The following is a 68000-nucleotide window of genomic DNA, read 5'->3' as shown; positions in this document are numbered from 1 at the left end:
CATTTGCCACTGCATGTTTAAAACAATTATATCCTATACCTGATCTAATGGTTGACAATCTATATATCATTCGAAAGCTTACGTACTCAAGATTCAGCCTGTGAAAACTGTTTTGAAATCAGAAACATTGCGTTACCATGAAAATGGTACTTTAAATTATTTTAGCGAGCTCCTCCCCTAGTGTGTGGCATCAGGTTTTGTATTACAAAATTTATTTTAACTACTTTATAATAAAAACCTTTTCTAATCTTGACAAAACACATATCGTCGGAAAGGTCTGAGTCTCACGGTTCCATATCTGCCAACTGTTTTGTGATATTTAGACAGAAATATATACATTTGTTACAGGAGAATGCATAGAAAAAAAAAAAAAAAAGAAAAAAAAAAAATATTCGATAGAATGTCAATGACACCCGGTGGCTATTTTTGGTACAGCGCCTAAACAAAATCTCATGGAAACTTCAATTTTTGTGATATCAACTTAAAATTTGGAACACAAATTGGTGAGACATATGGCTTTGATTTGATAGTAATTTTAGAGTAAAAATTATTTTGTAACATTTTATATAAAATATAAAATATTTAGTACAGTACATTTGATTTACAGTAAATTTAAACTTCCATAACTTTTTCATACTTTCATTTTTTGAAGTGATTTCACTTGAGCAATAATCTGCTGACTGTCTTCTTTAAAATTATGTCTATATTCCAAAGCATTCTTGAATTACAACCATTTAAGTTTGGATAGTGCATTTTCATGTATATTTTCAAAAAGGGGAGTGACAGTTAACAGGTTAAATCACTGCAACAGAAAGCATATAGCCACACAATATTTAACAGACTTCTCAACTGTACAGCGTTAATGAGTACACCCCATTTGAAAAGTAACATTTTAAACAATATCTCAATGAACACAAAAACAATTTCCAAAATGTTGACAAGACTAAGTTTAATATAACATCTTGCTTATAACATGAAAGTAAGGTTAATAATATAACCTAAAGAACAACATTTTCAGTTTTACTCAAATTAGGGTGATGCAAACATGAGTACACCCCACTGAAAGTCTCTGGAGCAAAGCTAAATTTTAGACTACAAATGTCTAATTTAACAAGAATTCAACCACAGGTGAGTCTAATTATTCATTTCACAGGTGTCCAGCAGACAGTTGACTATAAAAGGGTATTAAAACCCCTTCCTATTTAATGCTGTCAGCAATGGCACCACATGGAAGAGAAATGTCACCAGCCCTGAGAAAGAAAATAATTTCTTTACACCAGAAAGGTGAAGGCTACAAGAAGATCAGCAAAGCTTTACTTATCAGTCAGAATACTGTAGCAAAAGTGGTACAAAAATTTTAAAAAGATGGAACTGCAACCATCTCACAGAGACGTCCAGGTCGTCCACGGAAGTTAACACTTCGACAGGAGTGTCTTCTGATGAGAAGGGTTGAAGAAAATCGGCATGCAAGTTCACTGCAGTTATCTAAAGTAGAAAGACAAACTGGGTCGACTACTTCCCGTGACACAATACGGCGTACACTGCAGAAGAATGGCATGCATGGGTGCCGTCCACGAAAGAAGCCTTTCCTTAAGCCTAGGCACAAAAAAGCCCGCCTAGAGTTTGCCAGGGCCCATGCTGACAAAGATGAAGACTACTGGGACTCTATACTCTGGAGCGATGAGACCAAGATAAATGTTTTTGGAACCGATGGCTTCAAAACTGTATGGCGTCGCAAAGGTGAGGAATATAAAGAAAAATGCATGGTGCCTACAGTGAAACATGGCGGTGGCAGTGTCCTTATGTGGGGCTGCATGAGTACTGCTGGTGTCGGGGAGCTGCATTTCATTGATGGCATCATGAATTCACAGATGTACTGCTCTATACTGAAAGAGAAGATGCTACCATCACTCCGTGCCCTTGGTCGTCATGCACTTTTCCAACATGACAATGATCCTAAACACATTTCTGAAGAAGAACAGGGTGAAAGTGATTCAGTGGCTCCTGATCTGAACCCAATCGAACACCTATGGGGAATTCTGAAGAGACAGGTTGAGCATCACTCTCCATCCAGCATCCAGTCTCTAAAAGAGGTCATTCTTGAAGAATGGTTTTTCCATTGTCGCCAACTTGTTCATTCCATGCCTAGAAGGCTTGGTGCTGTCATTTAAAAATCATGGAGGCCATACAAAGTACTAGATGTAGTAGTTTTTGTTGTGGGGTGTACTCATTTTTGCATCATCCTAATTTTAGTAAAACTTTAAAATGTCTAATCTAGGTTATATTATTAACCTTACTTTCATGTTATAAGTTAAACAGATGTTATATTAAACTTAGTCTTGTCAACATTTTGGAAATTGTTTTTGTGTTCATTGAGATATTGTTTAAAATGTTACTTTTCAAAGGAGGTGTACTCATTTACGCTGAGCACTGTACATTAGGCTCTTAATCACAAAGACTGAATATGCTATATTGGTGATTCTTCAATTAGGGGAACTTTTCTGCCCCCTAGGATGAATCAAAATGCTTTTTAAATTTAATTTTATTGCCTTTTTAATTACTTTACTAATTTATAGTGTTGAAATGTTACATTTTTCCCTTAAATAACAGAACTTCCCTGTTTTGCTCAACCCCATCCCAATCTATTTTCAAGGTTTCAAGTAGTCAAAAGTGCCCCAAATTGAAGTATTACATGCTATGAATGTTATTGTTATGAGCACAAACCTGCTTTCAAGACGATTGTAGAGATTGGTGTTGTCTGTGCGGAGGACAAAAACAATGTGAAACCAGCGTTCAGGAAAGAAATCACAGCCATGGTAATCAATTATGACGCCTCCGTCTCCCATTTTGTCCTCCAGTTCATCCACAACCTGGAAAATTGAAATTGTCTTTACATTGGTTTATTATGTGCAGCATGTTATTACATGCTATTTAATAAAACTCTATAAAAACACATTTTGTTCAAGATTGCGTTCAAAAAATTCTGAGATTGAATCATCCAAATAAAGCACATGCCAATTAGAGCCATTACAATAGTACATACCCTGTCCTCATCCAATATAGGGCACTGGTATTCTTCATCAAATCCATCAAACAACTGGTCTGGAAAGATAATAAAGATGTAAAAACTATCAAAAAAGACACAAGGTAAACAAAATCCACATTTTTAAATATGAACGACAAAATTGTATTGCAATGAACAGCAACTTACTCTCCTGTGCCAAATCACCAACATTGACATAGGTTAGTCCTGTTCTCTGAGCCAGCTCTTTGCCTAGAGTGGTCTTTCCTACCCCAGGGGTTCCTGTCAATTCATGAGGAAGCATGTCAATGTTCAACATTTTAATAATTACTAATAATACTTTTTTGATCATTGATATACCTACTGGATACATCTAAAGTACATTTGAATGACAGGGAACACTCTATTATGTCATCAGCATGTAGTTTCTTTTAAAAACACGCAACGTGTAGTCGCACTTTCGTTTATTTGTAACATACGTCTATACTTACATATACGTATAATTACCAAGAGAAATGTCAAGACAGACTACCTGTGAGAAGAATGTTTGGTCTCTTCATGATTCTCATTGCAAGATATCACACGTGGGGGGAAAAAACGGTAATTAATACCACAAATCGTTTTACACAAATATCAACCGGACACTTAGTATCAATAAGCAAACAAAAACATGTAATATTCAGCTAATGCGTTGGTCATATCTTCTTTTGTGGCTATTAACATAGATCAACATAAAAACGTGTTCGAAATTGTGGAGCGTAATTGATGACGCAATCATCGTGCGCCAGCAGAGGGGCGGTTCGCCACAGCTTTAAAGGGATAGTAGTTAGCGTGATGTTATTTGTTACTTTCAGCAGCAAATAGTTGGCATTGTTATTCTACAAAAATCATCTATAGAAATGCCCAGGGTGAGTTTGAACTTTACTGCCTAAACAGTGTGTTAGCTACAATTCTGTTGATTTGGCCCGATAACTTGACAATGACTGCTAGCATTCGTAATGTCAAGCTAACGGTTAGAAGCGAACTTTCTGAATTTGACTAAATTAGTAAATTGAGCCAAAATGCTCAACAATGCTTTTATTAAATTAGGAGTTTAGTATGAGATTTTCTCTAAAACCTGTTATATAATAAAGCTTCCTCTGGTGGCATGAAGCAGGTTGTCTATTTGAATAGTAACGTCTTTGCTCCACTTGAGTTTATACGTAGATGAAAGTCTACTCTAACATTTACTACGGTCCTGCTTTCATTTAAGCTCGCAGAGGTAAATCACATCGTTATGCAGTTTTATATATTATGTAAGTTATTTGTTTTTCATCCCGGCGCAGTTTTGCATGGAGTAACTGAATGGGACGTCAGAGTTGATAATGTCAAAGCTGTCTCTGGGAGGAAAGCAGTCCTCTGGAAAAGTATGTAACGTCTCTGAAAGTACTTGATATCACAAAATACTGAATGTTTTTAAATCACATACGTTCTTCAGCTTTGAACCTGCACACTGAGAATGGATGTTGATGCTCCGAATCTACTGATACTGATGTGTATTATACTATGTGTTCTGCTATTATTTCCTTTTAAGATAAACAACTGGGTTGAACCATCATTTGGTGAACTTTTGGGAGGAGTGAATAGGACCCTGAAAAAGGGACCGCTCTCAGGGGAAAGCAAAACTACCAGGTGGCCATCGACTGGAGACCAAACCGAGAAAAAATCCAGGAAGAGGAAAGTAGATCCTCATGTGTCCAACAACCAGATCAGTGTGTCAAGTGAAGCACATAAACCAGACCAGGATGAGCCCTGGGTAGATCTGCATGCACCCCAATCACAGGTACAGAAGTTGTGCGTCTCAGGAGTGCTCAGTACAGCTTTTGGAAATCTACCTTCCTGAAGCTTAGTTCCAGCCCCTTTCTAACACACCTAGCTGTGAGTTTGAAGTAAAGCTAAACTTAATATAACTAGTTCAGGTGTGTTTTTTGATGTGTTTAAACTCTGTAGCAAATTCGATTTCGAGGAGCAAGACTGAGCACTCTAGTCTAGGTCACACAAACTATTTCCCTCTGAGAATACGTGTTTATCTGCTACCTAACCATTTAATTTTGTTTTTGTTATCTCAATCTACAAGCAGCATTGCTTAAAATGCTTCTTTCTCTCTGATAGGCCGAATTGGCAGTCCACAAAAAGAAAGTCGAAGAAGTCGAAAGCTGGTTGAGAGTTCATTTAGACAAATCAAAAAAGGTCTGACAAGTATGACATGTATGTTGTGTGATGTATGTTTGTTTAATCATTTGGATATATTTTATAATTGAGGTTTTTTATGTTGTATATGTGGTTATTATGTCTCCACAGGGTGGCGCCATTCTTTTGCTCACTGGCCCCTCAGGATGTGGGAAGACAGCTACTGTTCGAGTTCTTGCCAGGGATTTGGGTTTTCAGATCCAAGAATGGTCAAATCCCTCCACCACTTCTCAGTACAAAATGGAGGATTTGTTCACACAAAGCTTTGATCCAGGTCAGGAGTCTTTTCTTCTTACTAATCGTGACTAGTTTATATGTAGCGAAACCATGCATAATGTCTAGTGAAAGTTATATCTCATTCTCTCTGTATTTTATGAAATGTTTTTGTTAACTTGTCATGTTTTTATTCGTACAGGTTCAAGGTTTAACAGTTTCCATGGCAGCTCACAAACAGGGTTATTCCAAGAGTTCCTGCTAAGAGCCAACAAATATAACCGTCTACAAATGAGCGGAGAGAAACTCACTGAAGACAGGAAAATAATTCTAATAGAGGTGCTGCACAGAACTGCTCTTTAAACATATCACTATGATGTTGAATATCTAGCTTTGTTTGTGCACATAAAATGTAGGCATAAAGCTGAAACAAATGTTATAAAATAGAAACCACTTGGCAAGTAAAAACAATGAATTGTACTTTCACAAGAATTATTAAATGAGCAAAAATGGAATTAGAATTAAAAAATTAGAAGCTGACAATTTCTGTTCCTTTTTTTTTTTTTTTAGGAATTCCCAAATCAGTTCTATAGGCAACCAGGGTGCTTGCATGATATACTCAGGTGGGTACTAGTACTATATTTTGAAGCATTTTTAATGCAGAATGTCACTGGTGTCTTGCATGCAATTTTCCTTGCTTTTTGCTTGCTCTATCAGGCAGTTTATTAAGACTGGCCGGTGTCCACTGGTCCTGATTGTGTCCGATAGCCTCAGCGGGGACAAGAACTCCAGACTTCTCTTTAAAGATGTTCTGCATGAACTCGAAATTCACAACATTAGGTACGAATTCAACCAATTTAATTTTTCAGAAATATTTACTTAAAAATATTCAAACCCGAGGTCGTCAGGTAAAGCATTATTTACCCTGAACCTTCAATAAGACCTAAATATGTAAAGGTATCCTGTTCTTCAACGTCCTGGGGTCAGTTTAGTTAATTATTTCTCTGTTTCAGTTTTAACCCTGTGGCCCCCACCAGTATGATGAAGGTCCTAAGCCGTATTGTGACCATTGAGGCGGGAAAGGTAGGTTGTGTGGTTTGTTTTTGTATATATCTGCTGAGCTGGCGTATATTTATGACTCTGAGATCCCCAGTAGTTCTCTCAATACATCCTTATCTTCAAACGGTCTTTGCAGAGTTCAGGCAGGATCTCTGTTCCTGATAAAGCTGCTCTAGATCTTCTCTGCTCAGGAAGCTCAGGAGATATTCGCAGTGCCATCAACAGTTTGCAGTTTTCTTCATTTACTGGTGAGAAAAGCTTTACTGAACAACACCTTTATAAAAATGTTTTTATGGTACTGGAATTATAAAATATAGATTTTTTTTTTTTTTTTTTTTTTTTTTAATTATGCAATCATTTTCAATTCTCAGACAGTAGTCTGGAGAGGAGACTCTGGGCTTCTAAGAAAGGCAAGTCCTCTTCAGCAAAACCTGCTGTAAGGGCAAAGGGAAGGAGCAAGTCTTCAAAATCATCAGACATGCAGGATGAAAGCACAGCTATTGGAGGGAAAGATGCTTCGCTCTTCCTTTTCAGAGCTTTAGGGAAAATCCTCTACTGCAAACGTTAGTCCTTTTCACTCCCATTTTTGAAACTTTCTTGCTGAAATGTTATTCTATGAAGACTGTGATATAATTAGCATCATAAACTGCATGTAAATTCATTCCTATTTATAAAAATGGATGGCATGTGATTTTTAGGTGAAAGCTATGACAGCGCTCAAGCACCCAAGATGCCTCCACATTTAACAGATCATCAGAGAGACAAACTGCTTGTTGATCCAGAAGTAAATATTATTATGTTACATGTTACACTTTATTAAAAAATTAAATTGCTTTAATGTTCTAACCAACTTCTGATTGTAATATTTTCCTCAGCTTGTCATTGAGCGTTCTCATATGTCAGGTGAATTCTTCAACCTTTACCTGCATCAGAACTACCCTGACTTCTTTTCGGATGTGGAGGATATAGCACGGGCCAGCGAGTACCTCTCTGATGCCGACTTCCTGACAGCAGAGTGGAGCGTGAGTGCAAATGCTTTCGGGACTTCCATAATAACACACATAGGGATATGTCGAGTTACTTTGATTGTACTGCAGGTTTGATCCATGAGGACTATCATCATGTAGTATCTTCGCAACAACTTTGTTTTGTTGTTATGGTGTTCCTCTTTTCACAGTCAAGGTCGACTATGTTGGAATACGGCTCATCAGTGGCCACTAGAGGCCTTATGCACTCAAACTCTTCTCGAGCAAAAGCCAACAGCCAGTCCACTGCCGGTTTCAGGCCTCTTCATAAACCACATTGGCTTCACATAAATAAGATGGTATTTTTTATTTTATTTTTTTACTTGTATAGCTTTTTAAAGAATTGTTGAATTTATTATATATATTTATATTTTATTTTTTAATTTTGTGATAGTATCGAGAGAATTACCTGACCGCACAGTCGCTCTTCTTAAATTTCTGCCTTACCCCTGTGAGCCTCCTGACAGAGCTCGTGCCTTACCTTGCAAAGCTCACCAACCCAATGAGAAATCAAGGTGAACATGTGACCTTAGCATTCGCAAAATATACAAATACACAATTAAATGTTTAAATTGAATCAGACTGCATACCGTAATCTTTCAAGTTAAATATGTTTATTATTTTTCTGCCTCCTACACATGCATGCAAGACTTTTCAAATTGTGGGGCATTTCTCCTCATACTTAATTCAGATTTTTTTTTTTTTTTTCTCTCTCTCTCTCTCTCTCTCTCTCTATAAGTGATTTTAATAAAAATGTTCATCTTTGTCATATCAGCTCAAATAGCCTTTATCCAGAATGTTGGTCATCTTTCTCAAAAGAGGGTTCCTGGAAGGTGAGATAAACAAAACTTTGAAATGTTTTTGCAATTGAAAGATGTCTAAAATATTGAAGAAATGGTTTAATAAATGACTTTATTTGCAGGTTGAGACTTGAAGCTCTTGGTGACAAAGACCCTGGCATTTTAGATGCTGACAGCGAAAATGAAGACTCTTCTGCTGCTCAGTCCCTTGAACCAGGTACTACACCAGGAAATGCCACAACTGAGTCCAACATGCCAAATAGCCAGGATCCTTCTGGAGAACTTTCTGCCAGCCAGCCCCAGCCTACAAGCACTGAAGCCCTTTTGGATGAGGAAGACCTCTTAATTGAAGAATATGACAGTGATTGACTGATTACATGTCATGGACTTATTTAATATCACTTGTTGCCCTGATGCAATTGTTGAACATTTAGGTTGTAGGTTTTTTGTTTGTTTTTATTAAGATGGTAATTATTTGTAGATATTTATGTGCTTCAACACAGTGTTGCTGTAGCGAATTGTTCATATGTTTTTACTTGTTGAAATGTACCTGTTCTGTACACTGTTTCAGCAGGTTTTTTTCTGAGGATATCAGTGAAAGTATCTCTTAAAAAAATAAAAATAAAAAAGAGAATTTACAGCCATAATTAAAGTTTTATGTTGTCAGGATCTAACAGTCCTCTGGCACTGAGAAGTAGACAATCTATACTTCAGTCAAGGAGGTGACTACAATAAATCAATGTTTGCAACTTTGATGGCTGTTTTTGTTATTTATTTATTTTTGGGGGAAAATCTCTGAATCCATATTAGTTACTGTAGGGCTTGGGTTTGTGAAGATGCAGAGATGGTATGTGTTGTTTTAAAATGACATTAAAATGTTTCAATTTTTTTTGTATAAAAGTGATTAGCGATTAACCTGATAGCTTTTATTTTTAAATGTGCGTGTGTGTGTGTGTGTGTGTGTGTATAAAATCATGGCTAAAAGGAGCAGTCTCGACCTCTGTCTTATTTCTATTTCATGGGTTGGAGAATCGTCCAGGCGGAAACGCAAATGGGGAGTGTCAGGAAAATACTTGTAGGCTATTGTTAATGAATGATTTTTATGAAAGTTGTTATTGTTAGTGCCTTAGCGCTGGGACTGTAAAGCTTAAAAACTCCTGCTATAGATAGACATTTCACGATCTGTAGTATGTACCGTTGTAATAAAGCACCTGTCTGGTTAGACACGCCCCTTTTACGAAGTTTCACTTCGTCAAAGTAAGCGGAAAGACTTTGAAGTGGAATTTCGCCGTTGTTCTTGTTGGCGAAATACATCTCCTCACGGACAGGTTTTCGTAAAGGTTAGTAATGGTTATGTATTCTTATGACTAACATTATTATTCTAACCTCTACTCTCAAGCAACGCTAAAAGTTTCGTTAACCAGTACGCAGTACGTTTAGAGCTCGATTTAACATTTCCATGTCTGCTGTTTTGACTATCAAACATTGTTTAAATAGATGTCACTTTTAATGTATTTACATATACGTAGTACTCAACATGCTTGATGTACTTCGTTTTGTGTCTAATGCACTCACTCTTTTTTTCTTCAGTAGTTTGTTGTGATGCAGGGTGAGGGGTCATGCCCTCAATGCCTCACAGAAGATGACATGACAGAGGGGGATCTGGGTGATGGCATGGGGGCCAGATCCAGAGGACATCATGACCATCTCCCACAAATGAAGAACAGGGGGAGGTTTCTGGACTTCTTGTCCCAGTCACGGCCAATCAAAGGGGGCAGCGAGAGAAGCAATGGACCCTTTTCTTGGACATCATGCAGAGCTATGTATGCTGCTTTTAGGGAAGAACTGGAAGTTGAACGAGTTGCACAGCGGGAGAAAAGACAGTCGGGTTCGTTTTCTGGACTTGCATTTGAAGTCATTTAAACCTGTCAAACCTCTTTGATTCTTCAGTGGACACAGAGCAGGCTAAGCTATACTGTATAAACCACAAAAACGAGTTATGTTTAAAAGCTATTACAAAGAGGATAACTTCTTGGTAATGTCTGTAGGGGTTATAATGTGCATTCTCTGTTGATTTGTGGTGTTTGGTGCAGTTAACACCTGCTATTTCTTATCAGGGAGGGGACTTTGTGTACTCCCTTGAGCAATTCTGTACTTAAACAAATATTCAACAATAGTCATTTGAGAACCACACTACTACCAGGATATGATGTGTTGGCAATCCTAGAAAACCATGTGCCGACACACAAAAAAACAAAAGTATCTTATTTTCTAAATGTAACTGCATTCTGTTGTAGAAAGCTCTTCTGAGGACACAAGTGAAGAGCTACAGAGAAGATTACAGGAGGTCACAGAGGTAAACTCACAGATTTACAGTAATGAAAGTAAGAATTGTAATAAAAGATCAAACAAAATTATTTGCCATGTCTCACACATTAGATTCACAGAAAAGTGGCACAATTATGAGTTTTATAATGGAGCAAAGAAAAGATTTATCTTTACATACTGTGTGAACATGCCTCAGGTGTACATGCAAATCTTCTTCACTCTATAACAGGAAGTGGAGCTGTTACGCACCGAACTGGAGGTCACTCATCGTCACCTGGAGGGGAAACATGAGGCTCTTAGGATCTTGCAAGGACAGGTATTTAAAAATATTATCATTATTATCATTATTTATTTAAAGTCTAATTCATTAGTCTAAGTCATTTATGAAGTGTTTTAAGGTTGTGCTACATTTTGTCCTTGAAGGCAATCTTGGACAAAGCAACTTGTCATACTAAAATATTGCTTCAGAAGAGTGAAGAGAGGACCAAGGCCCTAGAAAAGGTGTCCTACTCAAACAACTACATCTTTTTAAAAATAATTTTTAATTAAAATTTTAATTTAATAAAGCATATTCCTGAAAATAGGGTCTCATTCCTGTGAAATTGTTTCCACACAGGAGGTTAATGCACTGCAGTGGGAGATCACCTTCAACCAGGTGCAATTCAAGAATGTGGAAAACTCATGGAGTTTAAAGTATGAGAGGTATATCCATGCAAAAAGACTTAAAGATCAGTTTTAAAGTCATCATGAAATAAAAATTTACTCTATTTTGTAAATGCATGTTAGGTGTTATGTGCAATTCATCCATGCACTTGTTTAATTTTTTTGACCTTGAAATGTTTCACTTCAACCTGCAGACTAATAAAACATTCCACGGCAACAGTATTAAAGTAGCCCAATTCTGCGGGAAAACCGCAGACTTGGCAACACTGATTTCATTGCCATCTGCAACCCGTTTTCCTGTATTTTGATAAAAAAAATACAAAGTCTTATTGGATAGTCTTATTGGATATTAACAACATATCCAATAAGACTTTGGATATACATTAAGGAAGTAAATGGGGTCAGTTTTAAATTAATGTTGACTATAAAATGCCCACATCTCACTGGTTCATGTAAATAAAACCTCAGGGTGTTGGCAGAAAATGAAGCCCTAAAGAAAGCACTAGAGGAGAGAATGAAAGAGCATCAGGAGCAAAAGACAGAGAATGCATGTAAGTCACATCTTATTTCCTACTTTTATTTGATGGCCCAATAACTGGTTTGTTTCCAGTGCATATTTATGTGTTTTGTGTCTTAGCTCTGAGCCAGAAATGTCTGGAGCTCCTGTCCATGCTTAGTGCTAAGGAAAGAAGGGACTTCCAGCGAACCCAGCCTTCTTGCAGCCTGAGAACAGACGGTTCTGCTCTGGAGGTAATGTTGGTGAATTTTAATCTATGTTAAATAGCTCTGTTCTGTAATAAACAGCTCTCTCTTGTTGAAGTTGGCGGTGTATGGGGCATGTCAGTGTAACTCTAATGGGGGTGAGCCATGCTCTTGTGCTAGAAGTGCTGCTGCAAGTCGCAAACAGGTTCTCCAGCTCAAGCAAGAGGTACTTGTCTTGAATTTGTCAATACTTCTGTTCCATTACCCTCCTATTCAGCCAATACATGTATTAAAACCATTACAGCGCTGGCTTTGCTCATTTGTCTTTGAGGGTCTTGTAATACAATGCATTTGTCTGCATTAGCTGGAGCAGCAGCAGAAGAGGAAGGAGGAGGCTTACGTCATGATGGATGCTTTCCGCATCGCCTTTGAGCAGCAGCTTAGGAGAGTCGGTGAGAACGTGCTCCGACAGGCTGAGACCGACAGACACCAGCCGCATTACCAAAGGCATGAGAGAGGTAAAAGGGCTGCTCAGTTTTATAGCTAAAACCTGAGGAAAATCATGCTGTGTGACATATTTCCCCTTCATTAAAGATGTTCACACAGAAATCTCCACAGAAACCTTACCTAAGATTTAGTTTTAGTAAAATGTCAAATCACCAATAATATCTGATGGTATTGTAAATTATGCTTTTTTTGGCTCAAGTCAGGGCCCAGAGGTATTTTAGTATTATTTATATACTATTGTAGTTATTCATATTTTGAATTAGCTTTTATTTTTATATTTTCAGTTTTTATTTTAGTTTAATTTTTAGTTATTTTGTTATGTGCTTTTGATATTTTGTTTTTAATTTTCTTATTATTAAATATTACTATTCAGATTTGTTTTATTTTTATTCCAGTTTTAGTTTTTATTTAATTTTTTAAAAAATAATTATAGTTTAGTTAATGATAATAACCATGAGTCAGAAAAAAAAAGAAAGAAATTTCAGTGTGGTTGGTCGACCTAATGTGAATGCACATTCTGGACCAAAAAGAGAAAGAAGTTCATTAAGCAGTGAGCCAACTGGCTCATTTCTACGAGTGGTCCGTCTTCTCCTGCTAGGGACCATTACTGCAAGTGTCATGTGGCACAGTGCTGTAATTTTACAATGGGACACTCTTTATTTCTAGTAATTAGCCTATATTTTTTATTATTATTTTAAAGGGAGGCAAGGGTCTCTCAGTGTAGGTGAAAGACTGAAAAAATTTCTGCCCACAACAAGTGAAGAAAAGATAACAGCTGATTCAAATGAAACACTGCATATGCTGCTTGATCTGGTCAGTATACTACATATATACTATATATATATATATATATACATTCCCTCACATTACATTTTGAGTTTACTACTTTTTGGTTGTCTTCCCTCTTCAGTTAAATGACAAAGAGGAGGCCTTGGCACATCAGAGGAAGGTGAGCTACATGTTGGCACGAAACACTGAAGACTTGGAAAAACGTCTCCAGATGCAGCTAGAGGAGCTGGAACTCTCACACAAAGACAGTAAAACAAAAACAGAGGCTTCTGAGGAGAGTGAATTTAGCAGAGGAGGAGACTGTAGATGCTCTGCAGACAGCCATGGATCACAACAACTCACTGTTCCTGACAGCCCTACAGCTGATGATGAGCAGCAGACCTCCAAATCCACTGAAATGAGAGACACTAAACCTGACAATAAAGATGTTTAAAAGAATGAGAAAAGAATTAAGTTTCATGTTGTATTTTTTCAAAACAAAAAATGGCTGCATATTATGTAGGCCTACTATTACCTAGGATAAGCAGAATAACCTAGGATTAACAGAACCAAAAATACCCACAATTCTAACCACAGACTTGCAAATAAATGGATTGATAGGATCTAAGATTCATAACGCACATTTAAATTGATTAGAAAATTAAATCCTTCCCCATGTATGAGTCAAAAGCCAATTAAAGAAAAAAAAAAACTGAACTGAATGATACTGCGAACAAAAACTGCAATCTTTCATTTTTGTCTCTACAGTGAAACAAAAATGAAAATAGTTATATAGTACTAAATTTTGTAGTCAAAAATTTGGACAAACTTGATTGAATGTATGCTTCTCATGAACTTATATTAGTCTATCTTTTGATCCAACAGCTTATGTTTGCAGTTAGTGTTTGTAGATTAAAAGTGCCTGTGTATAAATTTCTTTACAAAATAAAACAATTTCAACAATATTTTGCCACAAGTATGCTAAAATATTGTTTACATTCTTTCTCGATATTTAATTTTTTTACTTCTGAATTTTTTTTTTTTTTTTATTTTTTAAATTTGACAGTAAAATTACATGTACCCTATTGTATTTACAACATATCTTCTTCATTATTAATAATAACAATAATAAATTTATATTAATAATAACCAAACCTTTGACTGGTACTGTACTACATTTAGACGTGAAAAGACGTAAAGTAAAAGCGCAATATGCAAAGGACTGAATAACTACATATCCCATAATGCTTCATGCTACCGGTTTCAGTTATGCTTAAAAGTATTAGCTGTCGTAAAGTAAATGTTATGTTCGCAAAAAAACAGTTATTTATAACGATACATGGGTTTAGTTAGACATAAATGGTACCGTTTTGTATTATGTGCTACAGTTATTGCTTTTTTGGTCGCTTGCTACCTCAAATTACAGTCACTGTCAAACTCCAAAGGTAAGAAAGCTAACTTGCTAGCTGTCTATCAGATTATGCCATTGAATTGGTCCAAATGAAAAACAATCAGTGTCACTGGGACTAAACTTTTTTAATGTTATATAGTCGTAGGATCAATGAGCGAACACACACTGGAATATTTCCTCAAAAAGGGGACGATACAAAGAAAAGATGCTGCTGATATTGAATGGTATCATGCAGCAAACAGCAAGAGCAAACTCATAGAGGCTCTTCGAGGTGAGTATACAAAGTATAAAGAAGCTCCTGCATTACTTTAGCCTTAGGTTTTTCTTATGATCACGTCATGATCGAGTTTGAAAAATAATGTGTGGTATGATAATGTTTTCTCATTCTTCCTTTTGTTCTTCATTGAGGTTCTGCACAGATGATTGAAGCCGATGTTCTTCTCAGGGGTCAAGATCCAAAAGAGCCCATTATGGCTCACCCGCCTGACAATGATAGTGATATAACTCTGCAGGACTGGCTTAAAGAAGTTGTGAAATCAGACAAAGGAATAAAATTGGACTTCAAAAGGTTTTTTTTTTTTTTTTTTTTTTAAATAGCACAGCGTTTTTATTATTAGATTTTAATAATGCTTATTTTGACACTAGTCATAGTGCTTGTTTAGACTGATTTCTTCCACACTGCCCTTGCTGCTTATGAATAAGTGGAAGATCAACTTGTCATTTTGATTCAGTCTCGCAGCTGTATCCCAATCCATGATTCTACTTGAAGAGGTCCGAGATCAGCTGCAGGGACCCGTGTGGATCAATGCTGATGTTCTTCCTGGCCCTGGTGGCAAAGCCACCCCTTTGAACCCTCATGTTTTTCTACAGGAAGTGGCTCAAAGATCAGAAAATGATGTTCTCTCTTTGGGTTGGACCACTGGATGGGATGTAGATGTAGACAATCATGGTAAGAAGATTGTTATTGCACTAAGGTGAAAAACACTTAAGTTTTGTTTTTAGTGACAATCAGAATTGTGTGCTTCATATAATGTGAATACCTTTCAAAAGTCTGGGGTCAGTAAGAATTTATTTTATTTTATTTTTTACAAAATTAAGACATTCAGAAAGGATCCATTAAATTGATCAAAAGTGACAATAAAGACATTTATAATGTATCAAATAATTTCTATTTCAAATAAATTAATACATTATTTTGAACTTTGTATTCATCAAAGAAGCCTGAAAAATGCCTGAAATCATGGTTTACATAAAAATATTAAGCAGCACAAATGTTTTCAATGATAATAATTAGAAATGTTACTTGAGCACCAAATCAGCATATTAAAATAGTCTCTGAAGGATCATGTGACACTGAAGACTGGAGTAATGATGCTGAAAATTCAGCTTTACTATCAGAGGAATAAATTACATTTTAAAAGGTATATTAAAATAGAAAACAGTTCTTTTTAATTATAATAATATTTCATAATATCACGGTTTTACTGTAGTTTTTAATCAAATAATTGCAGCATTGGTGAGCAAAAGAGACTTTTTTTTCAAAAACATGAACATATTTTACAGACTCAACTTTTGAACGAGGGTGTAAATATTTATACACTAGCATTCTGCTGTGTAGTGTTGCCATGGTTACCTCCACTGCCAAATTTGTTTGTTAGCATCTCTTTGGTCTGTTCTTGAAAAAAAAAATAAAATAAAATAAATAAAAATAAATAAAAATAAATAAATAAATATATATATATATATATATAGATAGATATAGATACAATATAAAAAAGTATTTTTACTTTTTGCCCCCAGGCTTTTGCTTTGACTTCCATAATTATGAATTTTTTTTAATTGACCTTGATTAGTATTTGCTTTCTGTGTTTGTGTTGTTCTGGGAAATAGGCTATAGCTGGGAGATGGTTCATCAGATGGAAGAATTATGCAGATCCCTAAAGCAACCAATCACATTTCCAGTCCGTGCAGCTCTCATTCCTGTGTCCTTCCCACAGTTCCAGTGGCTTTTAGAGCGTTCAGACCGGTGAGAAATTAATCAGTCTATTTAAATGTATGTCCATATTTACTATTATAGAGGCTATTAAGCCACACATCTTTGTGAAGGAGTCTTTTTATTACCTCTGAGATTGATTTATGCAATATAAGCAAGGACACAATGAAGTACATCCTAATACTTAATAATTTCTTGCTGGATAATTTGGTTCTGGCTCGTCTATTACACTTGTTTGTGACTGGAATAGCAACTCATTGCTTTATCTGAAGGACAGTTGAGGTATTACAGGATGTGAAGGGAAGGTTTAAGCCTCCTCTACAGAGGTAATGCTCTTCACCAGTCTTCTCCCTCTCTTAAGTTAGTTTTTGAGGGAGATTGCTCAAGTTCATTTTTTCAGTCACTCAGAGCAAGTAAAGCAAGGTCTTTATTCGTGCTGTGAAAAGGCATAGTTCCTAATTCCTTAAAACTACAATGTTATTTGGATTATTTGACACTTTCATATTAAGATGAGAAATTGAAAGCACTCTTTATACATTTTAATTCACTGGTGAAGATTATTGTATTTTGCCTTAATGTTAGCCTTAATGAGATTCTGTTTAACATCATCTTGTCTTCTCTCTCTCTCTAAGGTACAGCCTGACTGTATGGACAGGCAAGGATGATGTTCTTAATGTGGAATATCTGTTGCCCTACAGGCAAAACTTCAGTAAAACCAGGATCTACTATGATCTGTTAGAATCACAGTTCAAGCAATTTAAAGGACTACCTGGCTACTCCTACAAAAGCAATTAAACTTACTGACATTAGCTATGTTTCTGTTCACCTATTTTTATGCATATTTTGGGATGCACTCAATAGAGGTGGATACATTTTTATCCGATAAGAAGACATGCACATAATCTACGATGTAAATACATTTTCAGAGTAATTCCCTCAATGCGCAACAAAAAAACTCAAGTGACACTGCCTCAGCAGAGGATGTGATTGGATAACTGGACTAACCAGCGGAACAATTGCATCACACAGAATCTCAAATGTTGGTTTGGTCATTCTGAAATGCCTGAGTCAAAGTCTGTCATCAGAATGATTTGGCTTATCATGATTGTGTTTACAAACACCAGACATCCAGACGCAAGATAACATGACAGCGATTATTACGTTTCGTCATTTATGATGTATGAAAAAGAGCCACAGTGGCTTCCATTTTTATTACAGATATTTTGCACCAATTTCCCAGGAAGTTACAAGTTTTGATGGAAACTCTGCTTTATTCGCAGATGTTTTATGCGATATTCCAATTTTGCGCACAAGTTAAATTCGCAACTTTTGATGGGAAGATAGCTATTGACTTTGCAAAGTATAACAGCTAAACACAATATGCATGTACTGTAACACATAAAGACATGTAAATACACCCTATGTACTCTGTATTTAAGTCTTAGGTTTTAAGGTTTACACATGAGTTTCATTGGTTGTGTCATGCTTAACTTACTAATGTACAAAGGAAAAGAGAAATGCTATATTTTTGTAATCTACATTAGCATTTTGTCAAATGAATAAAAGTATGGGACAAACATGTTTTATTCTTATTATAGTATGCAATGCCATTCAAAAGTATGGGGTCACAAAGATTTTTTCTTATGTTTTTAAAAGAAGTCTCTAATGCTCACAAAGGCTGAATTTATTTGATCAAAAATACAGTAGAAACAGTAATATTGTGAAATATTACAGTGTAAAATAACTGTTTTCTAATATGTTTTCATATGTAATGTATTCCTATGATGGCAAAGCTGAATTTTCAGCATCACTACTCCAGTTTTCAGTGTCACATGATCCTTCAGAAATTATTCTAATATGCTGCTCAAGTAACATTTCACACGTGAAAACAGTGCAGCTTAATATTTTTTGCTGAAATTGTGATATATTTTTTCAGCATTTTTTTAAATGATTTAATTCATTTATTTAAAATATTATTTTCAGTAATAATGTAAAAGATTTTTTTAACTTTTGCATAGTATATAATGATATATACAAAAAAGTGAGTTTATCTGTTACATTGTATGTTTCATTTATTATTGCAGAAAATTTGTTCTCAACATGTCCAACGATCCTGCATGCAATTATGCAATGCTTTATATATACACACACACACACATATATATATATATAATTGTATAAACTTTATGTATGCTAATATAAGTGAATTTATTTTTGCTATATATAAAGATACGCAAGAAACAAACTATTGTTTTATGCTGCATTTATTAATGATAAATACAAGTCACAATATATTATCTGTTGTAAATACAAAGACATTGAGACATTGCAGACATAAATCAGGTTTAAAGAGACAGCAGTACATTAAACAGCAGCAACGTTTCAGTATTTTGATTCAGTGCACTAATGAGTGAGAGCACAAAGAACAGCAGTAAAGTGCAGTAAAGTTTACAATGGTCAAAATAAACATTACCACTGTCCAGTCTGGAAAGTGCATTTTAGGGTGGTGGTTTATGTTTATTATGATTCATATTTATAATTCTGTTCTGAATTCAGACTTTGACAAATTAAGTTTCTATATTTACCACAACTTTGATGTTTACTGACCAAAGATTTCCTCAAAATTGACCAGCTGCTTGATCTGCTCAGTTTGCATGGAGTGTCGTCTTAACAGACTCTTCTTGTTCTTTAGATCTCTGGGATGGCTCGGGGCACAGGGGACAAAATGCCTCGATCCAGGAACGATGGGTGTAGTTCCTGCCACAACGGCTGTAGTTCCTGCCACAATGGGTGTAGTTCCTGCCACAGGCTTGCTTCCACTGTTGAGGCCAACACTGGTATTGACTTTGATATCTGGAATGGGTGCATGTGGATTAAGAGGTGGCAGATAACCAGGGCGGGTTTGTGAGATATGGTCTAGGAGTAAGGCTCCGGATCCCCTCCGCTCCAGCATCGCCGGGCTCCTCCTCTGAACGAGACTCTCCAGAGACTCTCTGGATCCAGAGAGAGTGGAGGAGCGGCTGGTAACAAGCTTGCGTTTCTCCATCCCTCCAGTTCCTCCTCCTCCTCCAGTCTTCCCAAGGTCTTCAGAGGGTTGGCTCCCAAATTGAGGCAACTGAGAGTCAGAACTGTAGTGGTCCATTCCGATGTTGCGGCGACGAAACACATTGCGCAGGCTTGAAACAGCCAGGTTGGGAAGACAGACTGGGTCCCGGTCCACAGGAACCATGTCTGAGATGGATGCCTGCTTGAGGTTCTGATGTGAGGAGGAGTGTGGTAGCAACTCGCCATCATAGGACATTTTTCTACTCAGCCATTTCTGTTCTTTTGTTAGTTCTCTTTCTCCATCAGATGTTGTCTCAAAGGCTCTAAGCAGACCAATAGAGTCTTTGGCGTCAATGCTTTGGTGCCGAGCTACCGTCACTTTCAGTGGAGGTTGGCAACCATTGTACCCAAATGAGAGCTCCTCTTCGGGGGTGATATCTAGAAGCTCCTCAGTCAAGGATGAGGACTTGCTTTGCTGTAGGAGCAGAGAAGGGGGGATCTTCAGCCAGGGCTCTGAGTGAAGCCTCTGTAGATGCAGCAGCTTCACCACACTAGGTGCTTGCAGAGGGCTTGAATCTTGAGTTGGTGATTCTGGCTTAGATGTGGGAAGTGTTGGAGTGGATCCCAGGGTCTCAGATTGGTTACTGGTGGGTGGGGAGATATGAGGGGTACAAAGTTTAATTTCAGAGGGGCACATACATGACGCAGGGGCACAGTGCAATCGGTCCTCAAGATTTGGAGGTGGTGGTACGTTTAGATACTGCTTGGTCATTTGTCTTCCAGAGGGTAGTTTGTCTGTTGTAATGATAATGACTTCTTTGCCCTTGGCCTTGCAGGCGTCCAGTAGTACTCTCAATGCATCCTTGTCTCCAGCGTTAACTGCGTAGACCAGAGCGGAGGAACCAGTGTGGTCCTCTAAACTAGGGTCAGCTCCACTGGAGAGCAGAAGTGACAGCACCTCATCACCCGCCCGCTCTATGCAGGCATGCATTAGGGCTGTCTTACCAGACTTATCCTGAATGTTGGGGTCTGCACCATTTTCAAGAAGATACCTGTAGAGGAGATTGATTAAATATAGTGAGCTCATGGAGAAAGGGATCAATTGCATATCAGAAATAAAATATAAAATATAAAATATTTAATAAAATAAAATAAAATAAAAACAACTTGTAAATAGAAGTAAAAATATAGTTTAAAACACATGTACCAAGAGATATACTATTGGTGTTCCTGTTGGTTTCATGTGATTTTTTAAAAACTTTCATGCCATTTCCAACAATGGATTCAGTGACATGAGTGTACACATCAACAAGTTTGTAACACTACTGTTCAAAAGTTTAGAGTCAGTAAGATGTTTTTGAAAGAAGTCTATAATGCTCACCAAGGCTAGATTTATTTGATCAAAAATACACAAAAAAAAGTAATATTGTGAAAAGTTATTACAATTCAGAATAACAGTTTTTTTATGTAATATCTTTTAAAATGTAATTTATTCTTGTGATGGCAAAACTGAATTATCAGCAGCCATTACAGACGTCAGTGTCACATAATCCTTTAGAAATAATTATTATGCTGATTTACTGCTCAATAAACAATGTTGAATACAGTTGTGATACTTAATATTTATTTATTTATCTTATTTTATTTTTTATTTTTTTTGGACACCATTATGCATTTTTTCAGGATTCTTTGATGAATAGAGAAAGAATTTAAAAGAACAGCATTTATCAATGCGTACTTGCTGAATAAAAGTATTATTTAAAAAAAAATATCTTACTGGCCCTAAACTTTTGAAACGAGCTGTATCTTTAAAGGTAAAACTTTCTTTTTCTTATCTTTTTTTAAATATCATTTTTGGGGAGTCCTTCTATGATCTTGTATTATAAGATGATCCAATATTCTGATAGTTTAAGAGACTTATAGATCTTGACACAATAATGAGGGTCTGCAGAGAAGCAGTTTTGTTGAAATATTTTTTTCTAAAAAAAAAATAAAATAAAAAAAATAATAACAATAAAACATTATGCCAAACTACTTATGCTTTTTTTCTGTTTTTTTTTTTTTTTATCATTACTTTTCATCATGATATTTTTAGAACAGTTGTCTAACCCTGACTTTTTTTTACTTAATGCCCCCTCCCAAAAAATGAAATTCATTTCAGAAATTAAAAAAAATATGCTCATCATATAAGAGTCTGTGTGTATGAATTGTATTTTTACCATAGTTTCATTGCACAATCAGTTAGTGTAATCAACTTACAGGAGACCCACCTGATGATCTTGGGTTTTGGCACACTCTGAGCATCAACATGATGACTTCTGCAGGCCACCATCAGTGGAGTTTCTCCCCTCTCATTGCTCTCATTAATGTAAGCCCCTCCTTCCAGCAGCAGGCGTGTCAACCTCAGGCGGCACAGATATACTGCTTTCAGCAAAGAGTTTCCACCTGTCCGCACCTCTGTTGAGTCCTCCATGATTATGTCTTGTGACTGAGAGGTTTAATGTCACGTTGGCTCAGTGGATCATAGGAGCTGATTTCTTTATTGGCTTCTGTCAGGGAAGAGAAGGAGAGCATACTTTATCAGAACCAGAGTTTTTCAAGGTTTTCACTTAAGTGTCTGCTTTTTATCCAATTCATTCGCATCAAAGCAAACCTGATGTCTCTTTGACATTGAAATGTTCTCTCCCTCTTCGCCTAAGAAGAATATGCTGGAGAGGTTTCCTGCTCTAATCTTGTGTCTCTCGCCATTCACAGGGTAGACACTAATATGAAGATGTTTATTATGATGACTATGTAGGTGGCATGTCTAGGTGGTACTTGACAAGAAGACATAAGAAAACTGAATTAGTTATCTCATCCCCATTACATAATATTAATTACTCTTTCTTTTAGATTCTTTTAATTTTTGCAGAATATATTTTCCCCAACATTCGACAGCACTTTTGGCATCATGTTGATAAACACAAAAATTAATTCCAACCTGTGCCTTCTTTTCTTTAAAAAGCAAAAATCTGGTTTACAGTGAAATGTTAAGAATATGAATGGGGCCAATTTGTAAACTTTTACTCAGCCACGACAGAACTATATTCCATTTTATTTCATTCGCATGACACTTAAAACACTAAAATGTCCATAAAAATGATGAGAACAGCTTTACAATTCAAACAACACACATTATAATAGGTTTTAACAGAAGGATCAATGTAAGTGTTGCTAAAATTATATTTTCTTCTTTCAAATCTTCTAAAAACCAATCCCATTTACTTCCATTGTGCATTGCTGTAATCTTGATTACTGCTTTTTTAAAAGGACAGAGATGGGATGAAATTATGCTCTTAATTAAGCTTTTCTACCAATTTCTACAGTGCTTTTGTGTACTTTTAAATTTTAAAGTGATGTCTCTTCAGCATGTTATCCTGCACCAGACATGCACAGTCTGTTCTTATAAGAGCAAAAGCAGTGTTTTTGTCAGTAGGCTGAAATTCAATAGCTTGAGGCAATCTGTATTTGCCTCATAGAACGAAGACATTCCTTTATACAGTCTATTGTGCATGTGGCCTTGTTCTCTCAACTCAGAGTGCAGTTGCTGTGCACTCTTTATTTAACAAACAGCGAGTGCAAGACTGCCTCAGTCAGGTTTATAAATGCGAATTCACATGAGTTGAGGTAAAATGAGTACGGAAATTAATCTTTTTGTGTCCTCCAACAAAAAAAGGATGACAACCAGGGCTGACACTTTCATGGTAGCTTTTCTTAGCAGCGAAGGCTGCATGTGACAATGCTAGATTAGAGAGTGCGTCAGCACCATGGTAAAACGTTTTCTTAAATTAAACACACACATGCGGATTATAATACCTTTATATACCTAACTTTGATATTAGCCTTAATTATGTCTGCCTTCCCTGAACAAGAGCCTCTCTTTTTTTATTCTCCATGTGTCATGTTTTTTATGCTAATAAGCCACTTTGCCCTGACAGTTTGGCTTTTGAAATCAAGTTGTACGGACAGGCTAAAGTCCTGATTGGTCTGGTACAAGCACACTGCCTGATGCCTGCAGGACATCTCGGTTCAAGCTGCTAATTCCTAGAACTCCCTGGGCTGGCATTTAAAACCACAGCTTTGTGTGCCATTCCCCTAGTCTTCAATCGCCCTTGGGAACAGAGAGAATTTTTAATGACAGGCCTCTCTCGCTCTGTCGCTGCCTCGTGCTAAAAAGCATGGAGCAAATGAGGACCAAAACAGATGAGGGTGGTGATTGTTGCAGCAGCAGCGCTGAACTGGAGCACCAAACAGACCACTCCACACACCTGTATGCATCTGTGATTCATGCCAGATCACGCAATACTTAATTCTCCTCGCAAATGGTGGGCTGAATTTGTCCCTCTCAAAACACCTGCAGGAAAATGGAAATGCACTCTTTGTGACATCAACTGATAACTGAATAAGATTAGTTTTTTGTGTGTCTTGATTAATGAGGGTAATGAAAGCTTCATCACTGTGCTTTCGAGGTTTGCCAGGATCAGGAGAATAATTTATGAGCTTCCCCATCTGATATAAAGATACATTTCCATGTCCATACAATACATTTATATGCTAAACAGTGAAAGCAGCAAACTAATTCCTTTACTTTGCATTTTGCTTTGTTTATTAGTTAATTTGGCAAATAATTATTTGCATGAAGTATTTAAAGATGATTCATTTATATGCATCTACTGCAATATAAAAAATTGTTTAAAATATATTTACCCAATCATTTATACTTAATGCGTGAACCAACTTAAATATTTAATTCTTTATACTTAATAATTTTATATTATAATGTTGTTTTAAACAAATGAACTTCACTTGAAAACAAAAATTGTTTCGGAAAATCATCTGGGGCATCTGCATCTGGAGATGCTATTTGGTGTGAACTATTTTTCCTCTTATTTTTATAGAATAGATCCAAGGTCAACACTAATAAAAACGCTCTATCCACTCACATCATCGGGTCTTGCACAGACTTAAATAAAAAAATGTAAGACCAACAGCTTGACAAATCTAAAAAAAAAAGTCTGCAAGAAATCCTTCACATTAACTTAACACATAAAAATGTAAAGTATTTAAAGTATTTTATAAAAAAGCATTCATATTGTTAAAGGAGATGAAATTAGGTCCTTACCTCTTATAAACCAGTCCCTAGATTTCCAATAGCTTGTTCCTGTGGCATGTCATCTTTGTAAATAGACAAGTAATCCAGGGGTGAGACTAAAGCTGGAGCTTGAAGAGGGAGATGAACATGTGGAGATGTGCACTCACTGAAGGTGAATGAAAGAGTGGCAGAGAGAGAAAAAAACAAGTGCCTACCAAGCTCACCACAGACCAAGTCCCTGTGTATCAGAAGGACAGTCAAGCTTAATAGAGCAGGGTGACGCCAGTCCCTGAACATCCAGCGTCAGTAAGCGATCGCTCCATTATTCTCACATTGCGAAGGAGAGTTATTGAACTCATATGCAGAGGTTGTGCGCAGATCCTCATTTGTTCCTAACTCTGATGTCAACACAATCACACGATGATGGCACCTATTGTGCAGTTACATCATTATGACACAACTGTCTCGCCTTTGAGGCAGCAGTTTAGCTCCTGAGGGACGTGCAGGGAGTGTATTGATCCGTTTGAGTGATGCAGTCACTATTTATAAAACTGCAATGATGGCACTGAAGAAAAAGACAATAAGACTCCTAATGGATTAATAATGGGGGGGGGAGTTTCATTTGATAGCAAAAACTAGACACAACAAATTAAAGAAATAAACAGAAAAATGGCAAGTCTTAAACAGCCCTCCACTGCTCTCCTTTACCTTTTAATCTGAAATGGCAACTCACTTGCATAAGCTAATGAAGTGCAAACCCTTCTCAAGTCTCTAGATACTGTTTGTACCCTGAAAATAAATCCAAGTGCTACTTAAGGTGCATGTGTTGGGTAATTGGAATTCCAGTCAGGTTTGTTTCAGCCTGGCTGTAAACATTCGTAGTACATTAGGCTGACATATAAAAAACAATCAACTTAAAAAGGTTGTGCCTGATTGCAGCATTTGACTTTTTAAAACAGGGGTCATGAAGGAGTTTGTGTGGGTGTGGGAGACTGGAAGCGTTAGTATTGTGACCCATCTCTGAACTATATGATAACCTTTGTCAATCAGCCAGTCCGAAGATGAAACACAACATGCATATTCATGAGAGCGGTCAGATCTTCAGACTGGCTTAACAGCAGACACTTCAGTTGCTATTGGATATGGAGATGAGCAGGTTGTCTTTTGCAGTTGGCAAGATGAAGAATAATTAAGTGGATAGCAGATGTGGAAAGGACAATTTATTACTATTAAATTTAGGTATATTATGTACTGAATATCAGAAATGATAACCCAAGAACAAAACCTGATAAAGATAAAAGAATACTTATTCCGACAGTGGAAAACACACACAGAGATTGGACAAAGAAATTGAAACACTGGCCAATATAGCGTTTGAGGTTTTGCGCCTATAAATGCGTGGCCTGGTGGCCAATCTTCACTGATTTTACATTCCATCAGTAAGAGCAGAATGTGAAGGATGAATAGCACAGCAATAGCACAGCTTTACATAAAATACTGCAATACACAACATAATGAGACATATCAAAGTTCAAAAGAGGACAAATTGTTGGTGCGTGTCTCACTGGCTCATCTGTAACCAGGACAGCAAGTCTTTGTGGTGTATCAAGAGCCACGTTATCCAGGGTAATGTCAGCATTCCACAATGAAGGATAAACCACGTCCAACATGAGTAACAGTTGATGCAAGAGGAATCTGTCTAACCCGGATTGTATCCAAAAAACATAAAACCACAGCTGCCCAACTCACTGCAGACTTAAATGCACACCTTGACTCTCCTGTTTCCACCAAAACTGTTCCTCAGGAGCTCCACAGAGTCAATATTCATGGTCGAGCTGCTATAGCCAAATCTTTGGTCACTCGTGCCAATGCCAAATGTCAGTTTCATTGGTGCCAACAGTACAAATCTTGGGCTGTGGACAATGTGAAACATGTATTGCTCTCTGATGAGTCTGTCTTCACTGTCTTTCACAGATCCGTGCGGAGAAGCCCCAAAGATGCTTAACACCCGGACTAGTCCGTGCCCAATATATCATGACATTCCCTGTGGTGCTTAATAGGCACTGTGCCAAGGACTACCGAACCATTCTGGAGGACCTTGTGCACCTAATGGTTCAAACCCTGAAGAGTGTGCTGTGTATCAGCATGATAATACACCAAGCATACAGCAAGACTTGTGACAGAGTGGTGTGATGAATATGAAAGTGAAGTTGAACATCTCCCATGGCCTGTACAGTCACCAGATCTAAATATTTTTGAGCCACTTTGGGATATTTTGGAAGAGCAAGTCAGAAAAGTTTTCCTCCACCAGCATCACATAGTGACCTGACCACTGTTCTGGAATGGCTCTAAATCCCTCTGGCCACTGTTTCAGCTTGATTTTTCATTTTTCGTTCAGGGGTAGAAAATGAATAACTGCGGAAAAACTGATGACGGCACAGTTTAATGTTTGGTTGACCAATCAGCGGAAAGGGGTGTTTTATTCCCGCCCACATGTAGAGATCAAATATTCAAGTTGTTCATTCATTTTCAACCCCTGAACAGGAAGAAAAAAAAAAAAGTATTTTTCCGATTTCAATATTAAATCAAAAAACGAATGAACGGAAGATTACCCACCCTCTTTCTTCCCATGATTTTCTGTCTACTTTCCACTTTGTATATAAAACTGCAAAAGCCCACACATAGAATTTTGAAAGAAAATCATCAAAAACATAGTATCTTTTAATTGTCATGGAATCACAACATATTATTGGGCTTTTGATATTTTTATTAATAAGGAAAGTGGATGAGATATAAAGAGATAGAGAGAAGGGTTGATGGGATCAGGAAATTACACAAGCCTAATTTAAAATAAAGTCTCCCATGAAAACTGCATCACGCAACATGTCAGAGCCCTCGCACTACCCACCAGCTCACGTCTCCTACTTAAAAGATCTTCTTAGTGGTTGACACTATCATACACTTCAAACACATACTGAACACCATTCTCATCCTGTAAGCCAGTGGGTACACCCGGGAATCTGACCAGAAGGAAACAAGAAAGAGAAACAGAAGGACAGAATAAGACATTACCAACTTGTTATGTCAGGATTAATTTTACAAGCATGCACTGCTACTAAGAACATAAGGAAAGAAAACCTTTCATACAAAACATAATACAGACACAACACAATTACTTAACATGCACAACATAGCCTTTTCACAGACAGATTCTAACTTGTACTTTCATAAATACTCAACTTTGATCCACTTGGATGGTACAGATTCTTGTTAACTTCCAATTAACTGATGAAAATAATCAAATGAATGAGAACACCGATAACAAAATCCATTTTGCTCTTTGTCAGATGAAGGGACAGTGATGAACCTGTGTCAACATCCTGTGTGCATTTAACTTGTCTTTAAATGCTTACTGTGTGCCTGAGAGATGTGACATTTGGTGCGGTCCACCTTTGATGCTAGATGCCATTTTTTACATAAGAGAGCTTTTTCTCCTCATTGATGCAGCTCTCCTCACTATTCTCTCTGGATACACAATACAGCATTTGTCTGTTCCAGCGCCAATAAATCCATTAACTTTATTCAAGGATACAACCAGACAAATACTCCTAAACATATGTATAAAAGGTTGTACTTTAAATGAAAGCATTTCAAACAGTGCAGGTTTAGCCTTAGCAAATGGCCTTTCTGAAGTTTAACACTTAAATTTTAATATCACCCCTACAAATCACATTGTGTTATTTCATTATATTATATTAGGTGTTTTACCAGTATCAGGTTTTTTACCTGTATGGCTCTTAAAAGCTTTCAAAAGCAAAGAATAGCATTGATTTCAAATATAAATAATTATATAAAAAGTCTTTACTGTCACTTTTGATCAAATGAATGCATCCTTGCTAAATAAAAGCATTCATGTCCATTGATTAAAAAAAAAAAAAAAACCCTTACTGACCCCTTACTGAATGGTAGTGTTCTGTATATTTTTCCCTGCCTGCTGTCTTTGACGTCACAGCATATACACCAACAGAATAGTTGCTAATGAAAGACTTCAAAGCAGCTCTAGAGCAATTAGTCACATGGCATTTACGGCTTAGGTGATAGGCTCCAAAAATGTTTGAGCTGAGCAACTGTCTTTGTGATGAACTGCAGTGCTAACCTCTCTCCATGTATTATAGACCTCAATGTAAGCATTCAAACAACTGTATAAGCACTCACTCAGGCAGGAGCTTGTACTTGTCCATGTTAATTTCGGGTATAAATGTGTCACAGTCAAACTGCTTGAGGACCCGTGTTACAAAAAGACGCCTGGGACCAGAGCGTTCCATCACCTCCTAAAGAAGACAGCACAACATTCACAAACAGTGCATGATGATTACACTGAACAAGATATTAACAGAACGAGGAGGAAGGAGTATGAAAGAAGGAAGTCTTTTGTACATTTTGCCTTGAGGCAGTTTCCATAACAACTGATTATACAGAGATCTGGACTAAACTGAGCTATACCTGAGATACAACTGATGTATAAGTGGGTGTATAATGTATATTGTTGCACACATACTGTATAACTGGTGAAACAGACAATTTAACCCTCAAATTAGGAAATATCATATTACTTTATAAAACAAATACAAATAAATTTCATGAAATTAGAGGAAATTGGTTGCATGATGGGAAAAGTAAAGGCAGGCCTAAATTTTAAAACCTAGATTAAAATAAATATTTTAATGTACTTGGAAAGGAAGAAATCAATGGTGAATGCTCATACAAACATATGGAACTGACTAAAAGCCATACAATTATATGATTATACTCTCAACATTAAAAAAAAATATTGCAGTACTTGCTGATTTATCCCATCATACTTCCATGTTTATGTTCATTAGTGAAATGGTAACACAAGACCACTGTAAAACTACTGCGCAAATAAGAGTTAGTAGCTATGTTTCCACCCAACGTTTTTTTTTTTTCAAATTTAACTTAAAAAGTTAGTTCATCAGAAAACAAAAATTATCCCATAATTTACTCACCCTTAAGCCATCCTATGTGTATATGACTTTCTGCTTTCAGTCAAACACAATCGGGAGTTATATAAAAAAAATATTCTGGCTCTTTCAAGCTTTATAATGGGAGTGAATAGTAACAGCGATTTTGAAGCCCAAAAAAGCATATCCAATCCAACATAAAAGTAATCCATACGGCTCCAGGGGGTTAATAAAGGCCTTCTGAAGAGAAGTGATGCATTTTTGTAAGAAAAATAACCATATTTATAACTTTATGGACTATAATCACTAGCTTCCAGTAACGTCCATCTACGTGTTCACAAGAGAGTCAAGTTCCGACGTATGTAGGATTAGCGCAAGCTTAGGTGAGAGCGGACGCCTCTCGCGGTTCAAACAAATAGGGCTGGGCAACAAACTCAAGCTCCTCCGACATTTCTCTTTAAAAATTCTCATTTTAGACTTCTAATTCATGACCAGTGTTTTGTTTTGCTCTATCCTCTGTGCTTCTGCGTTTGTCAATACGTCACGGATCAAGTCAAAGTTTCCCTCTTTCACCGGAAATCGACTCGTGTACAGAAGCAAGTGATTGTAGTTTATAAAGTCATAAATATGGATATTTTTCTTTAAAAAAAAAAAAAAAAAAAAAAATATATAAAATGCCTTGCTTTGCTTCAGAAGGGCTTTATTAACCCCCTGGTGCCGTATGGATTACTTTTACGATGGATGTGCTTTTTTGGACTTCAAAATTGTGGTTACTATTCACTCATTATAAAGCTTGGAAGAGCCAGGATATTTTTTAATATTACTCCGATTGTGTTTGACTGAAAGAAAAAAAGTCATATACACCTAGGATGGCTGGAGAGTGAGTAAATTATGGGATAATTTTTATTTTTGGGTAGACTAACCCTTTAAGAGCAAAACTGGAATGTAGCATAAAACATTTACGAACAAAACAGCGTTTCCATCGTGTGTTTAAGAGAACAAAATTGTTACTTCCTGGGAAATTAGTATATCTGTAATAAAAATGGAATGTGCTGCAACTGGAGAAGCCACTGTGGCTCTTTTTTTATACATCATAAATGACGAAATGCAATAATCTGGTGTTTGTGAATGCAATTAAGCAAGATGCTTCTGGGAGGGAATTGAACCAAATCATTCTGATGACAAACTTTGACTCAGGCATTTCAGAATGACCAAACCAACATTTGAGATGCTGTGCAATGAAACTGGGTAGTCCAGTTATCCAATTACATCCACTGTTGAGGCAAAGGCACGCGAGTTTAGTGCTGCACATCAAGGGAAGGGATTCTTCTGCCTTGATAGCAAATGTTTTTAATGCACATTTTTTTGGAATTTATGTGCATCTTGGCGTTTCCATCCAGCATTTGTTTTATGCAATATCCCAAAATGTTTATAAAAATAGGTGAATGGGAGGGATTTGATACATATTTCGCTTATTTATCCTTTAAAATTTTTCTGTTTCTCAATAGAGATGCTGAATTGTGTCATTTTACCAACCTTGTACAGAGCGCTGCCGCCAATTATCCAAACTTGGTCCACTTGTTTTTCAAGCTCAGAGCTGTCTAACAGATGGAGAGCTGAACTCAAGTCTGAAGCAAGGTAGTGAGCTCCCTCTGGGGCTGTCCTGTGCAGTGAGTGATAAAAAAATAGGAAAACAAAAATGAATATGTGGCATAGCGGTCTACTGTAAGGTGAAATAAAGTGCAAACATTTAGATTACTTGAGCTCTCTGCTGAGAACTATGTTGATCCTGTTCTTTAGGGGTCTGTTTTGTGCAGGAATAGAGAACCATGTCTTTCTGCCCATGATGACCACATTCTTTTTACCTGTCAAACGACACAGAGTGAATGCAAAATAAACAATAAAGTGTTTCTAATTTCTTAACTAACAAATAAAATATGACAACAAATAAGACAATGTAAGAGGCATGACAAATATGACAGTATATTATTACCCTCAACTGAAGGGGTCATGGTCATCTTCTGAAAGTGCTTGAATTCATTACTAAAAATATAAGAAAGAAGAATCAAAGCTAATGGTTGATATATTTTGAGGCTTGTTTTGTGTTAAAGGTTAGGAATATGCCATGTGTTTGTTTTCTTCTGCAGGACAAAGGTCAAGCTCTAACTTAAGACCTGTAAAAATCATAAAATGTTCGATTTCATATAGCTATAATATTCTTTCTTTTACCATTCTATTATACCATTCATATTAATGTGTGAATAATCATTCTGAAAAACTGTCATGCCATCGATTTATATAGATCACTGCAAACGTGTTACAACTTATAGCTGTTGCAAAATACAAAACTCATAACACAGGCCCCTGGAAAACAACCAAAACTTTTTTTTACATAGAATATTATTATACCAATATACCAGAACACTAGCTAGAGAGTTAGCAACAAAAACAAGTGCTTTATCGCTCACCTTAGTCTTATTGGATGCCATGGTAGATTTCCTTTTCTACCTATTCCCATGTCTGGACAAACTGCTACAATACAGTTGAGTATTCGAGACATTACTGTGCTGAAAGTAAATAACAAGTCAAACTTTAGCTAGTAAGCGCTGTCTTGTCTTCCCGCCAACAAATTTACGAATAAGCACGTAGAACGCTGGCTCATAAATATGAACGACGTTACGTGACGCTCGTAAACTGATTTGCTGTAGGACTACGTTGGCGCTAGTAAATTGTCCAATGAGCTTATTCTCTTATTGTGAAGGCGTCGGTCCTCCGGCCACGTGTTTAAAAGTAGCCCATGAAAACGAGTGCAGACTGAAAGCAGCGTTTATGTGCATCCTAGATCAAATTTCTAGGTAGGCTACAATTATATATTTGCACTGGATAAATATAAACACAACATAAATTAAAAGAGTAACGTTACAATATTTTATTGGTACACGTTCATTTTTGCTCAATAATATTTTATTATTATTTATTACATAAGAACAGAACAGACAAAGCATGTAATGAATAGTCTGGTTCATCTTTTTTTAAAGTGTTTTTTAAAAAAAAAAAAAAAAAAACAGGTCCACAAATACAGATTGTGGTAAACAATTTTAAATCTCAAAGACCATAAAAATGGGCCTATATGGATAGAAAATGGACAGGACAATTGATAAATCTAATAATGAACAGTGCATGGTAATTTTATGTAATGGTATCAAACTATTTTATCCGTGATGTTCATTATCCGTGATGTTCATTATGTATAATGTATAACTGGATTAAATGCATATTATATTCATAAATGTATTTTCTAGAATATATCAGTTTCATAGAATAATTTTTTTGTTTTTTTTTTTGGCAAGGCCAGTGTGCAAAAAAAGGAAGGTGCCTGTAAAAGACTAAATGAAATGAACATAACAAAAATCACATACTATTTTTCAATCTCAGCATGGCCTTTTCTTTCCCCAGCTCATGTCCATGTTATTTGCAGTGTATGGCGCCTCCTTTTGGTTTTGCATTGTAACTTTGTGATATTGCTCAAAGTCATTGCCCAACAGCCACTTAAATCCAAATGGGACAAGCGCCTGCAAGCGTTTACAATATGTACTACAGTCTCCATAGTGATATCTGAGCGGTTCAGACTAACAGATCTAAGGCAGTGTAGTGGGGGACTGTCTAGGGCCCCGAGGGGTTTGGCCGGATGATTCAGGACAAGTTTAAATACAGGGTCCAGTCGACAGGGAACAGCGATTAGCGAGAGCTTCTGAAGGAGTGACGCACCCCTAAGTAGTGCCCACAGCACTCCCTTCAGAGACCTCCAGCACAATGCAGGCTTTATTTGTCGTTCATCCAATGAAAAACTGTTAGGAAAAAAAGAACACGTATATAGCGGATTTGATTTTAATGGGAAAAGAGCATCCGCATGAAGTTTAGCAAGAATGAAAATATATGACTTACTTTAGTGTTAAAGAGCGAAGGTGTGGAAGGCATGGCAGATTAGAAAGAAGGCCTTCGTCTTCACCCTCTTCCTCAGCATCATCATCATCATCATCATCATCATCTCCATCAAAATTAGTGCTGGGTGGGTCTAAATGAACAGTGAGAGAGGTGAGTCTAGGACAGGCATGAATGAGCTCCAGAAGCGGAGTATGTCCATCAGCTCTGATCCCTTCCAAGGTGAGCGAGAGCATGTGTGAGCCTGCGGCTCTCAGGGCAGGAACCACATCAGACAGAAGACCAGCAAACTGTAGAGAAAGAGAGTGTAGCTGTCCAGAAAACCTACTAAGTCCTCTGGCTAAAATTGTTGCCTGTTCGAAGTGGTCAGCATTACCATGAGCATTACTCTGGAGACAGTCCAAAGACAGGACATGCAGGTCAGGGCAGATCTTCCCTACTGCCTCCAAAGTATTCAGAGACAGTCCTTGTACATCCTTAAGAGATGTTGTCACACTATCCCTTCCTTTACAATCCCTAATTCTACATCCATCTTTTCCATAACCCTCTCCTGAAGTCTCTGTCAATTCCTTTATCCCTGTAGTATCACTAGCCTCCTCTAATGATAACCATTTATCTATTTTTCCTTCCAAAGTAAAACCTCCATCTGCGCTCAGTAAACTGCTGTCTTTCAAGCGGTCTTCCTGTGTCCGCTTCGCCCACATGTCTTTAAGGCATGGCACACCTTCTCTACTAGTGAACTCCTCTGTCACCTCAAACTGTTTATTCTGTATGAGAACACAAGCCTGTCCCAGTCCCTCCACTGCCAACCTCTGAAGACCGGGCAAGCTAAGCAGGAGGAATGCAACTGCAGCTACTGCATCTCTCTCATTTTCTGTTAAACCGATATCCAAAGCAAGCAGACTGCTGAAGGCGTTTGAATTCTTGACAAGGGGTTCTTGGTAGGCCAGAGGCAGTAGGCCTGCAGGGGTGAGGTGAAGGCACCGTGACACATCCAGGTGTTTCAGCTTGGGGCACTGGCGGCAAACCACTGATATCACTCTCTGATCACACAGAGTTCCAGCCAAGGAGAGGGAACGGAGATGACGTTGGCTGCCCAGTAGCTCACACAGCACTGATGCAGATATATTCTGTGCGCCACTAAGATCCAGAGACTGAAGATTCTGTGCAAGACCGAGACAAGTGAGTGAACATAAGAATTGCAAGAGCTTTGTATGTCAAGACTAACAGGCAAGACTAACAACATTCCCAATTTGTTTGCAAGGCAGCATTTTACTAACATTCCCTAAACATAAATAAGAAAAGGGTTTGTTCTATTTTATTATGTAAATTACAATATATGCACTGTCATTAAAAAGTTTGGGGTTAGTACGAATTTTTTATTAAGCAAGGATGCATTAGATTGATTGAAAATGTGACAGTAAAGACTTTTACACTGTTACAAAAAAATTCCTTTTTAAATAAATATTGTTCTTTTAAACTTTCTATTCATCAAAGAATCAATGAATAAAATATTAAGCATCGCAACCGTTTTCAATATTAATAATAATAAGAAATGTTCCTTGAGCACCAAATCAGCATATTAGAATTATTTCTGAAGGATCTGGAGTAATATTTTAAACTGTAATATTTCACAATATTACTGTTTTACTGTATGTTTGATCAAATGCAACTTTGGTGAGCATAAGAGACTTCTCTCAAAAAAATCTTACCAACCCAAACCTTTGAAGTTATATATATATATATATATATATATATATACACACATACATACATATATATATATATATATATATATATATATATATATATATATATATATATATATATGTATATATACACACATACATATATATATATATATATATATATACACACATGTATATATTTAAATATTTACTAATCATTTTTAAACTTTAACATTAAATTTGAAAAATATCCCACTTACATATAAAATATTGTTCAGCATTCAAAATTTAACCAACAGTGATGATGTTATTTTAATATTTGCATACTGAATTTTTTATCTGCCTTGAACATATTTAACAAATTAGTTATGGCTTACACTGCATGACTGTGATTTTGTGCGCAACCGACTGAAAACAAGATGTATAACAATAACAGTATATTATTTACCAAAGCTTACCTAAAACTTAAAACACTGCTGCTTTGCAGACACTGTTATTCACTGATGGAAATTCAGATCTAATTGGCGTATCTTGGTGTTTGCTGTCTGATAAGAGTGACTTTAAATTAAGTTCACCGAAGCCTTACAAGCACATCTGTATGTCTGAGCAAACTTTGTGCAAATATGAAATATACTAAAGTTAGAAGGGGTGTGAGTGTGTGTTTAACCTGGCAGCGTATCTGGATAAGGGAGCAGAGGTTGGCATTGACAAGGCTGCATGCAGAGGCGAGGGACAGACAGCTCAGCTGCGGGAGGAGAAGGAGGTGCAGGGCCGCACGTGTCAACAAATTACGTGAGGACAGGATGCACAACAGCTCTTCCAACAACTCACAGGCTGAAAGAGAAACACACAGATAAGATAAATACTTTAATAAAGACTCACTCATATCTACGCATCTACTTTGCAATACTCACGTAATGAGCTGAAAGGACCAATGACGTATCTGAAGAAATACTGGTCCATGTATTTTTGGGCATAATCTTTCACCCACATCTCCTTCATGTTCTCGGCTAGGCTTTGAAGACAAAGGCCAATCAGTGTGGAAGGTTTGTCCTCATCCTCAGTCCATTCATTCTTGCGCTTTTTCTTCTTCTGACCTCCCCTCTCCGGTGTGGGTTCGAGTTGTCGGAACAAGGGCATATTTGACCCTGACAATTACTGACATAGATAAAGACAATAAATGCATTACTCATGACATGAAGCACTATGGCCTCACGGAGCCACACCTCACCTGTAAAGATCTGTGTTTTTTTTTTAAAGAGTTTATTACTCATAAATATTACAGAAAAATATTATTTAAAATAATACACTGACTTATACACTGACAATATCAGTGTTAAATAATACTAAATTAAATTTACTAAAAAATAGTACTTACCAACAGTTTGAAGATCCGTTTTGTGATTCTTTGCAAAGACATTAACGTTACCTTAATTTTGAGTCTTAACACAAGTCCATAAGGTTGAATGGTCCATAAATGTATTATTGAAGATGTAGTAACGAGAAATCACTGAAAATGTAATGTCACTTACAAATGAAGTACAGTATTTCAACAAGACAGACCTTTAATCTAAACGTCTAAATACTTTCCTCGCTCCAGCAACAACGTGTATTTTTACAGGTTTGACAAATTCTGCAATTTTGTATGAGCAAACAGTCGTCTGAGTTGTCTGTAGAAAGTAAACAATTCCTATTTCTCCTTTCCCTGTTTGTAAAATGATCAAGAGTGAAAGGGTGACATACAGTTGAAGTTGAAATCAACACTTCCGTGTAGCACGAGCGCTCCCTAGTGATTTGGAGATCACTTGTGTTGCACTAGTTTAACGTCGAAATACACCAAATAAGTAGAAGATAATGAAGCTATTTGGATCATGATTGTACACCGTATTTATTTTCTCTTCAGTTTTCAGCGTTCTGTTAATTAAATATTATTATATTATTTTGTTTTCTTAAAATGGTATCTTTCTGTAATATATTACACCAATGTCTGTCTGTAGCACTTTATGTCGATATTTTAATATACCAGGGATATATAGGAAAATTCTACTGTATATAGGATAAGGGTATTTGATGAATAAAATGTCAATGAGCTTTTTTCCTGTCAATATTAAAATTTTATTGAATGCAAAGTGTATAACTTTAACTTGTAACTGGTTACCACTTCTTTTAGGTTAATTTTAAAAACATATTCATGACTTCACTGGTTTAATGGTCCAGCAAAATAAATGAATTTTTAGAGTACAAATATTCCATGTAATCTCTCAGTTAATGAGATCTTAGAAATGCATGCATAAAAGCAAAATGCTTGAAATATTGAAAATATAGTGTCAAAAACCAGACATGTCAGCTTCTCAAACATATTTAATGTCAGTAACCCATATTCAAAATATGAGTAAAAAGAATGTTTTTACCAAAACACATAATATAAACACAATAAACAGATAATATAAGCCTTTTAATCTTGTACAACATTTAGAAAGATGACATGGTTGACTCATTATACTGTATAAATATTTGCAGGTAAGGGTCGCACAAATTTCACAAATGTATTTATTCTGCCTGATGCAAAGGTGGAAATAATCAAAAAGGGTGAAATTACCCTTTCAAAAAATATGCAGAATCGTTTTTTGGATGGTTTTACTCTTATGAGTTGATTTGAGCTGGTGATTTTCTATTTTAGCTCATCTCATTGAAGAGTCCATGAGTGCCATATGGGATGTCCACTGGAACTTCTGCTCGTCCAAGCTCTGTGAAGGTCTTAGCATCAAGGACAAGGAGGAAACTGCTCTTTTTCTAAACAAATTTATACGACATTATCACACCTTTCACATCTGAATTCTTTGAACTTTTATCACTTATATATGACTTATTATATAATATAAGACTAAAATTCTTCAACAGATTTCAGCCCTTTGCTCTCTAGGGGTCTCGTTTATAAAATATTGCCTAGAAATTGTTCTACATTTGATCTAAGATCATTTCTCAAGTGTGCGTACAGAGAAAACAAACGTACACACACACACACACACACACACACACACACACACACACACACACACACACAAACACACACACACAAATGTGTGTATGCCTCTCTTCCATATCTATAAATCGCAAATATTCTTGAAATTGTGGGTAGCTAAATGGTCAAAGAACGTTTTTATAAATCTGAATGTTGCCGTAGATTTTAGCATACACACTCTCTAAGATCAAATCTGTGCATATACATGTTTTATAAATGAGGTCCCAGCATTTGTCAAAAGGAAACTAAATGCTAAAATATTAATATTAATATGTCATAAGCCAATGGAGCTAGATAACAAGGGTATGGTGACACCATGAATCTCACCTCTCTTGGTGTAATGACCACAGACATGACCACACCATCGTCCTCATCCTTAGCATCAGGTGCTGGAACAAACACTGGTTCTGATGGGAACAAACCAGCATGGCGCCACACCTACATACAACAAAACAGATCAAACATTATATTCTCAATTGAAGTGAACTCTCAAACTGATCTCATATGATCTAAAAAAAAAAAAAACAGTAAAAAAGTATTTTAATTTATGGTGGTACCTTTAGCTTCTTTCCTTCTAGATCCATCTTAAGCAGAGAGTCACCAAACAGGTGTCCAAAGCCACAGGCGTAGAAGTAACGATAAGGACGAGCATTGTAGTGTGTGTAGTTTATCTGTGGAAACTCAAGACCACCATACTGCAACAGGTCATCATTGTAGAGCTCTTCATGGGTGAGGAACACCTATTATTACCAAAGAGAAATGACTTTTATTGATATCCATTAATATTATTTTTTCCAGTCCCCCTCTCTCTTACCACCTCTTGTTCACGTACCCCAGATATAGTCTTCACAGCAGTGGCAGTGGTGTATGGCAAATTGATGAGGTTTAGGTCATTGGGCTCCTCATCCTTTACATCCAGAGGCAGTACATATCTCCGTGGTAAGTTTGTACACAATGAATTGAAGAACTGGAAAAGCCAATAGATACACGTTGCATTAAATTTACTTTCTTATTAAGCTGAAAAAGAGGTCAACATTGTTTATGTTTGTCATGCACTGGATTGTGAAGGTATTACCTCGTCAAGTTCTTCCCCAGATGCCCGACGAAGGTTCTCCATCGTGAAGTCGCCAATCACACTACCATCATCTCCACAGCACATGTCCATAATCAAATATCCATTATCCTCATATGCATTAATCTGGTGCAGGGTGAACATGGCACTGCTGTAGTATTTTGTCTTGATGAGCTGCAGGGATGAAAACATGGATATCAGAGGTGAAGCGACAGAAATACAGAGTGCCCACAATAGAGGTCAGTATGATGTTGTGATAGACTCTGCTGTACCTGGCCAGTGCGTCTGTCTGCCACATGGAAGATGGTTTCTAGATCTGGATTCCAGGACATGACATTATGAAAGCTCTTTCCAGCAACTCTGTACAGCATGAATTTCAGCAGGTCTAGCTTGATCGGCTGCTCAATGAAGACTATGTAATTCTCCGACATGACTGCAAACGGTAAGGTATAAAATAAAAGAACAAACATAGAAAACAGAAAAAAATGCATTATTTTCAATCTGCTTGTTGGTGGATAATATAATATACTGGACAATCTACATGAACAAAAGTGCGGCCCAAATTTCCAACCCTGTGCAATTCAATGTAAATAGATGCAAAATAATTACAGATGGATAAAGAAGCAGAAAGACAGATCTAATGATGATCTAAAAATGCAAATATGGCAGGCAAATTTACCAAAACTGTGGTAGTATGATGGCTTCCTAGGGTCAGAAGCAGGAATAGAGCAAAGAATCTCAGCATCAGACAGATCAGCAACATCGTTCGGCCCTTCACCTGGTGGGACTTTGAGGATATGGTAGAAGAAGCCTTTGGGAAACAAAATAGAAGGTGACGTGCATTTTTGTTGTTGTTAAAATATTTTCTTATATCCCAGAATAATGTAAAAAAAAAATATATATAAGTAATCCATTTCCATATTGATTTCCCCAAAAGGTGTGGCTCTGTGGTGCTTTCAAAATATTGGCACATGTGTTTGGGGGTGGAAATATGTGTTTGACTAATAGCAGTTGGGTGAAGTCTTTCGGTTTGAAATAGTCATTCACGAGAACAAACTTACAGAGTATGCATATTTGGCTTGCTGTTCAAGGGGAGGGCCCCGAACTCAGATTTTGGCCTGAACCCAGAGTACTCCCCCCATCCTTGGTTGGAACAGGAATGAGTTAAGAGTGAAGAGTCGGGGTGGTGGAGGGATGCTGGTAAACTGTGGTGGGACAGAGGTAAGTAGGCCTCTTCTCATGCTTAATGGGTGAATTATATGCACATGCTCCTCCCGAACTTTGTTAATAAAACATAATTTATGTTTGCAATTCTGTTTGGTTTGAAAACATTACCAAAAAGAAGCTGTTTGAGTTTAGTTCATTAAAAAGCAAAAATCAGGCATCCCACCTTTTCGGCCATATGAATTTCCCAAGTTGTAAGTCGCTCCTTCACGGTCATAATGTGGATGAGCTGTTGCTGCATTAATTGCAATATATTTTGTCCAATCCACCTTTCAAAACCAAAATCACATAGAGATAACTGTTCATTTTAGGAAAACACTGTCTTTGTTATATCATTTTATTTCTGTATCTATGAAACACTGTTTTATATATTTATACCTTTTCTTTGGTTTCCAGGCTCACAGGGTCGATTCTGCGCATGAAGTTGGTCTCTGTGCTTACGTAAAAATCTCCTTTGTACTTAACAAAGCTCACTCCTGCATTATCAGTTGCCTCTGTTAATCAAACACAACTGATGATTAGAATGTATTCAGATTAATGTTTTGTAGTAATTGCATTAACTTTGACAAGTACTGTACTTGTGCATTTTGATCTAATCTCTATAGATAGGCCTGATTCAGTAAGAGCATTCTGTCTAAATTCATGATCAGGTACGCATTTCACTTTCACTTCTAATTGATGCTTACTTGGAATCTGAAAACGTGAAAAGAACCGGGCAAAGATGTTCTTGCATGGGTCAGGTGTTGCCAGGGTGCCAAATTCAGACACCACAATTCGGTTATTCTCTGCATTCTGCACATAAGAGTCACTGCGCAAAAAACGGCTGCTGTAGGTCACCTGACCATCTTTAATTTGGAAACGATGCATCAAGGCCATGCCGTCAAACCAGTGGATGAATCTGAGGAGGAACAGATGAAGCCAAATAAGCAAAGAAAACAACCAGATAAAAATAAATGGATCTTGCTGTGATTATAGCCATATTTTGCCCTCTTACTTGCTTTCACCAAACTCAAATTTGCCAGGTCCATTCCTAAGGAAGCTTCCAGTGATCCAGGAGGGAATTTCACCCTTAATAACTGTACTGAGGGGGTCTGGGGTCTCCTCCACAGAGCTCACAAGAGGACCAATGAACTCCAGACCACTGGCAGATGGCCGTTTTTTGTTAGCTGAGAAGAAATCACACCATAACAAATCATGAGAGCTGTGACACTGACAATGTGATGGATAATTAGACTGTACAGAGTTCTGGAGGACATCAGAGTTAATGAGGAACTCACTCATGGTATCTTATTTTAATCAAACTAAATGAAATGCATCAAAATAGAGAAAGTAAATAAGTGGCAAACTATTCCCTAACCATGAACCACCAATCATGTTGATATATACCTAATTTAGAACCTCTCTAGCTTTCAAATTATAGCATTTGATAGACTTGAAGGCATAGTTCAGTTTTAGAGCCCTGTCTAACAAAAAACATCTTCAATGAATACTGGTTTGGCACAATCAATGAAATTATGCACCAGTCTCTTTTGACCAAATGGCAAAAGGAACAAGAAGATCCTTAGCTAGCCTATCCTACGGACAATGCACATGATTGTTGATGTTCACTGATCTCTAATCATAAATCAGACAACAGATGGTGTAAATCATCAGCTCAAATTTGCTTATCTATATTAGTGTAATTTCTAACAACAGATGCTATGGCTTGACAAAATACTATGCTCATCCATGTAGCAAAACATTAAATAAAGGCCTGAGAGATGATGATTACATAACACTGAGATACGACTAGTAGAGCACAGAAACACTTACCTGGCACTTTATAAACTGGATCCTGTACAGGTTTAGACATGACTTTGGCTGTTAAGTTTCTTAATCTTAATAATATATGAAACACTAAACAGAACAGACAGACACTGAGATTCTAACAATACAAGACCGTCTTATAAACACATGACAGGATGGGATGGGCTAAATCTAAAGCAAACTGGACCTTGTACAGAGCCAAAGCAACACAGCGTGCTCCTGTTCAGAGTTGACACATTAAATGCTTAACTGCTTCATTTATTCCTCTTGATAAAGATGAAATATGAATTTTGTTTCATTTTATGTGTATCATATTGGCAGTGTAATGGCAGTCTTTAATACCAGCCATTTCTGCCATCTGAAGAGAGACATGTATTCATACATTTGTTTGAATATTAATTTATTCTTTGTAAAAACTAATAAAGATCTATTTATACACAGGAATAGGAAGAACTAATACTTTCCTACAGACACAAATATAATGTTTATAAGTTCAAAGCTTTTAAAATGATAATATTCTGAATTTCAACATTCTGAAAACAGATTAAATTACAATGGCATGCCAATATACAACATTAATGTTACAGAAACCATGAGATAACCTTAACCTGATCAGCACATGATCTTGACCTGATCAGCAGTGGGGTGATGCAACAACAGCATGACAATCAGATATGATCTCCCTGTTATACTCTCTTTGACAGACTTCATTGTTAACCTGTCATCTAAATGAGATTAAAGCATCTCCATGCAGGATGATGAGTTTTCTTTAGGGCTTCCTAATCCTGAGTTTGAGACATATACACCGATCAGGCATAACATTATGAACACTGACAAGTGAAGTGAATAACACTGATTATCTCTTCATCACGGCACCTGTTAATGGGTGGGATATATTAGGCAGCAAGTGAACATTTTGTCCTAAAAGTTAATGTTTAGAAGCAGGAAAAATGGGCAAGCATAAGGATTTGAGTGAGTCTGACAAGGGCCAAATTGTGATGGCTAGATGAATCGGTCAGAGCACCTCCAAAGCTGCAGCTCTTGTGGGGTGTTCCCAGTCTGCAGTGATGAACAGTGGTGAACCGGCGACAGGGTCATGGGCGGCCAAGGCTCATTGATGCACATGGGGAGCGAAGGCTGGCCCGTGTGGTCCGATCCAACAAACGAGCTACTGTAGCTCAAATTGCTCAAGAAGTTAATGCTGGTTTTGATAGAAAGGTGTCAGAATACACAGTGCATCGCAGTTTGTTGTGTATGTGGCTGCATAGCCGCAGACCAGTCAGGGTGCCCATGCTGACCCCTGTCCACTGCCAAAAGAGCCAACAGTGAGCACCAGAACTGGACCACAGAGCAAAGGAAGAAGGTCTGATGAATCACGTTTTCTTTTACATCACGTGGATGGCCCGGTGCGTGTGCATCGCTTACCTGGGGAACACATGGCACCAGGATGCACTATGGGAAGAAGGCAAGCCGGCGGAAGCAGTGTGATGCATTGGGCAATGTTCTGCTGGGAAACCTTGGGTCCTGCCATCCATGTGGATGTTACTTTGACACGTACCTAAGCATTGTTGCAGAGCATGTACACCCTTTCATGGAAACGGTATTCCCTGGTGGCTGTGGCCTCTTTCAGCAGGATAATGCGCCCTGCCACAAAGCAAAAATGGTTCAGGAACGGTTGAGGTATTGACTTGGCCTCCAAATTCCCCAGATCTCAATCCATTCGAGCATCTGTGGGATGTGCTGAACAAACAAGTCCGATCCATGGAGGCCCCACCTCGCAACTTACAGGACTTAAAGTATCTGCTGCAAACATCTTGGTGCCAGATACCACAGCACACCTTCAGCGGTCTAGTGGAGTCCATGCCTCAATGGGTCAGGGCTGTTTTGGCAGCAAAATGGGGACCAACACAATATTAGGAAGGTGGTCATAATGGTCATAATGTTATGCCTGATTGATGTATATACACAGGGGTTGGACAATGAAGCTGAAACACATGCCAATATAGTGTTAAAGGTTTCACGCCTATATATGCGCGGTCCGGTGGCCAATCTTTACTGATTTTACATTTAATTACCTCAATAGCCTCAAAATTGCTCACTTACCCATGTGTTTGGGGTCACTGTCTTGTTGAAACACCCACTTCAGGGTCATTTCATTTTCGGCATAGGGCAACATAATCTCTTCAGGTATTTTGATGTATTCAAACTGATCCATGATCCCTGGTATACGGTAAATAGGCCCAACAGCGTAGTATGAAAAACAGCCAATCCATGATTTTTTTTGCGGCAAAATGCTTCACTGTCTTCACAGTACTGTGGCTTGAATTCAGTACCCCGGGGTCACCTGATGTACTGTCAATTACCACTAGTCCCAAAAAGAACAATTTTATCCTCATCAGTCCACAGAATTATGCCATTTCTCTTTGGGCCAATCAATGTGTCCCTTGGCCAGTTTTAACCGATTCTGTACATGCAATTTTTTTCAAAAATGGAGCTTTACGGGGACTTTTTACTTCGACCAAACATCTTCTGACAGTATACTTAAGGGTAATTTTATATTATCTTGATCTTTCTGGAGGTGATGATTGGCTGAATCTTTGCCATTCTTCAACTATACGGATCTTCATAATATTAAAAAACTTGATGTACGCCTACTACATCAAATCTCCAACGTGTGTTCACGAGAGCACCACGATGCATACATGCGTTGACACGAGAGCAGCAGACGTTGCGTGAATGCATGTTAGAGATTAATATTTTGTAAATGAATGAAAATTCTGTCTTTAATTACTCACACCATGTCGTTCCAAACCCGTAGGACTTCCGTTTATCTTCGGGAAACACTAATGAAGATGCAGAACACACGCAGAAATGAACAAGAAGTGTTGTCATATTTAACACACATAAATCCATGTTCAGGTTTGACATAATATTGTGACATAATTGCACTTTTTTTTTTTTTTTTTTACTTAAGTAAAAAAAGTATCTTTAAAACAGTAATTTTTTTATTGATATAATAATTGATTTTAGAATGTCTAAACATCTAATGAAAAACGTGGAAATGGCAAATGAGCAATTGAGTAATCCTCTACAGCCATCTCATCTCTGTAGTTGATATTTCATGCTATTTTAATTTTTAAAAAGTGTTTGTTTTTCAGTAGATGGCAGCAATCTTCCACTAAATCATGGCACATTTTTCATGTTATCACCATGACCATCACCAGTCTGACAATGAAAGATGAACCATCAAGCCAGTTACTTTTACGTTTGTCATACAAAGTATATAAATACACAGCATATAAAGTCTGAGGTGTGCTCAGTGGGTTCAAAGGTGCTGTATCCTTTTGCTGAATTTCTGACCCATAAAAAGCAAGGATACGGGCATAGGTCAGTCCTGCTGCTAACCTTGTTTCCCTGAGAACTTACCATTTACTGTGCTGACCTCATTCAAACTTGAAATCTACAGGTAACGCAAATACACACTAAGTACACATAGTCACACAATGCTGATGTTGTTAACATTAACAATTTGAGAACAAAGTATAACCATAATAATAATTTGCACGGTTTGACGTTATCCGAGCTAAGCGATCGTTAGATTTAATCACCATTGGCAGCTCGATTTATTGTAGGCCTAATGCTTTTTTTCCTCAGTTGGTCAGAACAAAAGTGGCAGACATGTTACTTACTTGTTCAGATGACATTTTCCGGTGAAAATTCTTATTTTGGTCATACTTCAAAGGCGTAGAATCTGTGATTCCAAAGTACAGTATTCACACCGATGTGGTGACTGACACCAAACATTAGATTCATATGCGCTGAGGAGCCATGCCAATGCACAACGCACATACAGATGATAATTCTGCATATAACTTCAATTGCATGTTTCAAACAGAGATCGCAACAAAGAGGCAAAACTTACGGACTGCAGCTTTAAATGTAAGATTGTTCACAGTGACTATGAGGGGGAAAAAAATAATTACAGTTAAAAAATGGGTTCAGTAAGTTTTTTTAAGAAATTAATAGTTTTATTTAGCAAGGATGCACTACATTGATCATAAGTGACAGTAAAGACATTAATGATGTTACAAAAATTATATTTCATACAAATACACACAGTGATTGGCTGATGGGGGAGGAGTCAGCGATTGAATCATAGAAATATTGTAGAATGAGGTGTCATGTTTCCATATTCAAATAAAGGTTTTAAAAATGTAGGCTAAGTGTCACTAATTAAACTAGTATATACAGTTAATTGTCCGCCTCTTGGATGTCTGCATCTCAAGAGAATGCAGAATTCAAGCGACAAATTATGTTTTATAAACAAAGTTTGGGAGGAACACATTCAAACGGTCTTTCTAATCAGCACGAGAAGAGGAATAAATACACAGACGAGAGTCGACTCGCCTATAGTAACTTTTGACAGTTTTCTGCATCCCTCCACTCTCGGCTGGGGATATGGGGAGAACTTTGGGTTTGGATTCCAAGCTCGGAGCCCTCGATCCCCTTGGACAATACAATGCTTATTATATATTTTATTACTCTATTCAATCATTTGTAAGTGTGAACTCATGAAAACCACTGCCACAGGTAATCGGACAATATTTATTTATTTGTTAAAGATTTATTTTTGGTGCCTCATCGTAGATTCAAATCTATAAATCAAAATGTATTGCATTTATGAAGAAAAAGTCCAGCACCTAAGGCTCTATCGCTATTGCCTCAATGGTGTACAGTGTCTTTGGGTGGATTAGGACTGTCTGTGATTTGGTCTTAGTGACTAGGAGTCCTCTATACTCTTAGCGTTTCACAGATTTAGGAGCTAGTTTTAGCGCTAAAATGCTTTGTGAAATAATCTTTGAGCAAAAATCTAGGACTCCTAAAATTAAGACTGACGTGCCCATTATTTTTAAGAGTTTCTCCTAAATCGGCGATTTAGGAGCTACTTTTAGCCTTAAGATGTTTTGTGAAATACGGCCCCAGATCAGCATATTAGAATGATTTCTGAAGGATCGTGTGACACTGAAGACTGGAGTAATGGCTGATGAAAATTCAGCTTTGCAACCACAGGAATAAATGACATTTTCAAATTTATGAAAATAGAAATTACTTCACAATATTACTATATATATTTGTTTGTTAGTTTTTTTTACTTTATTTATGATCAAATAAAGGCAGCTTGGTGAGCATAAGAGACTTCTTTCAAAAACTTTTAAAAATCTTACTGACCCCAGACCTTTGAACGATATTGTATATGCTAGCTAGCGAATTGTCACAGTTTTTATTTATTACATTTTATTCATCTTTATAAGCATTCAAACGTTATTTAAAAAAAAAAAAAAAAGTTAAGGAAACTCACACCCACTGACTTGACAAGTTGCTCAAATATCACAGGAAATATAAACTACATTTCCTTACAAATGATGCTCTCTTTTCTAATATGAATGCTAAATTGTCAAAGACTGTATATTAATATATATAAATTAGTTTAAGTGAACTGAGTCAAGACAGAGATTTATTCATGAAGGCCATGTGAATGGATTCAAGGAAAGCATCTGTTCAGAAGCTGATACGTTTTTCCAGGCAAAACAGGTGTAACGCTTCATGCAGCACCTTTTGTGTTTAAAGAGGGTTTAAAAGTGGACAATGCCAGTATTTTGGCAGCGGACGGAGTCAACATGTTTGCCCTCATCCTAGCATCAGTGCTCATCGCTAGCGGTAAGAAATCTGTAAACCTGAACAGAAGTGTTTAGGAGACTTAGACTTAGTAGCTTGCAACATAATGATTACAGATATCGTTAATTACCTGAACAATTGATGTAAAGGTTTTATTCTGAATTTCTACTACAGCCTTTGGGTGTGGAAAACCACCCACTGAGCCTCTCATCTCTCGTGTGGTCAATGGAGAGGAAGCCAGAGCCCACAGCTGGCCCTGGCAGGTATGTAGCACCATTTTGACTGCCTTCATTTCTCATTCTCTCTCATTACTACCTCTGTCTCACAAATAGCCCCTTTCTGCCTCAGTTTTACTTTCCACACTTTCCATCTGTTCCCTCTCATTACCTTTATACATTTGGCAGAAACTTTTATCCAAAGCAATTTGCATAGTTCAAGGCTTACATTTCATCAGTTCATGCATTTTTCCAACTGATGTACAATGGTCTACTGTTTGAGCAGTATCTAAATTATATTTAAATGTTAAATAGTACCATGCTTACTTTTTATGTTTCCCATGATTAGATCTCTCTGCAGTATCAGAGCGGTAGCTCATGGTATCACACTTGTGGAGGATCTATCATTGCCGAAAACTGGGTGATGACTGCCGCTCACTGCATCAGGTATAAGAGTCCAATCCAGTGTTCATCTAATTTATTAATCTCTGGTCAGTGCTGAATTCAATTAAATAGCTTTAAAAATCCTTTTTAAATGTGTTAAATGTTGTGAACATGAGGAATTCAGTAGCTTTCAACTGGATTTTAACCATCATTCATTTTTTCTCCTGTAGCTCTGGGCGCAACTACAGGGTGCAAGTTGGTAAGCATGACCTCTACATTTAAGAGGACTTCTCAACAACCATCAGTGCTCAGAAGATCATTGTACATGAGAAATGGAACTTCTTGTGTAAGGCTCAAGGGTAAGTATTAAACTTTGTAGATCTTTACATAAATTGTGTCATTGTATTGAAAACTGTAGTATGCACTGATTACTATTACACATAAAAAAACGCTGAATGGAAACGCCATGATGTGCATAAATTCTAAAAATGCACATAAAAAACTTATGTGCTCAAATGAGTAGGATCATTTTTTTTTATGCGATATGAAAACATGCGCATAAACTACAATGGAAACACTCAGTCTTTGCAGGTCCCTAGTGTTCCAGAAAAGTCCACTTATTGCAAGGCAGGTGCAGATATCCTCAAACTTCGATCCTCAGATGTGATGCCATTACACTGGAACTCGAACAGGTGGTTACATGTCAGTATGTATCCATATCTGGGGCCATATTCACAAAACATCATAAGGCCAAAAGTAGGAGAAACTGTCCGATTACCTGTGGCAGGTGTTTTCACACTTAGTAATAGAGTAAAAAAATATAATAAGCATATTTGTTGTGCTGTCCAAGGGGAATGAGGGCTCTGAGCTTGGAATTTAGCCCAAACCCAGAGTACTCCCCGTATCCCCAGCAAAAAGTGAGGAACGGGGCAGTGGAGGGATGCAGAAAACTGTCGAGGTAACTAGGTAAGTTGGCTTTTATCTGTGTAAATACAGTGGGTACGGAAAGTATTCGGACCCCCTTAAATTTTTCACTCTTTGTTATATTGCAGCCATTTACTAAAATCATTTAAGTTAATTTTTTTTCCTCATTAATGTACACACAGCACCCCATATTGACAGAAAAACACAGAATTGTTGACATTTTTGCAGATTTATTAAAAAAGAAAAACTGAAATATCACATAGTCCTAAGTATTCAGACCCTTTGCTCAGTATTTAGTAGAAGCACCCTTTTGATCTAATACATCCATGAGTCTTTTTGGGAAAGATGCAACAAGTTTTTCACACCTGGATTTGGGGATCCTCTGCCATTCCTCCTTGCAGATCCTCTCCAGTTCTGTCAGGTTGGATGGTAAACGTTGGTGGACAGCCATTTTTAGGTCTCTCCAGAGATGCTCAATTGGGTTTAAGTCAGGGCTCTGGCTGGGCCATTCAAGAACAGTCACGGAGTTGTTGTGAAGCCACTCCTTCGTTATTTTAGCTGTGTGCTTAGGGTCACTGTCTTGTTGGAAGGTAAACCTTCAGCCCAGTCTGAGGTCCTGAGCACTCTGGAGAAGGTTTCTGTCCAGGATATCCCTGTACTTGGCCGCATTCATCTTTCCCTCGATTGCAACCAGTCATCCTGTCCCTGCAGCTGAAAAACACCCCCACAGCATGATGCTGCCACCACCATGCTTCACTGTTGGGACTGTATTGGACAGGTGATGAGCAGTGCCTGGTTTTCTCCACACATACCGCTTAGAATTAAGGCCAAAAAGTTCTATCTTGGTCTCATCAGACCAGAGAATCTTATTTCTCACCATCTTGGAGTCCTTCAGGTGTTTTTTAGCAAACTCCATGCAGGCTTTCATGTGTCTTGCACTGAGGAGAGGCTTCCGTCGGGCCACTCTGCCATAAAGCCCCGACTGGTGGAGGGCTGCAGTGATGGTTGACTTTCTACAACTTTCTCCCATCTCCCGACTGCATCTCTGGAGCTCAGCCACAGTGATCTTTGGGTTCTTCTTTACCTCTCTCACCAAGGCTCTTCTCCCCCGATAGCTCAGTTTGGCCGGACGGCCAGCTCTAGGAAGGGTTCTGGTCGTCCCAAATGTCTTCCATTTAAGGATTATGGAGGCCACTGTGCTCTTAGGAACCTTAAGTGCAGCAGAAATTTTTTTGTAACCTTGGCCAGATCTGTGCCTTGCCACAATTCTGTCTCTGAGCTCTTCAGGCAGTTCCTTTGACCTCATGATTCTCATTTTCTCTGACATGCACTGTGAGCTGTAAGGTCTTATATAGACAGGTGTGTGGCTTTCCTAATCAAGTCCAATCAGTATAATCAAACACAGCTGGACTCAAATGAAGGTGTAGAACCATCTCAAGGATGATCAGAAGAAATGGACAGCACCTGAGTTAAATATATGAGTGTCACAGCAAAGGGTCTGAATACTTAGGACCATGTGATATTTCAGTTTTTCTTTTTTAATGAATCTGCAAACATGTCAACAGTTCTGTGTTTTTCTGTCAATATGGGGTGCTGTGTGTACATTAATGAGGAAAAAAATGAACTTAAATGATTATAGCAAATGGCTGCAATGTAACAAAGAGTGAAAAATTTAATCGGGGTCTGAATACTTTCCGTACCCACTGTATACCTCCTCTTGAGCTGATTAGATAGACCATTTGAACATGCTCCTCCCAAACTTTTTTTTATAAAACATCATTTGTTGCTTGAATTCTGCAATCTCTCGAGATGCAGACATGTAAGAGTCTTTTTTTTTTTTATATGGCAACATTTGTATTTTAAAATCTTTATTTAAATATGGCAACATGGTACCTCATTCTACAATATTTCTATGATTAAATCATTGACAGAGACCCCTCCCCTATCAGCCAATCACTGTGGGCAGAGTTAGTAAGCATGTTGATATCATCCATAGCAACGAGGTTAACCCCGTTCTTACTCCTAGCTTAAGACTTCTCTCTTTCCTTAGTAAAAGTTGGTCTCAGCAGGTTTGTGAATAGGTTTTAAGAGAAAACTCTTAACTAAGAACTTTTACTGCCATTTAGGAGAACTCTTACTGGTAAGAAAATGTTTTGTGAATATGGCCCCTGGTCCTGAGAGGCTTAATGTAATGTGATATTAATAGTGAGGCCTGTAGCTTCATGTGCTGCGGTGCTCAGTGTGCGTGATGGGTGTGTGTGATATGCCTCAGCTGGATAAACGTGGATAAACATGGTTCTACAATAAAACAAATAAAACTCAATTAGTCTTCTGATACGATTTGTACAACAAAGTGCTGTGTCATTATAGTTTCATTATAGTTTCAACTGAAGAAATATTTTATTGATAAATCTAACAGCATATCAGACAATGATTAATTAGTTTTAAAATGACAAGCAACCAATTTTCATGATAAAATAATTCTATCCAATTTTATTTTTAATTTATGTTGCTTGATATTGCCAACTGTTTTAGATTATTTTCATTTATAATCATAATAATAAAAACATTGGTTTGTTTAGCGAATAATTTACAGTTTACCGCACTTTGTTATTCTTCTAGTTATTTAGTGGCCAATGAATCAAAAATCTCACACATTAAGAGAAAATATCTTCTGTGTGGATAAAGTGGATTAAAAAGTCTCTTTATTATATAATAAAAAATATATAATTATTATGTTTTTGATTGTACAGTACAGTCAGCTAGTCATAATATGGCTTCACATCCTGGTCCTGATCACTCTGTCGGGTTTATTTATTTTGTGACACTGACTGTGGACATCAACACAGTGAGTGTAAACAACGGCTCTCTCTGGTGATTGTGCTCATTCAGAAACGACATTGCCCTGATCAAGTTGTCCGAGCCTGTGACACTGAGTGATACTGTTCAGTTGGGCTGCATTCCTCCTGCTGGCTCCGCCCTCCCACACAGATACCCCTGCTTTGTTACAGGCTGGGGAAGACTGTCCAGTAAGTGCTTGTGCACACAAGACCTGACATACATGCATGTAATAATAAGTTAATATTGTTTGAATATGGTTTGAATATTCCTAGTGTATCAAACAAACCTGATCCTGTAAAACAAATCCTTGCCATGTTTCAGTGTTTATCTGAGGTAATCTAAACAGAACATTGTATAAACCAACATACTTTGGTTGTGTCCCAGCTGAAGGCCCTTATCCCGAAAAACTGCAGCAAGCAAAGTTGCTCTTGTGGGTTATGAAACATGCATTAGGAGTTACTTTTGGGGTGCCAACGTCAATTTATCTATGGTGTGTGCTGGTGGAGACGGCATTGTTGCTGGCTGCAGTGTGAGTAAAGTTATTCTGTCTGTGTTCATTTATAAATTATCTTGTGTCACTCATTTAAGCAATATCACTTGAGCAAGATTGAGTGCCGTCGCTCTAAATTTGCTTTTATACAGCAGTGAGGTAAACAAACAATTAATATTGAGTAACTTACACTTTAGATGCAATGTTGTCACTTTTCTATTTTGGCTCTGTTGTTTTTTGAACAAATCAGTTGAATGAATGATTCAGTGACTCACTCTTAGACAGAAGTCACTTGCCGCCACCTAGCTATGGCGGATTAATGGGTGCGTCTCAATCAGCTCAATAGCTTCCTAGGTCATGAATCAGTATATAGTGTACATGAATTCGGCACTGGGAAGGAGAGCAAGGACCCTGGCCAAAGTCACTACACACTACTGTTGACTGATAATTTCCGGCGACATGACAACGCCCTCATTGTACAATATCACTGCTGGAATTTATGAACAACAGCAGAACTGATATCTTTCTGCCATTATTTTTTGATGTTTTTTTCTTTAAATTAGCCTACATTATGATTATTATTTTGCGTGTTACATATACCTGCAACATTTCAGCCATAAATAAATTATAAATGTTAAAATAATGGTTTGTATTTTAAAACCATCTATCGAGTGACATTATGTGTAGTGAGTACTTATAGTTTTGCTTTAAAAAATTATTTGGTCGAAATTATTCTGATAGAAAGCGGTAGGCTATACCATAATTTAGGGCTGACTATGGCAAAAAAGCCCGGTCACCCCTTTTTGTCAGCCTGGATCTAGGGACCAGTAAGAGTTTCTGATTTGATGACCCTAAACATCTAGCTGGCTTCTGAACTTCTGTTTAGGGAACATAGTGAGCATTGATGCTCCCTGTTTTTTTAACGGTGCATTGTGAGAGCGAATGTTTCAGTGCACTGGAAGGTCTTTGTGATTGAGACAGCCCATAAAATGTCAGACTCCCTGATCAGTGCCCTGACTACTGAAATAGGGAGCTGATTGAGACGCTCCCACAGTAAGAACAGTACTGCAGTAATAGTCACTAAAAAGCTCTCATGGAAAATACTTATTTTTGTATTATTAAGAATGCTCAATTTTTTTGTGTGTGAGGACAATATGACAATTAGTAAATAAATTGCTTTTTTTTTGTTAACATCCTGCAGGGTGACTTTGGTGGTCCTCTGAACTGTCAGAACTTTGAAGGCATCTGGGAGGTGCACGGTATTGCCAGCTTCGTTTCTGATTTGGGCTGTAACATTGAGAATAAGCCTGCTGTTTTCACCCGTGTGTCCACTTTCAATGATTGGATCGACAAGGTACACCATGATGCATTAACAGAAATAATGTATTCACAACACTGTGTACAATTTAATGCATAATATGCATGCATTGAATATTGAAGTTTAGTTATACTAATACAATTCTTTAAATTCTGTCTAAAGCCATTCTGGTTAACAAATCCCTGAGCTTTGGAAATGACCCAAATAATATTAGAGAGATTTGCATGTGATGAATTAATTAGATGTTTTTCTTCCTTTTTCTCTTTGCTCATTGAAGACCATGATGAACAATTAAGATGGACCAAGGATGCTGACCTTATTTTAATACTGAAAAAACCAACCCACCAAGAAATAAATAAATGCATAAATACAAATAAATAATTGCTCAACAAGGGATCAACTTTTTCCATCAGTTTTTTTTCTTTTGAAAGAAAAAAAATCCACGGTGTTTGTTTCAACGTGTTTGGATGCCGATGTAGGTTCACAAAGCCATGAGCATCAATAGTAACACAACGTCCGCCATTGTTGATGGAAGGCTTGTTTAAGGTGCATCAAGATGCATTGAAGATGCATCGATGCGCCGATCAGTCTGCAAGAAGCCGATGCATCTCAAACAAGCTTGGTGTGTTTGGTGCTGCCGGGCTAGCGTTGCTGTGAAAGATGAGACTGTGCTGGCTCTGGCAAACCGGTTCTTAGAAGGCTCGTCAGTTGAACTAACTCTGAACTGGCAATAGCTCTGAACTAGCACCTGGTTCATACTAGTGGAAAGAGGGTATTAGAGAACAATAGATCATTTGGCCAAAAGAGGTGAGGCTATCTATGATCACTTTCCACTCAAGTGTAGGAGGAAGGGATGATAATCATGACCTGCTGACATGCAACAATATCATGTGAAAACAGCACATGGATGATCAGAGATCTGTGGGTTTAAATAAAAATGTGTATTTTTCATTGCTGAATTCTAAAAGATAATTTAAAGATAATGTTAAGTGATTGCCAGTGGTAAAATGTAGAATTGCGGCTGTTAAAGAAAACAGACAAGTTAAGTTTTTGAGAGTGTTGCACTCTATTTAATGTGATTATATGAATGCTTCTGTATACCTGGTTTAACTTACTGAAATTCTGAAATTCAAAAAGTGAAATGTGTGCATGAATGCTTTTGCTAGAAGAGTATGAGGAACAATGATTGCCTGTTGGCTGTTTTGTGACGTGAGGTGTAAAAATAAATCTTTATAATTATTTTCTCATTCCTGGTTTTCTACAAGGCATAAAAATTCAAATTGGGAAACCCTTTGCTTCTATATCTAAATGAGTGATTTTCTGAGGGTGAAGCTTTTCTCTCTCTGGAGTTTTTCGTACTCCTAATGGCTCCATGAGGACTCCTGATAGCTCCTAGTAGCCAGACCTTCAGACTGACGCCAGAAGGTCTGGACTCTATCGCAGCTTTCATTGGCCAAGGACTGCCCAAGAGGACGTTTGACTGACATGTAATGCAACCAGTCACAGTTCGCTTTGTTCCGCCTCATGTTTAGGGTAGTGAAATGTAAAGTCGATGTCCCTACAATAACAGACTGGCATGCATCTAATAAATTATTCATTTAAGAACGTTGTGCAAGTTTACTGCAACATCGGAGCCACAAACTTCACATACTTTTGAAAATCCAGCGTTTAGTTAATCCTGGTAAGCGCTCAGTAACACACTTGTTAACATGACGGTGTTCTTCTTCCACGAGTTGGTTTGGCGTCACGGCATTTGTTTCCAGGCGGACCATTAAAGAACGCGACACACACGTCTCCCGGACATTCTGTAGAATTCAACCAACCAGATGACGACTTCGAAACTCCTGAAGTGTTTCCAGTTAAGTGTGCCATATGAATCAGATGTTCAGCCAGCAGGCCTGACTCGTTCTTGGTAAACCATAAAGGAAACATTTAATAGCTGCTCTAAACTGCAGTCTTCAGTACAAATGATTTAAATATTGTATTACATTTTAAAGGAGAACACAAACTCATTTATGTTTATGGATATTATTTATGTCATAATAAATAACATACACACAGAGCTGTAACCACCATAGACATTGATAGGGATAAAAACAAAACAAAATAATCAGATTAGTTCTCCATCAATGTTTTTTTTTTTTTTTTTTTTTTTTTTCAGTGGCTGATTCCTCAACTTACATTACATTTAGTCCCCCATATAATAGACCATGATTCTAAACTGGGGGCCCACTTCAAAATGTGTCAAGGGGGCCAATAAATGAAATGAAAATTATAGCCTATGTAATCATGAATTTAGTTTAAAAAAAAATAATTAAATTAATTTTAACAAATTATATATACTCTATATAGTATAGAGCAGGGGTGTCCAACCCTGCTCCTGGAGAGCTACCGTCCTGCAGACTTCAGTTCCAACCCTGCTCCAACACACCTGTCTGTAATTGTCAAGCAACCCTGAACAACTTGATTAGCTGGTTCAGGTGTGTTTGATTGGGGTTTGGAGCTGAAATCTGCAGGATGAGTGTTGCCAATTTAGGGATTTTGTCACTAGATTTAGTGAATTCCCCATCCCTTTTGAGACTTTTTTCAAAAGTTTAGGGACAAATCTAACAACTTCTTGGACAAACCTTATATAGATTCTTATTTTTCCCACTGATCTATATCCATATTTATTATAGATCAATGAATTTGCCATTATGATGTCATCTAGTGACATTTAGCTACCAGTTTTAGCTACTTTCAATTGAAAGCAGTTGGCAACACTAGTAAGTTGAAAATCCACAATGTAAAGATACACAGGTCAATTTAGCTCAAAGGGAATTATTAATTAATTTATAGGGAATTTTAAAAGAGTCACTTATTTTACGACCGAGCAATTTAATTATTCAGCGTTCATTTGAACGGGCCGTACCCAGATAGCATGTAATCACTGAAACAATGTTGAGTCAGTGTTGATGCGTCAACGTTAATTGCATTGAATTAACGTTACAAAGTGATGTTGTTTAGTATCGCTCTTGCACCCTCAGTTAATGTTGAAGCAATGCTGAGATTTCAACCACAAATCAATGGTAATATTATTGATTCAACATTACGAAGTGATATTTTTTCAACATCATTTTTGCACCCTCAGTTAATGTTGAAACAATGTTGAGATTTCAACAATAAATCAATAATAATATAATTGAACCAACATTATGAAGTGATGTTGGTTCAATATCACGTTTGCACCCGCATTTAATGTTGAAACAATGGTGAACAAAAAAATCAACAGAAATGCTTTTGAATCAACATTACAACTATGATTGATTCTACATCACTGATATTGAATCAATATTGAAATTAACAAAAAATTATCAATGGTAATATAGTTGAATCAACATTACACTATGACTGATTCTACATCACTGATGTTGAGGCAACATTGAAATTTACAAAAACAATCAATGGTAATATTGTTGAATCAACGTTACACTATGATGTTGATTCTACATCACTGCTGTTGAATCAATATTGAAATGAACAAAAATAATCATTAGTAATATTGTTTGATCAATGTTAATATGACGTTGATTGAACTGAAATGTCATCATAATCTTATTAGATTCAGTAACAATAAATGAAATGCAAATAGCAAGCACAAAAAACAAACAAACAAAAGAACAATAATAAGAAAGATGGACCTTTGTTTGAAACCCAGAGAAGTCAGGTGGTTTAACAAACACTACTGTATAAGATGCTTCTGTGTTTTCTCTCTAATGAGGAGGAATTGATTAGACTACTCAGACGTGCACATGCAAAACCAAATCGGGCGTTTACCAATCAGTGGCCAATTTCAAACTACAGTGGATGTTTTTCAACCATTTTTCAACAGACTTGCTAAAATCATGAAGGCCCGCCCCAAACCAAGCCCCCAGTGGATTAGAGCAAATCGGGTAAAAGCCCATTGTGGTTTGAAAACACTCGACTGATTGGGAAACACCCACTAGAATCCTGCAGAGATACCTGCATGATCTTGTGGTCATCAACTACAAATCACTGTTAGTTCAATGTCACTGTCTCCACCCATGTGTGCTGTCGGCTTTCATCAAAATTTCAATGTTGATCCAACATACATTAAACATTGAAATGTCAATCTCAACCAAAATTATGGTTTGGATCAAAACTCAACATTGTATCAATGTCACCATGCTATCTGGGTAACTATCAGCTCTGTAGCGGATATGAATATCCAACTATAGTGAAAACACTATTTATTAGCAAGGTAACATAGATCGGCAGTTTAAGACATTAAATTCAAGACACTTCTCTTTATAAAAATAAATGAGACTTTATTGATTATTCTAACACATAAACTAAAATCTAACACAAACATGCACACACACATTCACACAAGTTGCAGAAAGAAAGGAAGTGAGGAAAGAATGAGTTTTAAGAGAGTGAAATAATGAAATCCAAAGTTTCTAGCAATATGCACATCATAAGACCTGATCTGAATGAACCATCAATCATTAATTTAACCCTTCTATCACTTCTTAGGCGGGGTTATTGGACTTTATATCAATGCACCAGTTCAGCTAGAATCTGGAGGTAAGTTATACCTGCTTCTGTCGTTTGTGTCTTTAAATGAGGATTCCCTTTTTGTTGGCATCTTTGGCTTGGAGAAGGGGGTTTCCCCTTGATTCGCTGAAGGAATCCAACACATGAACATTCTGCAACTACTTTGCTCAATAGATCAACTGTCAGTCTTTGTATATTCATATTAAATGTTCAGCTGAAATCAGCTGTATTTGCATAATTTAAATTGATCTACATCTAAACGTAAAAAAAACTTGTCAATGGTAATGTGTTTAGAGACTAAAATGCTTTGCTTAAAGGGATAGTTCACCCAAAAACGAAAATTCGGTCATCATTTACTCCCCCTCAAGTTGTTCCAAACCTGTATAAATGTCTTTGTTCTGCTGAACACAAAAAAGATATTTGGAAGAATGTTTGTAACCAAGCAGATCTCACCCCCCATTGACTACCATAGTAGAACAAAAAAACAAAAACAAAAAAACAATACACACATGCAGATTTTTTTTAATTTTATTATTATTATTATAATATTATAATAATTGATTTTAGAATGTCTAAACATCTAATGAAAAACGTGGAAATGGCAAATGAGCAATTGAGTAATCCTCTACAGCCATCTTGTGGTTGATATTTCATGCTATACTAATTTTTAAAAGTGTTTGTTTTTCAGTAGATGGCAGCAATCTTCCACTAAATCATGGCACATTTTTCATGTTATCACCATGAATGAAACTGAGAAATGTAGATCTTCATTAAAATGAATTTTACATAAAATGTTATTTTATATATTTTCATTATAAATTGAGGAAAATAAATTAAGAAAGATAAAATTAATTCATTAATAAAGTGAGTGATATTATGCTTGTTTAAAAAGAATTACACCATTATGTTACAAAATCACATTTTACTGTCTGGGGAGACACCAAATATCCTGAGTGTACACCCTAAATGTCAGGGAATCTACACAGCCACCACCGTCTCCACCCACCACAATCATCAGATCCCAATCACCCAACTTCTAATCACTCACACCTGTCATCAATCACTCACCAGCACTATAAAGCAGCACTTTTCCCCTTCACTCACTGTTGGGTCTCAACCTTACCTGGTCGATACTCACCTGATCCTTGGATTACCCTTGCCTTCGCTTGCGATCGTCTTCAGCTCTGCTCCATGCCCTGGAATAGAGAAAGACTTCAGTATACAGATAAGACATTATCAAAGACTTTCCATCAATACGTTTGCTTACCTGGATTCCACTTAGTTTGTGTTGATCTCTTGCTGTTTACAATAAACCTGCCATATTACCTGCACTTACCTCTGTGTCCTGTGTTTACCTGCTGACACTAAACAAACAGCACATAAGAGATAAATGTGTTTTTTATTAAAATATTTAAGGGTAAGAGATGTGCTCATTTTAAATTTTATGATTCAATTGAGTGTTATTGACTTAAATGTATTTATGATATGATTACTTTCAGTCTGACAAATGAAAGATGAACCATCAAACCATCTTACTTTTACTTTTGTCATACAAAGTACACAGCATATAAAATCTGAGGTGGGTTCAAAGGTGCTATATCCTATACTGAATTTCTAGCCCAAAAAAGCAAAGAATACGGGCATAGGTCAGTCCTGCTGCTAACCTCGTTTCCCTGAGAACTTACCATCTGCTGTGCTGACCTCATTCAAACTTGACCACAGGTTTTACCTGCAGTAACTTTGTTCACAGTGAATAAGAGGGGAAAAATGTTACTACTTATTTATTTATAAATGTAAAAAATGATTTACATTAGTTAAAAAATTGGGTTCAGTAAGTTTTTAAAGAAATTAAGAGTTTTATTTTGCAAGAATGCAATACTTTGATTATAAGTGACAGTAAAGACATTAATAATGTTACAAAAAAATTATATTTCATACAAATGCTGCTTTTTTTGAACTTCCTATTCATCAGAGTCCTGAAAAAATGTATCAAGGTTTCCACAAAAATATTAAGCAGCACAGCTGTTTTCAACATTGATAATAATAAGAAATGTTTCTTAGGCACCAAATCAGCATATTAGAATGATTTCTGAAGGATCGTGTGACACTGAAGACTGGAGTAATAACTGATGAAAATTCAGCTTTGCAACCACAGGCATAAATGACATTTTTAAATTTATGAAATAGAAATTGTAATAATACTTCACAATATTACTTTTTTTTTTTTTTTTTTTTTTTACCTTATAATCAAATAAATGCAGCTTGTTGAGCATAAGAGACTTCTTCTCACACCCACTGTCTTGACAAGTTGCTCAAATATCACAGGAAATATAAACTGTATATTTCTCTACAAATGATACTCTCTTTCTAATATGAATGCTAAATTGTCAAAGACTGTATATTAATATATATAAATTAGTTTAAATGAACTGAGTCAAGACAGAGGTTTATGCATGAAGGCCATGTGAATGGATTCAAGGAAAGCATCTGTTCAGAAGCTGATATGTTTTTCCAGGCAAAACAGGTGTAACGCTTCATGCAGCACCTATTTCATAAGTTGTGGTCAATGTGACATCACTAATAAAGAGGGTTTAAAAGTGGGCAATGCCAGTATTTTGGCAGCGGACGGAGTCAACATGTTTGCCCTCATCCTAGCATCAGTGCTCATCGCTAGCGGTAAGAAGTCTGTAAACCTGAACAGAAGTGTTTAGGAGACTTAGACTTAGTAGCTTGCAACATAATGATTACAGATATCGTTAATTACCTGAACAGTTGATGTAAAGGTTTTATTCTGAATTTCTACTACAGCCTTTGGGTGTGGAAAACCACCCATTGAGCCTCTCATCTCTCGTGTGGTCAATGGAGAGGAAGCCAGAGCCCACAGCTGGCCCTGGCAGGTATGTAGCACCATTTTGACTGCTTTCATTTCTCATTCTCTCTCATTACTACCTCTGTCTCACAAATAGCCACCCTTTCTGCCTCAGTTTTACTTTCCACACTTTCCATCTGTTCCCTCTCATTACCTTTATACATTTGGCAGAAACTTTTATCCAAAGCAATTTACATAGTTCAAGGCTTACATTTCATCAGTTCATGCATTTATCTAACTGATGTACAATGGTCTACTGTTTGAGCAGTATCTAAATTATATTTGTATGTTTGATGGCACCATGCTTACTTTTTATGTTTCCCATGATTAGGTCTCTCTGCAGTATCAGAGCGGTAGCTCATGGTATCACACTTGTGGAGGATCTATCATTGCCGAAAACTGGGTGATGACTGCCGCTCACTGCATCAGGTATAAGAGTCCAATCCAGTGTTCATCTAATATATTAATCTCTGGTCAGTGCTGAATTCAATTAAAAAGCTTAAAAAATCCTTTTCAAATGTGTTAAATGTTGTGAACATGAGAAATTCAGTAGCTTTCAACTGGATTTTAACCATCATTCATTTTCTCTCCTGTAGCTCTGGGCGCAACTACAGGGTGCAAGTTGGTAAGCATGACCTGTCCGTAAATGAGGACGGCTCAACGACCATCAGTGCTCAGAAGATCATTGTACATGAGAAATGGAGCTCCTTGTTTGTGGCTCTTGGGTAAGTATTATACTTTGTAGGTCTTTACGTGTGTCATATTTCATTTTAAGCAATAGAAAGGTAAATCTTGACAATACCTTGATCGAATTTACAGATTTTAAACTCTCTGAAATACTTAATTAGGTCATTATTAGAGCATTCTGCGGTTAAAGCTGCAGTCCGTAAGTTTTGCTTCTTTGTCGCCATCTCTGTTCGAAAACCTGTAATTGCAGTTATTCGCAGAATTATCATCTTTATGTGGGTTGTGCATTGGCACAGCTCCTCTAATGAATCTAATGTTTTAAGGAGAATGTGTAGCTGTCAGTCAGTGCACCAGTGGATACTGTACAGGTACTTCGGAATCACAGATTGTAGTCAATCCACCATCAAAATGTAAGTTTAATGATTCCAGCTGCTGTGAGCAAAGGCTATAAATGATCATCTGCAGCATCCTCACATGATATAGCCTACTAGCTGGGACTCCTTCTTTATGTAAACAGACGTGACGTAATGATGCAAAGACGAACGGCGGCATCCCCGAATTTCCCGCAGAAACCTAACAGTACCATTTGAATTAGAAAACATTATTTCAAGCTTACCGTTGTCAATTGGGCTAAGGTAAGGAGACTGGCTGGTTATGTACTTGCTCTAAATTTGATTTTGCATCATTTTTAACCAAAAAAAAAAAGTTACGGACAGCAGCTTTAAGTATTTTTGTATAATGACCACTACTAAGTTATAAAATAGCAACCAATTTTCATAATAAAATAATTCTATCCACTTTATTTTAATTTATGTTGCTTGATTTTGCCAACTGTTTTTATATTATTTTCATTTATGATCATAATCATTGGTTTACTGAGTGAATAATGTTCAGTTTACTGCACTTTGTTATTCTTCTAGTTATTTCCCTAGTGGCCAATGAATCAGAAATCTCACAAATTAAGAGAAAATAGCTTACTTCTGCATTAATAAATAAAGTGGATTAAAAAATCACTTTATTATATAATAACTCAGATCAGTTTTTTATTATACAGTACAGTCAGCAAGTCATAATATTGCTTCACATCCCATTCCTGATCACCCTGACGGGTTTATTTTGTGACACTGACTGTGGACATCAACACAGTGAGCGTAAACAACGGCTCTCTCTGGTGATTGTGCTCATTCAGAAACGACATTGCCCTGATCAAGTTGTCCGAGCCTGTGACACTGAGTGATACTGTTCAGTTGGGCTGCATTCCTCCTGCTGGCTCCGTCCTCCTAAACAACTACCCCTGCTATATTACAGGCTGGGGAAGACTCTCCAGTAAGTGCTTGTGCACACAAGACCTGACATACATGCATGTAATAATAACTAAATATTGTTTGAATATAGTTTGAATATTCCTAGTGTATAAAAAAAATCTGACCCTGGGGAAAAACAAAAACAAATCCTTGCCATGTTAGTGTTTGTCTGAGGTAATCTGTACAGAATATTGTATAAACCAACATACTTTGGTTGTGTCCCAGCTGGAGGCCCTCTTCCCGAAAGACTGCAGCAAGCACTGATGCCCGCTGTGGATCACGCTACCTGCTCCAGGTCTGACTGGTGGGGTTCCACCGTCAAGGAATCTATGGTCTGTGCTGGTGGAGACGGCATTGTTGCTGGCTGCAATGTGAGTAAACTTATTCTGTCTGTGTTCATTGATAAATTATCTTGTGCCACTTCATTTGTGAGACATATTAGCTGAAGTTTACAGAGTAACTTACTGTAACTCATTTAAGCAATAACACTCGAGCAAGATCGAGTGCTGTTGTTCCAAATTTGCTTTTATACAGCAGTGCAGTAAACAAACAATTAATATTGAATAACTTACATTTTAGACGCAATTTTGCCACTTTTCTGTTTTGGCTCCGTCAATGAATATAATCCCAAACTAAGCCACACAAGCAACCACATGCTGTTTTGTTGCTGAATGATTTAGTGTCTTGAACAAATCAGTTGAATGAATGATTCAATGACTCACTCTTATAGACAGAAGTCACTTGCCGCCACCTAGGCTACTGGCGGAACAATGGGTGCGTCTCAATCAGCTCCCTAGCTTCCTAGGCTGTGAATCAGTATATCGTGTACATGACTTTGGGCACTGGGAAGGACAGTAAAGTGATGATGATTTCCAGCAACATGACAACGCCCTCATTATACAACATCACTACTGGAATTTATGAACAACAGCAGAACTGATATCTTTCTGACATTATTTTTTAAAGTACATTATGATAGTTACTTTGCTTATTACATATACCTGCAACATTTCAGCTGTAAATAAACTATAAATGTTAGCAAGATTATTTTCAATATCTGTTGAGCGAGGTAGGTTTATGCTGAATATACAGGTGCTGGTCATATAATTAGAATATCGTGAAAAAGTTCATTTTTTTTATTGTAAATTATTTAAAAAAAATGAAACTTTCATATATTCTAGATTCCCTACATGTAAAGTAAAACATTTCAAAAGTTTTTTTTTTTTAATTTGTTGATTAGAGCGTACAGCTCATGAAAGTCCAAAATCCAGTATCTCAAAATATTAGAATATTTACATTTGAGTTTCATTAAATGACCATCCCTACAGTATAAATTCCGGGTATCTTTTGTTCTTTGAAACCACACTAATGGGGAAGACTGCTGACTTGGCAATGGTCCAGGAGACAATCATTGACACCCTCCACAAAGAGAGTAAGTCACAGAAGGTCATTACTGAATGGGGTGGCTGTTTACGGAGTGTATATCAAAGCATATTAAATGCAAAGTTGACTGGAAGGAAGAAATTGGGTAGGCAAAGGTGCACAAGCAACAGGGATGACCGCAAGCTTGAGAATACTGTCAAGTAAAGCCAATTCAAACACTTGGGAGAGCTTCACAATGAGTAGAATGAAGCCGGAGTCAGCGCATCAAGAGTCACCACACTCAGACATCTTCAGGAAAAGGACTACCAAGCCACTTCTGAACCAGAGACAATGTCAGAAGCATCTTACCTGGGCTAAGGAGAAAAAGAACTGGACAGTGAACAGTGGTCGAAAGTCCTCTTTTCAGATAAAAGTAAATTTTGCATTTCATGTTGAAATCATGGTCCCAGAGTCTGAAGGAAGACTGGAGAGGCACAGAATCCAAGCTGCTTGAAGTCTAGTGTGAAGTTTCTGAAGTCAATAATGATTTGGGGGGGCCGTGACGTCTGCTGGTGTTGGTCCATTGTGTTTTATCAAGTGCAAAGTCAATGCAGCCATCTTCCAGGAGATTTTGGAGCACTTTATGCTTCCATCTGCTGACAAGCTTTATGGAGATGCTGATTTCCTTTTCCAGCAGGACTTTAGCACCTGCCCACAGTGCAAAAACCACTTCCAAGTGGTTTGCTGAGCATGATATTACTGTGCTTTATTGGCCAGCCAATATGCCTGACCTGAATCTATGGGATATTTTCAAGAGAAAGATGAGAAACAGTCAATCCAACAATATACAGATGATCTGAAGGCTCAATAGTGCCTCAGCAGTGCCACAGGCTGATCACTTCCATGCCACACTTCACTGATGCTGTAATTTGTGCTAGGAGCAAGTCATTTGCTGTAATATGTCCTGCCGATCAAGTATTGAGTGCACAAAAGAACATACTTTAAAGAACTTGAACTTTTCTGTTTTGCAAATCCATTTTTTGATTGATCTTAGGAAATATTCTAATATTTTGAAATCCTGGATTTTGGACTTTCATGAGCTGTACGCTCTAATCATCAAAATTAAAAAAAAAAACTTTTGAAATGTTTTACTTTACATGTAGGGAATCTAGTATATATGAAAGTTTCATTTTTAAAAATAATTTATAATAAAAAAATGAACTTTTTGATGATATTCTAATTATATGACCAGCACCTGTAATTAAATAATGGTTTGTATTTAAAAAAAAAAGAAAACCTTGTGTGACAAAACACTTGACCTTATGTGGCTCACGTGATTTATGTTTCACACTTCTCAATCTCAATTTACAGAATTTATAAAGCACAATAAAAAAAACAGTAGTTGACCATTGTGCTGAACAATATCAATTTAAAAAAACTAGAATATGTATGACAGTAAAAGACAACACAAAAACATAATTGATGCTTAGACTAGCCCCATATGCCTTCTCAAAGAGATAGGTTTTTAGTTTTGCTTTAAAAGGTGATTTTGTCAAAATGATTCTGATAGAAAGCGGTAGGCTATTACTATTTAGACTATTTAGGGCCGGCTAAGGCAAAAGCCCGGTCACCCCTTTCATCAGCCTGGATCTAGGGACCAGTAAGTGTTTCTGATTTGATGACCCTAAACATCTAGCTGGCTTCTAAACTTCTGTTTAGGGAACATAGTGAGCATTGATGCTCCCTGGTTTTCACGGTGCATTGTGGGACTTTTTAGGGAGCGAATGTTGCAGTGCACTGGAATTTGTCAGCAAGAAGAGTACTGCAAAAAGAATCACTAAAAAGCTCTTGTGGAAAAAAGCCAAACAAATTCAAATACCAGGACTCATTTTTGTATGATAAAGAATGCTCAATGTTTTTGTGTGTGAGGGCAATATATGACAATTAGTAAATATTTTTATTTACTAATTATTTTTTTATTTTATTTTTTTAATCGTCATCCTGCAGGGTGACTCTGGCGGTCCTCTGAACTGTAAGAACTCTGACGGCATCTGGGAGGTGCACGGTATTGCCAGCTTCGTTTCTGGTTTGGGCTGTAACACTCAGAAGAAGCCTACTGTCTTTACCCGTGTGTCCTCTTTCAATGATTGGATCGACAAGGTACACCATGATGCATTAACAGAAATAATGTGTTCACAACACTGTGTACGATTTAATGCATAATATGCATGCATCGAATATTGAAGTTTAGTTATACTAATACAATTCTTTACCTTCTGGCTAAAGTCATTCTGGTTAACAAATCCTTGAGCTTTGGAAATGACCAAAAGAATATTAGAGAGGTTTGCATGTGATGAATTAATTAGATGTTTTTCTTCCTTTTTCTCTTTGCTCATTGAAGACCATGGTGAACAATTAAGATGGACCAAGGATGCTGACCTTATTTTAATACTAAAAAACCAACCCACCAAGAAATAAATAAATGCATAAATACAAATAAATAATTGCTCAACAAGGGATCAGCTTCTTCCATCAGTCTTTTTTCTTTTTCCACTCTCCCACACTGATTCAATAAACTTCCAAATGTTTGCCAAATATTAATCTAAACTCCAATTAACTGAATAAAAGTATTTTCTGATTAAGCACCTGAGAGTTTGAGGAAGGCATCTACAGTATATGTTGCCTCTATGTCAAACATGATGAATGTAACAGATCTGAATGTCAGATACTGTATTTTAAAG

The 68000-nt window shown here is 37.1% G+C and overlaps 10 protein-coding genes across 16 annotated transcripts in view; 5 read left to right on the top strand and 5 right to left on the bottom strand.

The window, feature by feature from the left end:
- Positions 1 to 3798, bottom strand: part of ak6 (adenylate kinase 6) — a 5066-nt gene extending 1268 nt beyond the window's left edge. Inside the window, exons 1-4 of the mRNA XM_051894216.1 lie at positions 3555 to 3798; positions 3212 to 3304; positions 3044 to 3102; positions 2725 to 2870 (exon numbers count right to left, since the gene is read on the bottom strand). Of these exons, the coding sequence (XP_051750176.1) occupies positions 2725 to 2870; positions 3044 to 3102; positions 3212 to 3304; positions 3555 to 3591 (335 nt within the window). The 5' untranslated portion in view covers positions 3592 to 3798. The remainder of the gene's footprint in view (positions 1 to 2724; positions 2871 to 3043; positions 3103 to 3211; positions 3305 to 3554) is intronic.
- Positions 3783 to 9101, top strand: rad17 (RAD17 checkpoint clamp loader component). Its single transcript, XM_051894209.1, has 17 exons — positions 3783 to 3930; positions 4348 to 4428; positions 4596 to 4844; positions 5174 to 5251; positions 5363 to 5525; positions 5667 to 5803; positions 6035 to 6087; positions 6182 to 6304; positions 6478 to 6547; positions 6660 to 6771; positions 6895 to 7086; positions 7222 to 7307; positions 7399 to 7545; positions 7701 to 7847; positions 7943 to 8063; positions 8324 to 8381; positions 8471 to 9101. The coding sequence occupies exons 2-17, from the start codon at positions 4387 to 4389 to the stop codon at positions 8715 to 8717; spliced, it is 2025 nt and encodes a 674-aa protein (XP_051750169.1). The 5' UTR covers positions 3783 to 3930; positions 4348 to 4386; the 3' UTR covers positions 8718 to 9101.
- Positions 9102 to 9384: 283 nt separating this feature from the next.
- ccdc125 (coiled-coil domain containing 125) lies at positions 9385 to 13786 on the top strand. 2 transcript variants are annotated; one of them, XM_051894213.1, is made up of 12 exons: positions 9385 to 9688; positions 9942 to 10236; positions 10646 to 10704; positions 10906 to 10992; positions 11100 to 11177; positions 11293 to 11378; positions 11808 to 11890; positions 11977 to 12089; positions 12160 to 12267; positions 12406 to 12559; positions 13249 to 13361; positions 13459 to 13786. In XM_051894213.1, exons 2-12 carry the CDS (start codon positions 9951 to 9953, stop codon positions 13768 to 13770), a joined length of 1479 nt encoding a protein of 492 aa, XP_051750173.1. In that variant the 5' UTR covers positions 9385 to 9688; positions 9942 to 9950; the 3' UTR covers positions 13771 to 13786. The 2 variants fall into 2 exon arrangements, with proteins under 2 accessions (XP_051750173.1, XP_051750172.1); XM_051894212.1 differs by having other exon boundaries at positions 9386 to 9688; positions 9939 to 10236.
- Positions 13787 to 14550: 764 nt separating this feature from the next.
- fam151b (family with sequence similarity 151 member B) lies at positions 14551 to 18297 on the top strand. Of its 2 annotated transcripts, none has more exons than XM_051894215.1 (6): positions 14551 to 14761; positions 14867 to 14998; positions 15136 to 15295; positions 15459 to 15676; positions 16618 to 16753; positions 17359 to 18297. In XM_051894215.1, the coding sequence occupies exons 1-6, from the start codon at positions 14656 to 14658 to the stop codon at positions 17513 to 17515; spliced, it is 909 nt and encodes a 302-aa protein (XP_051750175.1). In that variant the 5' UTR covers positions 14551 to 14655; the 3' UTR covers positions 17516 to 18297. The 2 variants fall into 2 exon arrangements, with proteins under 2 accessions (XP_051750175.1, XP_051750174.1); XM_051894214.1 differs by having other exon boundaries at positions 14554 to 14761; positions 17353 to 18297.
- A 669-nt stretch (positions 18298 to 18966) lies between these two features.
- Positions 18967 to 25386, bottom strand: ankrd34bb (ankyrin repeat domain 34Bb). Its single transcript, XM_051894211.1, has 3 exons — positions 24927 to 25386; positions 22036 to 22314; positions 18967 to 20817 (listed from the first exon to the last, which is right to left on the bottom strand). Exons 2-3 carry the CDS (start codon positions 22236 to 22238, stop codon positions 19320 to 19322), a joined length of 1701 nt encoding a protein of 566 aa, XP_051750171.1. The 5' UTR covers positions 22239 to 22314; positions 24927 to 25386; the 3' UTR covers positions 18967 to 19319.
- Positions 25387 to 27642: 2256 nt separating this feature from the next.
- dhfr (dihydrofolate reductase) lies at positions 27643 to 32579 on the bottom strand. The gene is made up of 6 exons (XM_051894549.1): positions 32347 to 32579; positions 31872 to 31921; positions 31638 to 31743; positions 31415 to 31541; positions 29112 to 29227; positions 27643 to 27916 (listed from the first exon to the last, which is right to left on the bottom strand). The coding sequence occupies exons 1-6, from the start codon at positions 32436 to 32438 to the stop codon at positions 27835 to 27837; spliced, it is 573 nt and encodes a 190-aa protein (XP_051750509.1). The 5' UTR covers positions 32439 to 32579; the 3' UTR covers positions 27643 to 27834.
- A 348-nt stretch (positions 32580 to 32927) lies between these two features.
- Positions 32928 to 37282, bottom strand: si:ch211-214j8.12 (uncharacterized protein LOC100000539 homolog). Of its 3 annotated transcripts, XM_051894545.1 has the most exons (6): positions 37099 to 37282; positions 36887 to 36999; positions 36423 to 36666; positions 36176 to 36342; positions 33824 to 34983; positions 32928 to 33726 (listed from the first exon to the last, which is right to left on the bottom strand). In XM_051894545.1, the coding sequence occupies exons 3-6, from the start codon at positions 36646 to 36648 to the stop codon at positions 33336 to 33338; spliced, it is 1944 nt and encodes a 647-aa protein (XP_051750505.1). In that variant the 5' UTR covers positions 36649 to 36666; positions 36887 to 36999; positions 37099 to 37282; the 3' UTR covers positions 32928 to 33335. The 3 variants fall into 3 exon arrangements, with proteins under 3 accessions (XP_051750505.1, XP_051750504.1, XP_051750507.1); XM_051894544.1 differs by having other exon boundaries at positions 36887 to 37282; XM_051894547.1 differs by lacking the exons at positions 36887 to 36999; positions 37099 to 37282 and having other exon boundaries at positions 36423 to 36880.
- A 569-nt stretch (positions 37283 to 37851) lies between these two features.
- On the bottom strand, positions 37852 to 42791 carry bco2l (beta-carotene 15, 15-dioxygenase 2, like). The gene is made up of 12 exons (XM_051894548.1): positions 42639 to 42791; positions 41821 to 41992; positions 41513 to 41724; positions 41205 to 41320; positions 40993 to 41095; positions 40282 to 40413; positions 39875 to 40035; positions 39606 to 39776; positions 39363 to 39497; positions 39088 to 39270; positions 38858 to 38968; positions 37852 to 38301 (listed from the first exon to the last, which is right to left on the bottom strand). The coding sequence occupies exons 1-12, from the start codon at positions 42676 to 42678 to the stop codon at positions 38185 to 38187; spliced, it is 1653 nt and encodes a 550-aa protein (XP_051750508.1). The 5' UTR covers positions 42679 to 42791; the 3' UTR covers positions 37852 to 38184.
- A 5476-nt stretch (positions 42792 to 48267) lies between these two features.
- On the top strand, positions 48268 to 67776 carry ela3l (elastase 3 like). Of its 3 annotated transcripts, none has more exons than XM_051893626.1 (8): positions 48268 to 48350; positions 61846 to 61934; positions 62238 to 62335; positions 62503 to 62631; positions 63783 to 63919; positions 64123 to 64268; positions 67267 to 67419; positions 67661 to 67776. In XM_051893626.1, exons 1-8 carry the CDS (start codon positions 48311 to 48313, stop codon positions 67676 to 67678), a joined length of 810 nt encoding a protein of 269 aa, XP_051749586.1. In that variant the 5' UTR covers positions 48268 to 48310; the 3' UTR covers positions 67679 to 67776. The 3 variants fall into 3 exon arrangements, with proteins under 3 accessions (XP_051749586.1, XP_051749587.1, XP_051749585.1); XM_051893625.1 differs by lacking the exon at positions 48268 to 48350 and adding an exon at positions 61571 to 61713; XM_051893627.1 differs by lacking the exons at positions 48268 to 48350; positions 61846 to 61934 and adding an exon at positions 48483 to 48571.
- On the top strand, positions 48415 to 54874 carry LOC127512090 (chymotrypsin-like elastase family member 2A). The gene is made up of 5 exons (XM_051892691.1): positions 48415 to 48429; positions 48873 to 48970; positions 53063 to 53201; positions 54364 to 54516; positions 54758 to 54874. The coding sequence occupies exons 1-5, from the start codon at positions 48415 to 48417 to the stop codon at positions 54773 to 54775; spliced, it is 423 nt and encodes a 140-aa protein (XP_051748651.1). The 3' UTR covers positions 54776 to 54874.
- Positions 67777 to 68000: the final 224 nt, after the last annotated feature.

The sequence above is a fragment of the Ctenopharyngodon idella genome, chromosome 5, assembly GCF_019924925.1.
Source record: "Ctenopharyngodon idella isolate HZGC_01 chromosome 5, HZGC01, whole genome shotgun sequence".
Taxonomy (NCBI): Eukaryota; Metazoa; Chordata; class Actinopteri; order Cypriniformes; family Xenocyprididae; genus Ctenopharyngodon; species Ctenopharyngodon idella.
This window is presented reverse-complemented; position numbering and strand designations above follow the sequence as displayed.

Excerpts from the sequence above, each read along its gene's own strand:
- fam151b (XM_051894214.1), top strand. The coding sequence starts at position 14,656 with ATGGGTTTAGTTAGACATAAATGGTACCGTTTTGTATTATGTGCTACA. Across the intron at positions 14,999-15,135 it reads ACTCATAGAGGCTCTTCGAG|GTTCTGCACAGATGATTGAA; the intron begins GTGAGTATACAA and ends TTCTTCATTGAG. Across the intron at positions 15,296-15,458 it reads ATAAAATTGGACTTCAAAAG|TCTCGCAGCTGTATCCCAAT; the intron begins GTTTTTTTTTTT and ends ATTTTGATTCAG.
- dhfr (XM_051894549.1), bottom strand. The coding sequence starts at position 32,438 with ATGTCTCGAATACTCAACTGTATTGTAGCAGTTTGTCCAGACATGGGA. Across the intron at positions 31,744-31,871 it reads CATGACCCCTTCAGTTGAGG|GTAAAAAGAATGTGGTCATC; the intron begins GTAATAATATAC and ends GTCGTTTGACAG. Across the intron at positions 31,542-31,637 it reads GTTCTCAGCAGAGAGCTCAA|GACAGCCCCAGAGGGAGCTC; the intron begins GTAATCTAAATG and ends CTCACTGCACAG.
- si:ch211-214j8.12 (XM_051894544.1), bottom strand. The coding sequence starts at position 36,648 with ATGCCCTTGTTCCGACAACTCGAACCCACACCGGAGAGGGGAGGTCAG. Across the intron at positions 34,984-36,175 it reads TTATCCAGATACGCTGCCAG|AATCTTCAGTCTCTGGATCT; the intron begins GTTAAACACACA and ends GGTCTTGCACAG. Across the intron at positions 33,727-33,823 it reads CTTCGCTCTTTAACACTAAA|TTTTTCATTGGATGAACGAC; the intron begins GTAAGTCATATA and ends TTTTCCTAACAG.
- LOC127512090 (XM_051892691.1), top strand. Across the intron at positions 48,971-53,062 it reads ACTGCCGCTCACTGCATCAG|GCCCTTATCCCGAAAAACTG; the intron begins GTATAAGAGTCC and ends TCCCAGCTGAAG. Across the intron at positions 53,202-54,363 it reads GCATTGTTGCTGGCTGCAGT|GGTGACTTTGGTGGTCCTCT; the intron begins GTGAGTAAAGTT and ends AACATCCTGCAG.
- ccdc125 (XM_051894213.1), top strand. The coding sequence starts at position 9,951 with ATGCAGGGTGAGGGGTCATGCCCTCAATGCCTCACAGAAGATGACATG. Across the intron at positions 10,705-10,905 it reads GATTACAGGAGGTCACAGAG|GAAGTGGAGCTGTTACGCAC; the intron begins GTAAACTCACAG and ends ACTCTATAACAG. Across the intron at positions 12,560-13,248 it reads TTACCAAAGGCATGAGAGAG|GGAGGCAAGGGTCTCTCAGT; the intron begins GTAAAAGGGCTG and ends ATTATTTTAAAG.
- ela3l (XM_051893626.1), top strand. The coding sequence starts at position 48,311 with ATGTTTGCCCTCATCCTAGCATCAGTGCTCATCGCTAGCG. Across the intron at positions 63,920-64,122 it reads AGGCTGGGGAAGACTCTCCA|CTGGAGGCCCTCTTCCCGAA; the intron begins GTAAGTGCTTGT and ends GTTGTGTCCCAG. Across the intron at positions 64,269-67,266 it reads GCATTGTTGCTGGCTGCAAT|GGTGACTCTGGCGGTCCTCT; the intron begins GTGAGTAAACTT and ends GTCATCCTGCAG.
- rad17 (XM_051894209.1), top strand. The coding sequence starts at position 4,387 with ATGTCAAAGCTGTCTCTGGGAGGAAAGCAGTCCTCTGGAAAA. Across the intron at positions 6,088-6,181 it reads TGCTTGCATGATATACTCAG|GCAGTTTATTAAGACTGGCC; the intron begins GTGGGTACTAGT and ends TTGCTCTATCAG. Across the intron at positions 6,772-6,894 it reads GCAGTTTTCTTCATTTACTG|ACAGTAGTCTGGAGAGGAGA; the intron begins GTGAGAAAAGCT and ends TTCAATTCTCAG.
- bco2l (XM_051894548.1), bottom strand. The coding sequence starts at position 42,678 with ATGTCTAAACCTGTACAGGATCCAGTTTATAAAGTGCCAG. Across the intron at positions 41,993-42,638 it reads TCCAGTTTATAAAGTGCCAG|CTAACAAAAAACGGCCATCT; the intron begins GTAAGTGTTTCT and ends ATTTCTTCTCAG. Across the intron at positions 40,036-40,281 it reads ATCATACTACCACAGTTTTG|TCATGTCGGAGAATTACATA; the intron begins GTAAATTTGCCT and ends TACCGTTTGCAG.
- ankrd34bb (XM_051894211.1), bottom strand. The coding sequence starts at position 22,238 with ATGGAGGACTCAACAGAGGTGCGGACAGGTGGAAACTCTTTGCTGAAA. Across the intron at positions 20,818-22,035 it reads CCAAAACCCAAGATCATCAG|GTATCTTCTTGAAAATGGTG; the intron begins GTGGGTCTCCTG and ends TCTCCTCTACAG.